The sequence below is a fragment of the Silene latifolia genome, chromosome 9 (assembly GCF_048544455.1).
Source record: "Silene latifolia isolate original U9 population chromosome 9, ASM4854445v1, whole genome shotgun sequence".
NCBI classification, from domain to species: Eukaryota; Viridiplantae; Streptophyta; class Magnoliopsida; order Caryophyllales; family Caryophyllaceae; genus Silene; species Silene latifolia.
The window spans coordinates 105,751,183-105,823,271 of record NC_133534.1 but is presented as its reverse complement, the minus strand read 5'-3'; the positions used below and the strand labels follow the sequence as shown (position 1 = coordinate 105,823,271).

At 40.4% G+C, this 72,089-nt stretch overlaps 1 protein-coding gene across 1 annotated transcript; it reads right to left on the bottom strand.

The window, feature by feature from the left end:
• Nucleotides 1-20,123: 20,123 nt before the first annotated feature.
• On the bottom strand, nucleotides 20,124-57,882 carry LOC141599992 (putative inactive receptor kinase At5g10020). The gene is made up of 4 exons (XM_074420141.1): nucleotides 56,489-57,882; nucleotides 54,158-55,684; nucleotides 51,796-52,499; nucleotides 20,124-20,234 (listed from the first exon to the last, which is right to left on the bottom strand). The coding sequence occupies exons 1-3, from the start codon at nucleotides 57,483-57,485 to the stop codon at nucleotides 51,907-51,909; spliced, it is 3,117 nt and encodes a 1,038-aa protein (XP_074276242.1). The 5' UTR covers nucleotides 57,486-57,882; the 3' UTR covers nucleotides 20,124-20,234; nucleotides 51,796-51,906.
• Between the last annotated feature and the right edge of the window lie 14,207 nt (nucleotides 57,883-72,089).

Genomic DNA, 72,089 nt, shown 5'->3' with positions numbered 1-72,089 from the left:
ATATCAAAACACATTGTAGTCCGATCATCCTCGGGTATTTTTTGGAAGATGCAGATACCGGGTATCTACATAAGAATGAGGAAGGAAGGGATAAAATCTCGTGTTATATAGAATTAGCAGCAGCGGAGCTCGCTCGAGCTCATTTCGGGTCGGACGAGCTGAGTAACAGAATTTTTTCTTCACGGGTGAGCTCGTGCGAGCTCAGGCAGGCTCGCTCGAGCTGAGCTTCTGCTCGCTCAAGCTGGGCAGCAAAGTTAATTCCTATGTTCCTTTTGACTCCAACTCCCACGATTTGAGGCCAACTGGTGGGGACTCTTTACTTAGCTCACCCAAATCTTCATTTTTCGAACATCATATCATGGGATTGCGCTCCATAGGATAGTCTAGGCTAGGCATATGCTTCCCCATACTTGACTCTTGCATTCTACACACTTTAAAAACAATTAGAGACCCTCCCTTACTTGCTGTCATGTCAAAGATATGTTAAAACAAAGCATATAAACGCAATGCAAAAACTTAAATACATGAACTTAAATGAACACAAGTTAAGAGGTTACTATATTTACAATTGGTGGTTTAGGGAGGACTCCACCAAACTCTACTCCATTTTAAGCTTATCAAGGGGGTAAGGCAAGGATGTTGTTGATGTTATTTAACACGCCATGGAAGTAGTCAAAGGCTTCTTGGCATTCATGGTATAAATCTTGAGTAGACTTTGGCACATTGTAGCTCTCATTCATGTAGAATCTCATGTAAAAGTTGTAATGACAAGGAGCTATATAGCCTTGGTTTAGGGTCATCGCATTTCCTACATAAGGATTGATCAATCTCTAGAATTCATCATCCCATAAACCACTAACTTATTTTACCTCTCCTACTTTATTGCAAAGACTATGAATTGGCATAGTCACCTCTTGTTGTTTGTCATATAAAATGAGATATTCAAGCTTTCCTCCTTGGTGTTGTTATAGAAAATTTCAAGCTCCCCAAATAGAGCTATCTCGATGTCATCAACTTCTTTCTTCTAATTTGATAATACTTCTTTGACCTTCCTACTAGGATTTTATTCCTTCGTAGGATCCTTAAATGGGGATTTCGGCTTCTTCTTGTCACATTCCCAACTATAATGGTCAACCATAAAGCATGGTTCATTCAAATGTGTCGCTCTCATTGTCCTGTCAAGGTTGAAGGTTTTCTTCTCATCACCAACTTCAAGGGATAGCATCCCATCCTTGACATCGATCACCGCTACGACGGTGTGTAGAAATGGCCTTCCCAAAATGATTGGTATGTTAGAATCTTCCTCCATATCCACAATTACAAAGTCCACCGGTATGAATAATTTTCCTACTCTTACGGGCACGTCCTCCCATACCCCTAGTGGCTTCTTTGTAGAGCGATCCGCCATTTGCAATGTCATTCTAGTGCACTTCAACTCTCCCATTCCTAGCTTCTCACATACCGAGTATGGCATAACGCTCACGCTAGCACCTAAGTCACATAGCGCCTTGTTGATTGTAGTGTCACCAATGTTACATGGGATGGAAAAGCTTCCCGGATCTTTAAGGTTAGGCAGGGAGTTTTCTTGAAGAATGGCACTACTTGTGCTGGTAAAAGCTATAGTCTCTGACCTTCTAATAGACTTCTTTTTGGTAATAATATCCTTCATGTATTTTTCATAGGCCGTTACATGAGTAGTTAGCTCCGTGAAAGGGATAGAAACCTTCAAGTTTTTCAAAATCTCCATGAATTTTTCAATTTGCTCATCATGCTTAGGCTTGGCTTGGCGGCTTGGAAAGGGTAGTCTAATCACAATAGGTTCTCTTTCAACCTCTTTGTTCTTTTCTTCATTCCTCTTCTTCATCTCAAAGTTTCCGACTCCTTTCTTTCCTCCAACGCTCTAGCTTGCATCACATATTTTGACTTGGCACTTCCCTCAACAACATCCTCTTCAATAGGCTCCATCGGTCCCTCATAGTGTGTCCACTCCTCAATTGAATGGCATTGATGGCGTCATGCTTTGTAGAGGGATTACCTTGGGGAGGTAATTGTCCCTTTTGCCATTAGGAACTCGAAGAGTCCAATTGGGTCATTTGAGTGTCCAGCATCTTGTTATGAGTAAGGATATTATTGATAGTGATGTCCTTAGCTTGACTATCCTTTTTTTGAGCAAAGAATTATTGTTTATTCTTCTGCATTTACAAAACCGCTTTTTGAACATCAAAAGCTTGGTCATTGGATTGATTGTAAGAAGTTTGGCTTTGAAAACCTTGGTTTTGGTTGTACAAAGGTCTTTGAGTAGGATTTCTCATTGGCAGTGGGATGTATAATGGTTGTGTGTTTTGAATGTTTTGACTCTTATATGATAGGTTTGGGTGTAATTTGGTGTTCTCATTGCAAAAGTTGGAGTATGGGTGCCACTCTTGTATGCTTGGAAAGTAGTCACTTATTCGTTTGTGCCCCTACACTCGTGTTGGTCATGTCTCAAAATTCCACAATTCTCACATACTCCAGTTGGAATGGAAGGGGTAATTGCTATTGCATTGACTTGTTGAACCGGTGGTTGCTTGGAAGCTTCATTCATCTTCGACATGGCCTTGTCAAACTTCAAGTTTATCGTATCGATACTAGAGCAAATTGTGCACCCAACTCGGCACTCAATTGTATGACGGAGTCTACTTCATGTCTTCCTCCCCTAGTGGCTTTTCTTGGCCTACTATATTGAGAGTTATGGACCGTCATCTCTTCGATCTTGGCCTAAGTTTGGTTATCATCCACTTCGGTAAACATTCTATTACACCGGATGTTAAGAACATTTATTGAATCTTCATACAACTCGTTCCAAAATTGTTGGACCAAAAACCACTCGGTTAGCCCATGATGAGGGCAAGAGCGACAAGTAGCTTTGAATCATTCCCAAGCCTAATACAGAGACTGTTCATCTCTTTTATTGAACCCGGTGATTTGTGCCCTAAGCATGTTGGTTTTCTCCGGTGGGTAAAACTTCTTGTATAAGGCTAGTGCTAGCTTTTCCATGAATCAATGCCAAGAGTGGCCTTGTCTAGACTCTTTAACCATTGTTTTGTGGCTTCGATCAAGGAAAAAGGAAACAACACCCAATTACCCCCGTTTGAGATATAGCTTTGCAATAGTCACAAAACGTTTCCATGTCAAGATGTGGATCTTAACTATGCATTCCTCCGAATTGACATCTCTCAACAAGTTGTATGAAAGCTAACTTTGTTATAAAGTTACTGGTTAAGTGAGAGGGTGTTGGAGTACCATTAGGTAGGTCCTTCTCTGTTGGTACGGAATGTGATGAGAATTTAGGCATGATTGGTTTATTTTGTGGTTGGTTTGTAATTGGGTTGTCCTCTCCTTGTCTTGAAAAAGGAATGGTAAACTTGACTCTATCTACAACGATAATTCCTACGTCCACAAGCCCTCCAATACTCGAATTAGCGTCCTCCATTGTTGAAGTTGAAGCACCTCCAGAGTTTCTAAAGGCTCTTTTAATACCCCTCAATGTTCTCTCAATCTCGGGATCAATAGGCAAGCAATTGCCTTGTAATCTTCTAAGCATGCAAAATATCAAATACTAGAAAACAATTAGAACCACCTTGAGGAATTGACTTCCCCAAGGTAAAGAAAGACACAACTAAAAAGCAATAAACGATAACAGTTTAATATTACACCGTCTCCGGAAACGGCGCCATTTTGATAGGTTGTATTTGTATCGTTGCCAAAGCCTATCAAACGATATCTATAAACTAAACAAACTACTAGTAAAGGAGTAAGTAGACGTCAGATCCAAAAGGACGGGCTATCAAATACTTATCCAATGCAAGTAGCTATGTCTTTGTGTCACAATTTGTGTTTGAGTTTAAGCTAAACTAAGATAGACAATGAAAATGTAAACAGTTGAAGAGCAAGGCAAGCAAAATGGAAATATAGATGTAAACAAATGATTAAAATACTAGAGTATCATGGGTTCATAAGGGAATCATGGCATAATCACAATAAAGAGTCATATAAACGATTATCGTTGTGTTGGAATCGAGTTGATTTATGTCTTAAAATTTCTAGGGTGACTTAGGTCTCGGACTCGAGTTGATTTATAGCTTACGACACCTACATCGACTTGGGTCTCCCTATTCAACTATATACATGGTCTAACAATCCTTGAGTTGATTTATGTCTTACAAGTCTTGTTGAAAGGACTAGAGAATCAGGCTAGGTTATCAATCAAGCATTTCATCAAGCACGACATGTGCATAAGTTGAAAACACAACATACAATCATTCAAATACACTCATTAAGCATATATCTAACCCATGATTACTCCCCTAATCTCTCATTAACTCTAGCTAGGAGACTACTCACAAGTCATCATTTTTAACATGTCATCAATGGTGTCAAACATCTTAACAAGCATAAACATGATGATTAAGTAAAGTAATTAACAAAAGCTTAAACAAAGGATTAAGTAAAGAGTAAGGGAATTATACCAACTTCAGATGACAAACGAAAATGGAAGAACAATAGATTAAAGTTTTGATTAATGATGAAGAGTTGTCAATTCTCCAATAAAAACCCAAGGATTCTTCAATTACAAGAGTAAATTTAAGATTGTTTGATCAATAACTAAGAAAATATTAAGATATAATTAAAGTAATTAATAGTAGTCTAATTAAGCTAAGCTATATAATGGTCTCCCTCTTATTCTAATTAAAAGTTTTACGAATAACGAAGGGCTTAAAGGAGGACTAGGCCAATTAAGAATTTTTGTTTTCTTGCTATAGCTGGGTCTGGGTCGCACGACCTCCTTCTTTCGAGATCAATCCTGTCAGCGAACTCATGCCACCTAGAATGAGATTGCTCGAGCTCACCCCCTTTTATCCCTTGCTTCATCAGCTTGGCTTCCCCCTTAGGTCGTGGGGGCTTGCCTGGACTCGTAAGGATTCCTCCTCATTGCCCGAAAACTTGCTTTATTGACTAAGGCCTTTAGTCTTTGTCTCCTCTTTGATGCTTAGTCGTTAGATGCAATCAATTTAGATCTGTAATGCTCCAATTAAGCAAGGCTAGTGTTCTTCTCCTGCCATAGGCACCAAACCTCATAGAATTTGCATAATAGGAAGCTAAAGACAATAAACGACCCTAATAATCATATAAAAGCATATGAAACGAGTCTAGTTAGGGGACTATTTGTCATTGTTTATTTTTGCTTAGCTGTGTAAGCTTGCTTTTGGGTGTTATTTGGGGTAGGTATTTTGTGTTTGACTCGGGTTTGATTTTGTGTTGAGTCGGGATTTGAATTTGGAGTCGGTTTTGGGTCCGGTGTTGGTTTTGAATCTAATTAGTGTCATTGTGACCCCATCGTCGTGCATAAAACATTCCAGGTATTTTTAAAATGTTTTAAAGTGTTTTTCATTTTCCAAATCGGTTTTTGAGTTATTCGTGTCATACAAAATGTCGATTAAACGCCACGATTTCTTAAACATGTTTAATGCGGTCATAAAAAGCGCACTTTAACCCCTTATTGAACCCCATTTTGGCATGCTTTTCGTGGATTTTAGGGTAATTTCGGCGTCTTTAGCTTCCTATTTGATTTTCTATAAGAGTTTAGCCCATTTGTAGGAAAGGAAACAAATTTGGCTGAAATCATCACATAATTATGGAGCATTAGGAGTTAAATTAATGATACTAATGACCAAGTATGAAGAGGAGACAGAAACTAGAAGGACGTAGTTCAACATGTAACACCCCCTCATAACAAGGTGCCTTACCAGGACTACCCTACCATGAAAGTGTGTTGCCATCTCGGTTACCCGAGGTTAGTACATATCAAAAGCGTCTGAACTGAGCATATTTATTAAATGCCATAAAAGGTTAAAGTCAACATCAAACCAAAATCCAAAAACTGATTCAACAATACAACTTCAATGTCTGACAACTAATAAAATCAAAACTAAGACTCGGACGGTGATGCTATGACTGGTGATGACAACGCTCCCATGACTGCCCCAAGCTCACCACTAGCAATACCTGTCAAGCCTGCTCACCATCCCCGAATGGATCACCGCAGATTCCACAAACAACAACGGGGTCAGTATTACTCAATCAATATAAGATAAACAAACGAGGCAACCAGCTGATCATCCTCCAACCCCAGTCTCCCGATCTCACGCAGTAACCGACTACACACCAAAGTGTGTAGCCCTGCCAGATTACCCATCGCAACAGGTAATCCTCGCCGCCAGTGGGTGACCGCGGCCGCTCCCACCTAGTCCAGTTCATCAACGAGCGACTAACAAACCCTGTCCCTTAATGTGCACATCCCCTCCCGTGGCGGGTTCCACGGAGGGCGAACTAGGGTGTGAAGCCACTCCCGCAAGTGACTCCACCACAATCACAATCACACAACATCACAGTCGTCACAACATCTCCACACCAACACCGTCACCACAACACCCGTACTCTGATGATCAGCAGATAACAATATTTACCAAAACAAACATGTCTTAACAATGAACAGTAAACTGAGTAGGGAAACCCTACCTTAGCAATCAACAGTAGAACGAAACTCGGACAATCAGAAAGGCTTCTCTACGAAGTCTTCTCCTATACAATGATCACATAACACAATTACACATTGCACAATCCCCCATATTCCCAATTCCATATATGTATACAGTAACCCCCAAAGAATACAAACAACATAGAAATAGAACTTACCAACAGTAGAATGAGGAATTATACACAAGAACCACGAAGATCGCACACACCACGATGCTAGGGAATGATTAGGGAGTGATTAGGGTAATCGTAGAAATGATGAAGTTTGAAATAAGGTTTTAGAAACTGGCGAGGGATATAAAAATAACCCTAAACATTCCCTAATCAAACCGTCAAAATACGCTTCCCCAGACCGGATACTCGGTCGAGTAAAGTGTATACTCGGCCGAGTATCCTCTACTCAGTCGAGTATTCACTATACTCGGCCGAGTATTCCTCGGCAGAACCAAAACATACTGCAACAACAGCACTACTCGGCCGAGTAGGCTCTACTCGGTCGAGTAGTCACCAAAGAAAATCCGTAGTATTACAGTCTTCTCCCCTTAAAAAGAAATTCGTCCCGAAGTTCACACTCCACCCTTAAACAAGACACTACACGACACAAAAGGACAACACTAACAACATCTATCAACGCCAAAGAACCACACAAAACACCACAAAACTCATTAACCCGACTCAAAAAAAAAAAGATAAAACACAACCGCGACCATCTCCTACCCCCCTAAAAAGACAACGGTTACGTCCTCGTAACCAAACATACCTGAACAAAAAGACTAGGAAAACGTTCTCGCATGGCTTCCTCGGGTTCCCATGTGGCCTATTCCACATTATGATTAGACCAAAGGACCTTGAGTAAGACCGTCTCACCACTTCTTGTCTTACGAACCTTGCAATCAAGAATCTCTTTAGGAATCTGGGCGTAGGACAAGGATTCATCAAGCTCGATGTTCTCCATCTCAAGGATATGCGATGGATCACTCACATACTTCCGAAGCTGAGAAACATGGAAAACGTTGTGAACTCTATCCAAAACTGGTGGCAAAGCTAATTTGTAAGCTACCTCGCCTATACGTTCCAAAATCTCATAAGGACCTATAAACTTTTGAATTAGCTTACCCCTCTTCCCAAATCTCATCACACCTCGCATAGGTGACACTTTCAGAAGGACCTTGTCACCTACTGCGAACTCAATGTCCCTGCGGTGTAAATCGGCATAGCTCTTCTGACGATCTTGAGCTGCTCTCATCTTTTGCCGAATTAACTGAACTTGCTCCACCATATCCTGTACCAGTTGTGGCCCTAAAACCACTGTCTCAGAACTATCATCCCAACAAACTGGACTTCGGCACTTCCGGCCATACAAAGCCTCAAAAGGTGCCATTCCGATGCTCGTATGATAACTGTTGTTGTATGAAAACTCGATCAGATCAAGCCTGTCTTCCCAGCTGCCCCCAAACTCCATAACACATGCCCTTAACATGTCCTCTAAGGTCTTGATGGTTTGTTCTGTCTGACCATCGGTTGCCGGATGAAAGGCTGTACTCATCTTCAAGGTTGTACCCATCAACTCCTGCAGTTCTTGCCAAAACTTGGATATGAACCTCGCATCACGATCAGAAACGATATCTTTAGGTATACCATGTAACCGAACCACATACCTCATGTAACCCAGTGCCAGCTGCATCTTAGACCAAGTATCTTTCATAGGAACAAAGTGAGCTGACTTGGTTAACCGATCAACAATCACTCAGATCATGTTGTTACCTTGCTGTGACCTAGGCAACCCCACAATGAAGTCCATAGAGATTGACTCCCACTTCCACTCAGGTACTTCCAAAGATTGTATCTTACCTTATGGTCTCCTTTGTTCACCCTTGACCCTTTGACATGTTAAACATCTGGCCACAAACTCAGCTACATCTTTCTTCATGTTTGGCCACCAGAAAGTCTTCTTAAGATCTTCGTAAAGCTTGTCACCACCCAGGTGAACTGAATAAGGAGTACAATGAGCCTCCGTCAAGATCACTCTCCTCAACTCTGCATCCTCAGGGACACACTATCTCCCATCAAAATGAACACTCCCATCTGCATGGATAGAAAATCTGGCAACCGTCCCACTTTCTACTCTTAACTTCCACTCCTGAATCTTAGGATCAAGCTCCTGCTTACTCTTGATGTTCTCATACAACTCTGGCTCGATCGTCAAATCCCCGATGGTATCTCCCTTCCTTATCGTAAAGATCCCCATCCTAGACATCTCATCCCTCAGCTTTAGCAAGGACATGGTTGTACATAGCGAATGAGTGCTCTTCCTACTCAGAGCATCTGCAACAACATTAGCCTTACCCTCGTCATAGATGATCTCCATGTCATAATCTCCGATAAGCTCCATCCACCGTCTCTGTCGCATGTTAAGCTCCTTCTGAGTGTAGATATATTTTAAGCTCTTATGATCATAAAACACCTTAAAGGCCGCTCCATAAAGGTAGTGCCTCCAAATCTTAAGAGCAAAAACAACTGCACCCAGCTCCAGGTCATGAGTAGGGTAGTTCTCCTCATATGGCTTCAGCTGCCTCGAAGCATAAGCGATGACTTTCCCTGCCTGCATCAAAACACAACCAAGACCATTCTTTGAAGCATTGGTATATACCTCAAAGTTCTCACATCCTTCTGGCAAAGCTAGGATAGGAGCTGTGGTCAAGCGTTCCTTTAAGGTCTGAAACGCCTTCTCACAACTCTCGTCCTAAACAAATCTGGTCTCTTTCCTCATCAAAGATGTCATAGGCCGTGCTATGGTAGAGAAATCTTTCACAAATCTCCTGTAGTAGCCAACAAGGCCTAAGAAACTCCGAATCTCAGCAACATTCTTCAGTGATTCCCACTTGGTTACAGCCTCAATCTTACTAGGATCCACAGATACCCCCTTCTTAGATATCATATGGCCTAGAAAAGCCACCTCCTCCAACCAGAACTCGCACTTAGATAACTTGGCATAAAGTTGATTCTCTCTCAAACTCTGTAAGACTATCCTCAAGTGTTCCTCATGCTCTTCCTTAGTCTTAGAATAGACTAAGATGTCATCGATGAAAACAACGACAAACCTATCCAAGAACGGTGTAAAGATCCGGTTCATCAAATCCATGAAAGCTGATGGTGCATTGGTCAACCCAAAAGGCATCACCACATACTCATAGTGACCATATCGAGATCGAAATGCTGTCTTAGTATCCTCATCTGCTATCCTCAGCTGGTGATAGCCCGGCCTCAGATCAATCTTGGAAAACACACCTGCTCCACTTAGCTGGTCAAACAAGTCATCAATCCTAGGCAAAGGATACTTGTTCTTCACTTTGACATGATTCAGGTCTCGGTAATCAATGCACAGTCTCATACTCCCATCTTTCTTCTTACAAAAAGAACTGGGGCTCCCCACGGTGACACACTAGGCCTGATATAACCCTTGCTTAGCAACTCATGTATCTGCTTTTTCAACTCTGCTAACTCTTTAGGTGCCATACGGTAAGGTGCTTTGGATATCGGACCTGTTCCCAGTTTAAGCTCCACGCTAAAATCAACATCCCTCTTGGGAGGAAAACTCGGTATCTCCTCAGGAAAGACATCTTCGAAATCTCTCACCACAGATATATCAGAAGCTGTCGGCGGCTCTACTCGGTGATCCCTCACATGACAGAGAATCAAGGGGCACTTCTTCCTCAAACATGACTTTAAAGTCATCACGGCTATGAACTTACACTTAGGTTTTACCACAAACCCTCTATAAGACACCCTAACACCCTTAGGACCCTTTAAATACACTCTCTTCTGCCGACAATCTATCCTGGCATCATACTTACCCAGCCAATCCATCCCGACAATCACCTCAAACCCATCCATAGGAAACTCTAACAGATCTATCGGTAAATCTACCCCTCCAACCACCATGGACACACCCTTATACAACTTGAGACACGACACCGACTCCCTCGAAGATATGAACACATCATCTTTTACAACCTCAAACTTACCCAAACCCATAGACATGGCATGACCCTTAGACACAAAAGAGTGTGTAGCCTCTGAATCAAACAGAACAAAGGATGGTACATTATGCACAAGAAAGGTACTGGTAACTACATGAGCATCATCCTGTGATTCCTGTTTGTCCATCATGAAAAGCTTCCCACTGTTTTTCTGTCCTCCAGCCTAAACTGAAGCATTTGAGGTACTTGGCTTGGCTGCTGAATCCTGGGTGGTGTTGTTGTTCTGACGTTGATATGACCCACCACCACTGCGGTTATAACTGCCCTGATAGACATGTCCACTTCTGTTGCCCCATGATCCTCCCGGTCGATTACTAGCAAAGCTCTGAGTTGGCCCTTGAGAGAAATTCCCTTGCCGAGCTCCTGAACCAGTGTCAGGCCTGTAACTTGTGCATTCCCATCTCCTGTTGCCTACACCACAATAGTTTAAGCATGTAAGGTTAGAGTTGTCACTCACACTCCGACCTCCATTCTTCCCCAGCCACGAGATCCTCCCGAGAAACCAACTCCACCAGAAAAAGCCTTTGCATGGTTGAAGTTCCCTTTCTTGTTGGCCGACTGACTGTTGCTTCCACTGTCAGCCTACCTCTTTTCAGCAGCAGTCCTCTCATCAATCTCTCTTGAGAGATCCACCATTCTCTCAGCTTGACCCGCTCTCAGGTACACTTCCTTGAGATCAGTAGCAACCCCATCTGGCATACGACTAACGCTCTTGGCAGATAAACCCCTCTCAAAACGGAGAGCTAAACCCCTCGGTCCTAGCTGCATGTCGTCAACATAACGAGATAGCTCCATAAACTGATGATAGTAGTCAGTGACTGTCATCTCCTCAGTCATGGTGAAGGAATCAAACTCGGATCTCATCTTGTGTCGGATATGCTCCGGCACAAACTGCTCTCTCATAGCGCTCTTCAACCCAGACCAAGGAATAGCTCCCAGACCCTCAGCCTGGTAATAAGCTCTAGCATCCTCCTTGACATTTTGCCACCAAACTGCAGCTTCACCTCTCAGGTAGTATACTACCTGCTCAACGATCATGTCCTCGAGACATTTAACCATTTCCATGAGAGCTTCAATCTCACGGTGCCACTTCTCGAGCAGCTTTGGTTCACCTACCCCTTTATATGTGGGAGGGTTGAAGCGAGCAATGATGATGCTGAGCTGAGTAGCATCCATCGACTTCTCATTCCCCTTTCCCACATTTTTGAGAGCTTCAAGGAGAGCCGCGTGTTGCTCAATCATGCGAGAAACCTCATCAAGAGTCATCTCAGAAGCTAGGATCTGTGCGGAGGTTCTTTTGGGCGGCATTTTGAGCTGATAAAAAACAAGGAAACGTAAGCACAAAAGCCTACGGCTCAAAATGTAACAACCTTCCGCCAAAGGAACACTCGGCCGAGTATACTACAATACTCGGTCGAGTATCCCAGATACTCGGTCGAGTATTCGACTCCACTAGCTAACGTCAAAAACTCAGAAACAACACTCGGTCGAGTAAAAACAATACTCGGCCGAGTAGTCACTACTCGGTCGAGTATACCTACTTACTCGGTTGAGTTAGCACATACTGTGGCCATTGCTACTCACTGCCAAACAACACTCGGTCGAGTGCTTGGTTACTCGGTCGAGTACCTGCCCTGCTCGGCCGAGCCATACTATAGACGGGTTAAAACAGTAAAAGTCCCCCATCATGCTTTCTGTTTCCCCAACAAACATATATCAACAGGAACGGATTGCCACGTTATAAACATATAATCATACAAATCATGCACATGCTAAATCCGATGCACCAAAAGTTCACAAACCCGTCCCCTCCACTATTTCTCAAATCACCAAACTACAAATTCCATATATATGTTTCCAACCATCAATTATCATCTACAGGAACCTTCACAAACATGCACATACAAGACACAACTCTCATCACACTTCCCCATGTGACCGGCTCGAGTTAATGAGGGCCAAATTGCGACTCCGGGACGTCTCCCGAGTCTTTGCGGTAGCTCCAAACAACTCTCCCCGGGTTCATTTTATTTAGACTCCCTAAGTTCATTAGATTCATTTGTTTAGGTGCCGGAATCTCCGGCTCTGATACCACTTTGTAACACCCCATCATACCAAGGTGCCTTACCAGGACTACCCTACCATGAAAGTGTGTTATCATCTCGGTTACCCGAGGTTAGTACATATCAAAAGCGTCTGAACTGAGCACATTTATTAAATGCCATAAAGGGTTAAAGTCTACATCAAACCAAAATCCAAAAACTGATTCAACAATACAACTTCAATGTCTGACAACTAGTAAAATCAAAACTAAGACTCGGACGGTGATGCTATGACTGGTGATGACAACGCTCCCATGACTGCCCCAAGCTCACCACTAGCAATACCTGTCAAGCCTGCTCACCATCCCCGAATGGATCACCGCAGATTCCACAAACAACAACGGGGTCAGTATTACTCAATCAATATAAGACAAACAAACGAGGCAACCAGCTGATCATCCTCCAACCCCAGTCTCCCGATCTCACAAAGTAACCGACTACACACCAAAGTGTGTAGCCCTGCCAGATTACTCATCGCAACAGGTAATCCTCGCCGCCAGTGGGTGACCGCAGCCGCTCCCACCTAGTCCAGCTCATCAACGAGCGACTAACAAGCCCTGTCCCTTAATGTGCACATCCCCTCCCGTGGCGGGTTCCACGGAGGGTGAACTAGGGTGTGAAACCACTCCCGCAAGTGACTCCACCACAATCACAATCACACAACATCACAGCCGTCACAACATCTCCACACCAACACCGTCACCACAACACCCGTACTCTGATGATTAGCAGATAACAATATTTACCAAAACAAACATGTCTTAACAATGAACAGTAAACTGAGTAGGGAAACCCTACCTTAGCAATCAACAGTAGAACGAAACTCGGACAATCAGAAAGGCTCCTCTACGAAGTCTTCTCCTATACAATGATCACATAACACAATTACACATTGCACAATCCCCCATATTCCCAATTCCATATATGTATACAGTAACCCCAAAGAATACAAACAACATAGAAATAGAACTTACCAACAGTAGAATGAGGAATTATACACAAGAACCACGAAGATCGCACATACCACGATGCTATGGAATGATTAGGAAGTGATTAGGGAGTGATTAGGGTAATCGTAGAAATGATGAAGTTTGAAATAAGGTTTTAGAAACTGGCGAGGGATATAAAAATAACCCTAAACATTCCCTAATCAAACCGTCAAAATACGCTTCGCCAGACCGGATACTCGGTCGAGTAAAGTGTGTACTCGGCCGAGTATCCTCTACTCAGTCGAGTATTCACTATACTCGGCCGAGTATTCCTCGGCAGAACCAAAACAGACTACAACAACAGCACTACTCGGCGTAGTCACCAAAGAAAATCCGTAGTATTACACAACAAAGCAGGATTTTAAGGATAATAAAGTCAGCCGCCACGACCTAGGGCCATCCCCACCGATTATGGGGCAATTTTTGAAGAAGGAAGAAAAAAGCAGAAGAACCCGTGAGGGCAAAGCCACAGCCCAGGCGAGTTCATCTCCTTAAAGTTTGGTATAATTTCTTAATCTCTATTTTATTTCTTGTTAATCCTTATTTTATACTTTGTTCATCATGCTTTCTACTGCTTTGATGATTGACACCATTATTTGCATGATCAACATGATAATGTTTAACAACCCGACTCACCATTGTCGTAACACAACCCTAATAAGATGAGATGTGTACCTTTGGGCCATTAATTGTCCTCAGTTAAGCGCAAAAGTACAAGGCCTTGTTACTAACTGGTGGGTAGAATCCTTTATAAACATATCAACTCCTTATTTTCCCGACGTGAGACAAATTTCCTGTCAAATCTCTTGGGGTGTTACATAATGAGTGAGTAGTTTTCTAGCTAGGGTTAATGGGGGATTAGGGGGAATGATTAAAGGGTAGATCCATACTTCATCAGTTAATTTGGTTGATTAAATTGTTGTAAGTTCTAGCTTTAGTGCACATGTTAAGTTTGATGAAATGCATGATTTATAATAACCTTGCATGATTTTCGACCCACTCAACAAAGCCTTGTAAGACATAAACCAACTCAAGGATTTTTAGACCGTGCACTATGCTAGTGGGAAGACCGGGTGTACGCTAAAAGCTAACCCTTCTTGACCTATGAGCCGTAGGACCGAAAGGTCCGGTTCCACTATATAATGACCTTGACCAAACCAAACTCATACTCTTTGGATTTACTATTTGATCGCCCTTATGAACCCATGACACCCTAGTGTCTTTCTCCTATTGATTTCATCCCTATTTACTTTCTGGTTCTTGTTTTCACTTATTTACATTTTATTTCAATTGTTTTAGTTGTAGTTGTTACACTCATCTCATACCAATCAATTTGTGACACTCTTGACACTATTACAAGCACCTAACTAAACATTGTCGGGGACGGTGTTCTGAATTTGATTTGAATTGCTTTTGTTTTATCTTGTGCTTTTAGTAGTTACTTTGTTTGTTTTAACCTTAGGGGACCTTGTTACTTAAAGTAGTGCTAATTGTTTCTCTAGTGTTATCTTATGCATAGAAGATCAAATCGTGGTAACCCATTACAAATTGATCCGGAGATTGAAAGAATGTTGAGAAACATTAGAAGAGGTTTTAGAATTGTTGAAAGAAGATCTACTTCAACCATGAAGGGATCAAGTTCTTTGAGTGATAGAGGCCTAGTTGACATTGGGATTGAATTTGTAAATTCATTTTCAAAGGAACCACAAACCAACTGTAACACCCTCATTTATTAAGGAGCATTTAGCAAGACATTCCCAAGTAAATGGGACTGTTACCATCTCGGTTTCCCGAGGCAGTGAATAACAAAGTTCAACTGTACTTTAAATAAAACTTTAATGATTACAAGTTTGTTATAACTTAACTAACTAAAACTTAATATAAAATAATTACAAGTCGCAGCGGAAATAAATAAAGTGATCTCACAATCTATGTGGTCTAGACTTCTAGGTAGATTGGCCAAGTCCTCGCGCATCCCATAGCTCCCAAGTCAGCTAATCTTTAGTACTTGTCAAATCTGCTCCCCATTATGGTTTACCACATGTGTTCACGAATACACTGTCAACCACGAGGTTGAGTAGGAATAAATGCTAACAACAAGAACATATGATAACAATCCACTTTCCATTCTCATAGCACAACTCCCTGACAACGTGCTCCTTTCCATGACTTAGCACACCTCCCTTAACAACATGATCACATTACTTTGGTACCCCTCCCTTAACAACGTACCGCCAATATGTAATAGTACCCCTCCCTCATAAAGTACATATTACCATCACCCCAGTGTACAAACTCCCTCAACAACGTACAACTGACTGTCGCACAGCTTTTCACGATAGCCACATTCACAATCAACGATACAATTAAGGATTAATTAATGGGAATAATCCATACTATGGGCGCCCTTCCTATAATAATCTAAACTACGCTTTAACTCACTATAATCCTAACTATCCCACTTTCTTCCGACATTACCCCCAAATGACCAGCTACCTGTTATTCAGGCAACGTATGCTTAAATGATCTTATACGCTGATACTTCTCTGTCTTTATTTTCCTATTTTCTCACCTACTAAATCTTAATCACTCCCTTAATCTTTGTCAATCTTCTGCCTACTCTTACCCAATTCTAAACCATATCTCAACTTACCCAAAAACACCAACAAATTACAATTCCTACTCACATGGCCTAACTAATTAAAACTTAAGCTAAAAGCAATTACACCGTCACTAGCAATCCCCACCCAAATGCAAAAATTTCCAAGATTTTTACCCACAAACCATCCTATGCTTCATCAATGGCCATTCCACCATCATATTCATAAGATCATGGCAACTGACAATTTTTACCATCATTTCCAACACCAATAACCATACCTGACATTAACCCACAAACACTAAGCAACCTATCGACAACCAACAGCACGATCGCTCACCAATCGAGGCATCATCGGCTCGACCCACCTGCATCCGAGCATCGCCTGTGGTGCCACCACCACCATTGTTCAAGTCAACCCACTCGATTTGCGTGTTCAGATACCAAATGAAACAAAATAAAGGAGATTGTGAAATAAAATGAAGGAGATTATGAAGCACAAAATAAAACCGTGATTTTTCATAACCTTAGATCCCCATTTTAATTGGGTAGTAAACGTTAATTTGGGATTAGGACGGTTATGGAGTTGTGTTTTTATGGTGGCCGTAGGAGGTCCATGAGTCGTGGTAGCGGTTTTGTGGTGGTGATTGTGGGTGGACAATAACGGTTGTGGAGGTGGTGGTGATATAGTGATGGAGGAGGGTTGAGTGGGAGGGATTGGGATGGCAAACAATTAAGAAGGGGGTGGAGTCAGGTAACTAAAAAAGCACACTAAAATAAAGGAGGTAAGTTAACTTGTTAAACTGAAGATTATATTTAGGAAAGAATGAAAAAAAAAAGGTTCAAGTAAAAAGAAGAAGATAGAGGAAGAGAAAAAAAAGTTGAAGAAGAGGGAGAGAAAGAATGGTGAAGGAGAAGAAGGAACAAAAATAAGGACTGACCGGCTTTCACAGGTAATAAAAATGATCAAGTTCAGTCATGGAAGGGTGTTGGATAGTTAGGATTATTGTGAGTTAAAACGTAGTTTGGATTATTATAGGAAGGGCGTCCATAGTATGGATTATTCCTATTAATTAATCCTACAATTAATTCAACTCATCACAATTATTAATATCAACCAACACAACGTATTATAATTCTCCCTTCCAACAAATATAACAATATCAACCAACACAATACAATACAATTCTCCCTTCCAACAATTACATTGATATCAACCAACACAATTCACATATGATCAATTCACTTTAATATAAGCCATCCAATAAACCAAATATTATCGAATAAGAGTTGAGTAGGATTTATCCCTACCTGGCAAGCGATTCTAATTAAGCAGCTCAAGCGGTCCAAATAATTAATGCAATCAGAACCCGATTATAAATTCTTCGTAAATCGACATATCACAAATATTATACTTTACTTATTAATTATCCAATTACTTATATTAATTTATTCAATTATAATTTAATTATCTTAATTATTTTCCGCTTAAATTATTATTACGTGAAAACCCGACCCAATAATTAAATAAAACCTAACAACTAACCCTTGTAAAACCCACGCACAACATCCCCCTTTAACCCGTGTAAAACCCGTCACAACCACCCACACATAGAACCCGTTTAAAACACCCAAGCCGACACTACCAAGCTCACCACCAGGCCCCACCGAGAGTATCCACTTTCGACAACCCAACCGGCCATGCCCCTAACACCAGCTACAACCGCCTCCAACCGCCACAAACAGACGCCCTAGCAACCACAAGCACAACCTCTTCATTACCGAAAACCCGACAAACACAAACTCCACGTTCAAACCCCTATCTACGACCACCACCACCACCACTATAGGTCACCATCATCCCCCACCGTACCTAGACCACCAGCAACCCTAAACCACCAGCCAAACCACCACCAGCTACCCACAACCCTTCACGCCATAACCATCCCTTCTAAACCCAACACTAATACCCAAACCACCACCCCAACAGCCAGTGGCCACCACCGTGGTCTCCCTTGACCCATGGTGGTCCCACCACTAGCCACGACCTCTCACTACACCCCACGACCACCCAGAAACGACGCACACCCTATATACTACACAAACACCCCAAACAACCACCCACTCGACAGCCACCGCACCAACCACCACGACTCACCACCCCAACACTACCAGTAAGACCTCCTACCGCCGACCTAACCAACCATCCCAACCCCAGGTCACGTCGTCAACTATACTAGCCACAATCTCCGTCTAAAGGTTCACGGTACCACCCCCTTAAGACGCCAAAACCGCCACCTACGGTGGTCAACGATGGTCACAAACAGTCTTAATAGCATCACGGTTGTCAAAGGTAACTACTAAGGTCAATGGCGTGTATCACGGTGGTGTATACGGTGTTTAAAAGTTATTTTAATTGAATACGACGATATAAATATAAATTAAGACGGTCTTATCCTTTTATCGTTTAATTGCCTCTTCCGTCTCCAAAAGCTACTTCTTCTATTTTATGAATTATTTTTCAGAATTATCATGCTATTTATAGTCTAAGATTAGAGAGTATGTGAGGCCAATTAGGAAATTATTACAATTACCTTATTCCAATTATTATAGGAATTTGCCATTATTACTATTACCATTATATTATTATTATTATTATTATTATATAATATATTAGTCTTACCATAAGTAGGATTCCCTCATACTATCTTTACTAATTTTATTATTATTATTACACTATTATTATTAATAGTATTATTGAAATAATTATTGGTATCTTTACTTAATTATTATTTCCTTATGTTTATTATTAAATCCCGATATAAAATCCCGTATCACCTACATATAATTTCGGCCTCCTTACCTTCCCATAAAATTACACGGCCCAATATAGGAATACCAGTCCATTTTCAATTCCCAACTTGCTTACTTGCTTTATTATTTAATTAAACGTCTTACTTGTAATTATTATAAGAAATGCCTTTAATTAATTACTAAATTACATAAATTATTATCATAAGTTATTATCAAAATACGGGGTATTACACCAACCACCCCTCAAATCACCCACAAAATCAACCAACCATACCAAAATTCTCATCACATTTCGTAGCTATCGAAGATAGTCTACCCAATGGCACCCCTACACCCACACACCTAACGAGAAACTTCATAGCAAAATTAGCTTTCATTCAATTTGTTGAAAGAAGCCATTTCGGAGGGATGCCAAGTGAGGATCCACATCTTCACATGGAGACCTTTGTGATTATTGTGAAGCAATCTCTCAAACGGGTGTGACTCAAGGTCAAACACAATGGGTACTCTTTCGATTTTCTTTGATAGGAGCCGCAATGTAATGGCTAAAGAGCGACTAAGTTGTAGTTAATCTAATGCTAATGCTAATCTAATCTAACACTAAATCTAAGATCAAAAGATCGACTAGTTTTTTCTAGAAAAGTGTGGAAAACATGTCGTAGTTGTTGTTTGAGTTGCGTGTCATTTACTTGAAAAAACGCCTCCTTTTTATAGGCCTCTTCACATGGTCCTTGTAACTACTCCTTACTCGGGAGCGGTTGAATAACCGCTTGCGTCATCTAGAATCTGCTCCCATGCGCTTGAAGACTTCCCTTAGTCTGGCGTTCTTTTCTTAGGCTTCTGTTCTTCTCATGGATGGACTACGTCATATAGGCCAAAATACTTATTCTTTAAGTAATTGGTCCAAGCACCCTTAAAATAATAAATTTAGTACCTTAACTAAATTGAGCGCTAATAGCAAAGAACCCAAAAAAACGAAATGGAGGTAAATACACTCTAATTATTTTCTGTGAGAACTGCATATATTTTAAAAAAAATACACCAAACAATTCATCATATCCCTTTGAGAAACTAAGCTTTGAGAATCGCTAAAACATAAATTTTCAGACATGACCTATGATGCAGGAGCATTGATGGAAACTGAAAATGAAGTGCTACTTAGTCGAAATGCAACTCATTTGGTCGAAGGCTTCAAGATTGGGTCAAGTTATTTGACGATGCTCACTTGGGTGGATAAAGGCCCAGAAGACGTTGAGTACACGGTTAATCCAACCGTGTAGATGTGTTAGCTGGTCCGAGTTATTAGTATTATTTAGCTAATTAATCTATTACAAATAAAGTTAGGAAAGTCTATAATTTCCTAATCCTAGCTGAATTCTTAGTTTGCTTATTTCAGTTATTTGTTTCCTAATTAGTTAAGGAAACTAGTTTACTTATTGCCCAAGTATGATTAGGTTTTTAGGATACTATAAATTAAAGCCTTGTAACCTAATTACTTGGAGATTACAGAAATACAATAAAGCTACCTTTGGTGTGCTTCCATCGTTGCTTCTTGCGAGATTCACGAACCAGGCCTTGCGAGGTTACCCTGAGTGCTTCGAGTGATTACCTTGCGAGGTATTGAGCGAGATTCACTTATCTATCTTGTTCCTTTGTTAATTCACACGTTTTACATTCTGTTCGCCTATTTAGTTCGTTGTTTTTACGTCAATTCCACAGTCAGATTATAACAATTCCGCCGCATAATTTCTAGCCTATTGAATTCGTCTAAAACATACTAATTCTATATCAAAGTGGTATCAGAGCTTAGGTTTTCGATTTATTGCTTAATAAATCAGTCTTGGGAGAAGATGGTGAATGGAGAAGGAGATAAACCATGGAAGGAGGATATGGATGCAATTAGGGCAGAGATTGGCCAGATTTCTTACGTAGTAAAGAGCATAGCTACGGATTTAGCCAGAAAAAAGAAAGAAGAATTTGAACGGGTCGAGTCAGACACCCAATCTGAATCTGAAGAGGACGGACAGCCAAAATCAACCAAAAAAACGAATGATGATGATAGAGGCCTGAAACTCGACATTCCCGAGTTTAACGGAGATGGAGATGCTTTGAAAAATTCTTGGATTGGATTCAAATCAGGCAGAGAGGATCTTTGAGTACAAAAATTATGATGAAAACAAGCAATTCAAGGTGGCTACCTTAAAATTGACCAAGTACGCATCTTTGTGGTACGAAAACATGAAGAGGCAGCGTAAGAAGGATAAGAAGCCAAAAATTGAAACATGGGATAAACTCAAGAAGCACCTCACAAAGAGATTCCTTCCTAGAGACTATGAGCAGGACAATTATCTAAAACTAACATCTCTGTCACAAGAGAGTTCGAGTGTCTCTGATTACATAAATGAGTTTGAAAAGATGAGTATCGTATGTGATCTAGAGGAAAAGCAAGAGTTGAGGACTGCACGATTCATTCGTGGTCTTAACACTAATTTGGCGCAAAGGGTGGAAATTCAACATTATGATAACTTTGATGATGCTTGCAGATTGGCTCTTAAATTTGAGAAGCAGGATACGAGCAAGAAGTCCTATACTCGTGACTACGCAAACAATTCGAGCACATACTCGAAATCAGCCGCTACCACATCTAGTAGCAAGGAACCACGACATGAGGATCCTAAAGATAAAGGAAAAGGCACGGTGGTGGAAGCTAAGGAGACACGGTTGAGGCGTTGCTTCAAGTGCCAGGGATATGGGCACATTGCCAATGAGTGTCCGCAAAAGAAAGCTCTGACAATTCAAGAACTGGTTAACTTAATTCCAAATTTCGTTGTCCCAGAATCTGAATCGGAACCTATTGATGTCGAGGATGAGAGTGGTGGGGAATAAGTACATGAGGTGGAGCCTTACAGTGACGAGGAGAAAGGAGTGTTGGTGCTTAGAAGCCTCCACACCGAGGCTGCTCAAATTGAGCACGAGCAAAGGGAGCAATTGTTTCATTCCCGTTGTAAGGTAAACAGTCGGATTTGCACTCTTATTATTGATAGTGGTTCTTGTACCAATGTTATAGCTAAGGATGTCGTTGCTAGACTGAAATTGCCTACTAAGAATCATCCTAAACCATATAAATTACATTGGCTTGATGGGAATAATGGGCTTATGGTAAAGAAACAGGCTTTAATTTCTTTGCAATTGGGACCGTATAAAGATGAGATATTATGTGACGTAATCCCGATGAATGCTTGCCATATTTTGCTGGGTAGACCGTGGCAATATGATAGGAAGGTGGAACATGACGGACGAAGTAATGTTTATGTTGTTTCTAAAGGGAAAGCTAAGTATCATTTGAAACCATTGTCACCAACCAAATATAACAAACCTATTGCAAAAGACAGTTTGTTTTTAGATGCTAATGAGGCCGAGGAGGTTGTAGCTCGATGTAACACCCCCATTTATTTAAGGGCCTGAACTAGGACTCCTCAGATAAATGACGGTGTCACCATCTCGGAAACCCGAGGCAGTAGATAACAAAGGAAAGAAACACAGTACTTTATTAAAATGTTTATAGTGAGATTACAACTGGAATTAAAACAAATCTTCCAAAAATATGACCAAGAGATAAAGTCTGATAAAACTACTAATAAGACTAAGGTGGGCTAGGCACTAAGTCAGTCATCCAAGCTCTCTTCCCGGCCAGCTCCCATAAGTCTCTGAAATACTTGTCAATCTGCTCCCCAATAATTGGATCATCACAGGCGTACACGAATACACAGGGTCAGCCGCGAAGCTGAGTAGGGAAAACAATGAAACAATAAAATATGATATGCATGCTCCTCCGTCACCTCCATCTCCATCTCAACTCAAATCTCATATCTCATACCCCGGACAACCCAGCCATACCGATCCCCGGTAGACTATATATATATCGACCGTAGCTGATCTGCCAGCTCGCAGCTGAGGACACCAGGGCAAGTCTGCAACCCGCCCCTGGCCTTATCACAACTCACATCGTATCTCAACATCGTCACTCCTACACCATCCTCCAACTCCAATGCATATGAGATGCTCAACATAAATTAATGCAACACAATATATATATTAATGAATGAAATCATGCCAGCTACCGAATGTTGTGATATCATACTCAATACGATCAACTCAGTCAATCACCTTCCCATATATGAATCATAACGTAAATCAACAACCACGAATCAAGTCAACACAATTAAACAACAACGATAATAAGTCAAGTGTATTTCCCTACCTCAAAGTGCCAAAGAATTCCAATTAAGTAATTCAAGCAAATTTAAAAATAAAGCAACGAATCTGATTATCGATCCTTCACGAATCCGTCACCTAAAACAATTAAAATATTTATAATTACTAACTACTAAATATAGAAATCTCCCAAAATAGAAGCTTTCCCGAAATACAATCCCGACACCAAACTTATGCCCAACTGATAACTAAAATAACCCGATTAGTATTTGACCCAACTTCCCAAAATAGAAGGTTACTAAAAATAGAATTTCTTAAAATGGAAACTTTCTCGATATAGTAACTTTTCTCTTTTAACAAACCCGACTCAAAACCCGACTTGAATTATTTTAAAAGACTCGGGAATTTAAGTTAAATAACTAATATGATAAATAAAGATTAAACGAATTATACGCTTTAGAAAACCCGAATCAAATATTGAGCAACTCAACGACCCGACTTAAACCCGTCTTTAATTATTTAAATAACTCGGAATTAAATTAAATAAATTATTTAGAAGACTCGGGAACTAAATTAATTAATTAAGAATACGACCCATTACGAATTATAACGATTTAAATTATGAAAACCCGTTTCAAAACTAAAACAATTCGAATAACCCGATTAGACACGACCCACACCTTCACTCTCGCTCACACCCCTCACGCGCCGCCTGAACCACCCCGACAACCACCAGGCCAGCTCCCCACTTTAACCCAGCCACCCACAACCAAGCCCCACCTGGTCGACTGCCGCCGGCGAGTCGAACCAGGGCCGTCAACTGGCCTGGTTCACCACCGTGCCTCACCAACACCCCCTGTTTATCTCTTACCACCACCGCAACCAACAACTACCCCCTGCCCAAACAACCACCATCCTACTCGCCGCCAACCCACGCACACAGACACCATAGCACCACCGTTTCGACCTCCCCCTAGTCCACGGTGGTGCCACCCAAAACTCAACCAATCTAACCCACCTGAAACCCGTTTGTCTACCCCTGTCGACAACACCTCCTGCCGCCATTTCCACCGCCCTAAACCACCATAACCACCACCACAACACTCGTCACTAACCACCCATTTCCCTTACCCCGTCAACAACCACTAGCCTCAGCTCCCTAAGTCACGAAACAACCACCAAAAACCCGACATCAAATGCGAAAAACAGAGGAAGGGTTGAACTCTTACCTTTCCTGCCGCCACCAGGGTTGCCCACGGCCGTCGACAAAAGCCCCTAGATCTTCCCTGCTGTGCCGTCAATCACCCACGGCCACTCTCTCTCTCTCTCTCTATGCGTGAAAGTTGATATTGAAGCTGATGAAGAGAGGGAGGCGGGTTGAGGGAGGCGGGTTGATAGAGATTAGGGTACTATTAGGTTTAGGGGTTAGGGTTAGGGTTAAATGGGCTTTAGGGTTAAATGGGTTGAACCTGATCTTGGGCCAACTCAATTGGGTCAGCTCACACTTCGAATTCCATATAAACCCGTCTCAATTAACTTATATCGATACAACGCGAGTTAAGTAAAATAATTTAACGTAATTATTGACTCAACAATTAACCCGATATAATTAGTAATATAAAATGTGTAACAATTAATATATATAATAATATCCGTTTAATTGATTATATATAAAATACGGGGTATTACAGTCTTCCCCCCTTAAAATGAACTTCGTCCCGAAGTTCGCTCCCGTACTCAAACCTCAGAAGGGGTATTGTATATCGTACATACGGACGTCACGCATTTCTAACACAGTTAACACACACTTTTGACACATCAATAAAACATAACAGACACGAAATGTTACATTCTGCCCTCCTAAAAAATAAACTTCGTCTCGAAGTTTAACTCATCTTCACTTAACCCAACTAACTACAACTAATAACTACCTGAGAACACAAATGTATAACAACTAAATAATCATCTGAGAACACCGTCATCTTCCATCTAAATTCCGATCTCAAACTCAAATAACTCCATAACCATGGTCTCACTGGACCGCAATGTAACTCGGCACAAGGGCCCCACAACTCATAACTCAATACCAGTAGTTTAACTTATACTCTCCTTTTACACCTCAACCAACTAACAAAAGTATGAATAAAACATATAGAACTCATTTGCATAGGTACCCCACAACGAAACATCAACTTGATCAAAACTACAATCTACAAACAAGTGCAATATAAACATTAAGATTTTACAATCCTACCCGACTAGAAACATGGTTACGTCCTCGTAACCTCTTTTCAATTTTCGTATGCCCATGCAACAAAATCATTATCAACCACATGTGACAGGAAGGAACACATGATAAGAGATTGCGCATCAATATTAAGATCGAAACAAGGTTTTATTAAGGAATTAACTGATTGTCAACAAGTAACATTTATTACTAGCTCATGCTTAACTTAAAAACGCTACATCCAACTAAAAGGACAACAAGAAAGGAACCAAGGTTTACACGGATTCACAACTAAACAAATTGGATGATCAATTATAGACTATGAACGAGCGAGAGCAAAATCAACAAAACAATTTAAAAACTTCTCACATTTGTAAACATATCACAGGAAACAGATCTACCACTGCTATCCCTCACAATCACATGATCTTATTGACATGTCCGTACAACCATTTACTCAACTCACTGGTTTAGGTCACGAATTAGGCCGATGACTTTAAGCAATTAACAACATACTCATAATTCATATTTTAAATTATAAAAATTGTTTGCACGATATCAATTCTGAAAACATGTTTCCCAATAAAAGTAACTACATATGATCTATGACAACGACAACATTACTTCCATATCACAACTATGTTTCACATTTTAGCAACCATATCATTCAATTGTGTCCAAAGAACTTAGTATAATTCATTTTCAAAGAAAACAAAAGATATTGTATAAATAGTTTAAACATATACATTTGCCATCATATACTTTGTAGAACACTAGCTATGATAAAAGATTAGCAACTTGAACAACTTCCCTGATTTGCACGATTTGAATATTTAGGCAACTCGTGGCTCAATTAAATGTAACCATAATGACTATCATTTAAACCAATGCATATCATGTGAATCATCAAAAGAGGTATCCCATTATAATTGCCAACATAGTTATCATAAACAATCTTTATTAGAATATAATTGATAGTAACGACTCGAGAATATAGACATGTCAGATGTCGTGTTACGATTGCAAGAATCACTTTAGCATTTTATGACAATATAATAACGAACATATCCAATAAGAAATAACTCACTGTTTATTATCATGTTATAGATTTAGGTTCAACTGAAATAATTTAATGTGATGAAGGTAATAAATATAACTATTGGCACACAACTCATATGAAAGACATTAGAACTTAGATGCATCCTACATGTGTGAACATTTAGACATACTCATTACTACCATCCATGTGTAAACATTTAAACATAATTATTATAATTATTCTTGCGAGTATATTAGAACAATCAAATTATCATTTAATGCCATCAACTTTACCAAGATATGACAATGTAGTTTTATATTTATATATATCCGACCACTATGCAAATATGATGAACACACTAGAAATATTACAACATGCCAAATATATATAACGTATGCAAACAGCTGGACTCGTATAAACATTTCACCCCCGATTAAGAATCAAATTAAGCAATCCAATTTTACTCATGCTATCATGCCAACAATGTTATCAACTAAGTTTTAATATTATCACTTGTTAAGATATATAACTACTGAACATGCATGCTACTATCGCCATATAAAACATTATAAATTCACATTACTAAAGCTCATGAATTAACCAAACAATTGTATGAAAATTCAACATAGAACGCACATTTTAAATGTTTTGATTCACGTTGTAACTTTCAAAGATCACGAATAAATAACCGTCCGATTAAAACTTGATTCATATTATTTTTATAACACACGGAGAGTTAAAAACACAGGGAAAAATAATTAGGTCTAAAGCATAAGAACTCCATTTTTAAAGAATTTTACAACTCAGTTGGTCCAAACAAACATGTGACAGCAATTGGTCCAAAACTTGGGTCAGTTTGCAAAACCTACCGTTTAATATAGAGACATCAAGAATTTTTTTTTTTTTTTTTTTTTTTTTTTGGCTTATCAATTTGAAAACATATGCGAATTTTTTGATCGATGGAGTTGGAATTATGCGAAAATTATTAATACAATTTAAATGAGGATTTTTACAAAATCGTTGGTCAAAACATCACTGCACCGAAACTTCCTAACCACAACTCACTAAAATATTTATTACTCCTATTCCGTATATCATATAAGCATGAAACCAACGCCAAATGAACACTAACTCCCAAGGCTATTTCTCATAAAATTTCCATCCATAGGCAATAAACAGAAAAGAGATGGTAGTAAGGTCAATTAAAGAGTACAATCAAACAAAACGAGTTTCAGCACTAAGTCGTTCATTTTCTATGTTCCAAACTCTTACAACCATACTATCGATACTAACCCATCCTAACTTGAATCTCACACTGTACTTACGTAAACATCTACCCCATAGATTCCCTTCGCATCTCGATCTATTCCTTACATCTAAATCACGATGGTTATGACTATAAACATGTAATTCAATAGTGTTTCTAATTACTATCACAATACTATACTAGCATGGCTTTGGGGTCACATAACCGCATATTACTAGACATAATAGTACTATCAGCACATCATTCAACATCCACCTAGGTAACTATCATCGACTCGCAATTATTTCATACTCACGGCTACCACAACACTTCATTGATTATTAACCTGAACTCGAAGATTTTATTTCTCATTTCCACAACATCATATGCTCACGTCATCATTCATACAAAATACTTACCGTAGCGTTGTCCTGCAGAATGGTTAGAATATATGGGTCTCAAGGTATACATCAACTCGATTATGCAATAATCAATGTATCAATCAGTTAGCACTTAGGCAACGATATAGGAATTTCATGCTCTACCTCATGCAACTTTGCTACCCTTTCTCTCATATACACTCAGGGTTTCCGGGTCAAACTGAGAGGGCCGCTGGTTCGGTGTGAGGGGGCCCCTAACTCATACCTTACCTTAGTGTGCTCCTAACAGTTCTATCCCGGGGTTCATTTTAATTAGACACATCCTATGTTCATTGAGCTCATTGGTTTAGGCCTGAGGATCGTTCTCTCTGATACCACTTTGTAACACCCCCATTTATTTAAGGGCCTGAACTAGGACTCCTCAGATAAATAACGGTGTCACCATCTCGGAAACCCGAGGCAGTAGATAACAAAGGAAAGAAACACAGTACTTTATTAAAATGTTTATAGTGAGATTACAACTGGAATTAAAACAAATATTCCAAAAATATGACCAAGAGATAAAGTCTGATAAAACTACTAATAAGACTAAGGTGGGCTAGGCACTAAGTCAGTCATCCAAGCTCTCTTCCCGGCCAGCTCCCATCAGTCTCTGAAATACCTGTCAATCTGCTCCCCAATAATTGGATCATCACAGGCGTACACGAATACACAGGGTCTGTAACACCCCCTTCATACCAAGGTGCCTTACCAGGACCACCCTACCATGAGAATGCGTTACCATCTCGGTTGCCCGAGGTTAGTACATATCAAAAGCGTCTGAACTGAGCACATTTATTAAAGTAGTGTAATTAACAAAGTTACAACATCCAAAACCAAATACCGTTTAATGAAATACAACTTCAAGGTCTTAATAATAAAAGAAACTCGCTAAGACTCCGACGGTGATGCTATGACTCATGGTGGCAAATCTCCCAAGAAAATCCCCAAGCTCTCACAAGCAAAACCTGTCAAGCCTGCTCACCATCCCCGAATGGATCACCGCAGATTCCACAAACAACGACGGGGTCAGTATTATGCAACAAACAAGACAAACAAAAGTAATACTCGTCTGATCATCATCACTCCCAATCACCCTGTCTCACATAGTATCCGACTACACACTAAAGTGTGTAGCCCTGCCAGATTACCCATCGCAACAGGTAATCCTCGCCGCCAGTGGGTGACCGCAGCCGATCCCACCTAGTCCAGCTCCTCAACGAGCGACAATAATCCCTGTCCCGTAATGTGCACATCCCCTCCCGTGGCGGGTTCCACGGAGGGCGAACTAGGGTGTGAAGCCACTCCCGCAAGTGACTCCACCACAATCACAATCACATGACATTACTGACATCTCAATCCCTTCACACCAACACTGTCACAACAATCTCCATATTACGATGATCAATAGACAACGATAAATACAATAATATGTCATGTAAAGCACAGCAACTGAGTAGGGAAACCCTACCTTAGCAATCACAAAGAAGAAGCAACACGGACAATCAAAAAGGCTCCTCTACGAAGTCTTCTCCTATACAAAGATCATACAACACAATTACACTTTGAACGATTCCCAACATCCCCTTCCATATAAATGTATAGCAACCCGAAACGATGCAATAATTACAAAGATGTACTTACCAACAGTGCAACAAGAACCTTTACGCAAGAATCACCGTAAATTATCGACACGAGGATGCTACGAAATGCTCAAAGGGATGATTAGGGAATGATTTGGGTAGGATTAGGGTACGTAGCAATGTTAACGCTGTGAAAAGTGATATAAGAAACTGACGCGGAATTATAAAATACCCTAATCATTCCTTAATCAAACCGTCGAAATATAACTTCGCCAAACCGGACACTCGGTCGAGTGCAACAACACTCGGCCGAGTGTCCAATACTCGGTCGAGTATTCACTATACTCGGCCGAGTATTCCTCGGCAGAACCGAAATAACACACACTAAGAGCACTACTCGGCCGAGTAGGCTCTACTCGGTCGAGTAGGCTCCAAGGAAGATCCGTAGTGTTACAATCTTTCCCCCTAAAAAGAACTTCGTCCCGAAGTTCACACTCTACTACACACAATCACAACACCACGACACAAGACTCTAACAATCACATGAGACAACTCCAAGGAACTACACAAGCATCACAACAAGTTACCCAAAACGCATCTCCCGACACGAATCAAACAAAGCAAAGAAAACACAAAACACTATCGCGACCATCTTCTACCCCCCTAAAAAGACAACGGTTACGTCCCCGTAACCAAACATACCTGATCAAAAAGGTTAGGAAAGCGGTCTCGCATAGCTTCCTCGGGCTCCCATGTGGCTTCCTCCACATTATGATTAGACCAAAGGACCTTGAGTAAGACCGTCTCACCATTCCGGGTCTTACGAACCTTGCGATCAAGAATCTCCTTAGGAATCTCAGCATAGGACAAGGATTCATCAAGTTCGATGTTCTCCATCTCGAGGATGTGCGACGGGTCACTCACATATTTCCGGAGTTGAGACACATGAAAAACATTGTGAACTCTATCCAAAGCTGGTGGTAAAGCTAACCTGTAGGCTACCTCGCCAACACGGTCCAGAATTTCATAAGGACCTATAAACTTTTGGCTTAGCTTACCCTTTTTCCCAAACCTCATAACACCTCGCATAGGTGACACTTTCAAAAGCACCTTGTCACCTACCGCGAACTCAATGTCCCTGCGGTGTAAGTCGGCGTAGCTCTTTTGACGATCTTGAGCTGCTCTCATCTTTTGGCGAATCAACTGGATCTGCTCAACCATATCCTGAACCAATTGTGGCCCTAAAACCACTGTCTCGGAACTATCATCCCAACAAACTGGACTTCGGCATTTCCGGCCATACAAAGCTTCAAATGGTGCCATCCCAATACTTGTATGATAACTATTATTGTATGAAAACTCGATCAAATCAAGTCTGTCTTCCCAATCGCCTCCAAAGTCCATAACACATGCCCTTAGCATGTCTTCTAAGGTCTTGATGGTCCGCTCTGTCGACCATCGGTTGCGGATGAAAAGTCCGTACTCATCTTCAATGTTGTACCCATCAACTCTTGCAGTTCTTGCCAAAACTTTGATATGAACCTCGCATCACGATCGGAAACAATATCTTTCGGAATGCCATGCAACCGAACCACATGCTTTCAACCCAATGCAAGCCGCATCTTAGACCAAGTATCCTTCATGGGGACGAAATGGGCTGATTTGGTTAGCCGATCCACAATCACCCAAATCATGTTGTTACCTTGCTGTGACCTAGGTAACCCCACAATAAAGTCCATGGAGATCGACTCCCACTTCCACTCAGGCACTGTCAGAGACTGAATCTTACCTTGAGGTCTCCTTTGTTCACCTTTGACCCTTTGACAGGTCAAACATCTAGCCACAAACTCAGCTACGTCTCTCTTCATGTTCGGCCACCAAAAAGTCTTCTTAAGGTCTCTATAAAGCTTATCACCACCCGGGTGAACTGAATAAGGAGTGCAATGAGCCTCGAGACAAGATCATTCTCCTCAACTCGCATCGTCAGAACACACCATCTCCCGTCAAAACGAACACTCCCATCTGGATGTATAGAGAACCGGGAAGCTGCTCCACTCTCTACCTTTGACTTCCACTCCTGGATCTTAGGATCAAGCTCTTGCTTACTTTTGATGTTTTCATACAACTCTGGCTCGATCGTCAAATCCCCGATGGTACCCCCTTCTCGAATCATAAAGATCCCCAATCTAGACATCTCATCTCTCAACTTCAGCAAGGACATAGCTGTACATAGCGAATGAAAGCTCTTCTTACTCAAAGCATCAGCGACAACATTAGCTTTACCCTCATGATAGATGATCTCCATATCATAATCTCCAATCAGCTCCATCCACCGCCTCTGTCGCATGTTAAGCTCCTTCTGAGTGTGGATATACTTTAGACTCTTATGATCAGAGAACACCTTAAAAGTTGCGCCATAAAGGTAGTGCCTCCAAATCTTAAGAGCGAACACGACTGCGCCCAGCTCCAAATCATGAGTAGGGTAGTTCTCCTCATATTGCTTCAACTGCCTCGAAGCATAAGCTATCACTTTCCCTCCCTGCATCAAGACACAACCCAAACCGTTCTTTGAAGCGTCGGTATAGACCTCAAAGTTCTCACAACCCTCTGGCAAGGCTAGGATAGGAGCTGTGGTCAAGCGTTCTTTTAAGGTCTGAAACGCCGTTTCACAACTCTCATCCCAAACAAATCTGACTTCTTTCCTCATCAAGGACGTCATAGGCCGTGCTATGGTAGAAAAATCCTTCACAAATCTCCGGTAGTAGCCGGCAAGGCCTAAGAAACTCCTGATCTCAGCAACATTCTTCGGCGATTCCCACTTGGTAACAGCCTCAATCTTACTAGGATCCACAGATACCCCCTTCTTGGATATGACATGGCCTAGAAAAGCCACTTCCTCTAACCAGAACTCACACTTGGATAACTTGGCATAGAGCTGATTTTCTCTTAAAGTCTGCAAGACTATCCTCAAATGCTCTTCGTGCTCTTCCTTGGTCTTGGAATAAACTAGGATATCGTCAATGAAAACAACCACAAACCTATCCAAAAACGGTGTGAAGATCCGATTCATCAAATCCATAAAAGCTGCTGGCGCATTGGTCAACCCAAAAGGCATCACTACATACTCGTAGTGACCATAACGAGATCGGAACGCTGTTTTAGGAATATCTTCGTCTGCTATCCTCAACTGATGATACCCCGACCTCAGATCAATCTTAGAGAATACACCAGCTCCACTTAGCTGATCGAACAAATCATCAATCCTCGGCAACGGATACTTGTTCTTCACTGTAACCCGATTGAGCTCTCTGTAGTCAATGCACAATCTCATACTCCCATCTTTCTTCTTTACGAAAAGAACTGGAGCTCCCCACGGTGACACGCTCGGCCTGATATAACCCTTGTCTAACAACTCATGTAACTGCTTCTTCAACTCAGCCAACTCTTTAGGTGCCATACGATAAGGTGCTTTAGATATAGGACCCGTTCCCGGCTTAAGCTCCACGCTGAAATCAACATCCCTCTTGGGAGGCAAACCCGGTATTTCCTCAGGAAATACATCTTCAAATTCTTTCACCACGGAAATCTCAGAAGTTGTCGGCGGCTCTACTCGGTGATCTCTCACATGACAAAGGATTAAGGGACACTTCTTCCTTAAACATGACTTTAAAGTCATAACCGCTATAAACCTACACTTAGGCTTTACCACAAACCCCCTATAGGACACCTTAACACCCTTGGGACTCTTTAAAGACACTCTTTTCTGTCTACAATCTATCCTGGCATCATACCTACCTAGCCAATCCATCCCGACAATCACCTCAAACCCATCCTTAGGAAACTCTAACAAAGGGTTTCTTGGTAAATCTACCCCTCCAATCACCATAGATATATCCTTATATAACTTGAGACACGACACGACTCCCCGAAGGTATGAACACATCATCTTTTACAACCTCAAAATTGCCCAAACCCATAGACACAAAGATGACTTTTAGACACAAACGAATGTGTAGCCCCTAATCAAACAAAACAAAAGACGGTACATTATTAACAAGAAAGGTACCGGTAACTACATGAGCATCATCCTGCGCTTCCTGCTTATCCATCATGAAGAGCTTTCCACTATTCTTCTGTCCTCCACCCCGAATCAAGCATTGGAGGTACTAGGCTTAGCTATAGAATCCTGGGTGACACCGTTATTCCGACGCCGATAAGATCCACCACCACCGCGGTTGTAACCGCCCTGGTTACCCCGTCCACCTCTGTTGCCCCATGAACCTCCCGGTCGGCTACTAGCAAAACTCGAGTCGGCCCCCGAGAGAAATTTCCGATCGAGCTCCCGAACCACCGCCGGGCTTGTAGCTCGTGCGGTCTCGCCTTTGTGGCCTACACCACCACAAATAAACACGTAAGGTTGGTGTTGTCACTTACACCCCCGACCCCCATTCTTTCCCCAACCACGAGAACCTCCCGAGAAACCAGCTCCACTAGAGAAAGCTTTAGCATGGTTGAAATTTCCTTTCTTGTTGGTTGACTGATTGTTGTTCCCACTATCAGCCTTCCTCTTTTCTCAGAAATCCTTTCTTCGATCTCCCTCGAGAGATCCACCATTCTCTCGGCTTGACCCGCTCTCGGATACACTTCCTTGAGATCGTAGCAACCCCAAAGGCATACGACTCACGATCTTAGCAGATAAACCCCTCTCAAATCGGAGAGCCAAACCCCTCTGTCCGAGCTGCAAATCTTCCACATAACGAGATAGCTCCATAAACCGATGATAGTAATCCGTGACTGTCATCTCCTCAGACATAGTGAAAGATTCAAAGTCGGATCTCATCTTGTGTCGGATATGCTCCGACAAATCGTTTCTCATAGCACTCTTCAACCCAGACCACGGAATTGCCCCTTCCTCTTGGTAGTAAGCTCTAGCATCGTCCTTGACATTCTGCCACCAAACCGCAGCTTCTCCTCTTAGGTAGTACACTACCTGCTCAACAATCATATCCTCGGGGCACTTAACCATTTCCATGAGAGCTTCAATCTCACGGTGCCACTTCTCGAGCAGCTTTGGTTCACCTACCCCGTCATATGTGGGAGGGTGGAAACGAGCAATGTTGATGCTAAGCTGGGTTGCATCCAACTTCTTCTCGTTTCCTTTTCCCACATTTTTGAGAGCTTCAAGGAGAGCCTCTTGTTGCTCAATCATGCGAGCAACCTCATCAATAGACATCTCCGAAGCTTGGATCTGTGCGGGAGTTCTTTTGGGCGGCATTTTGAGCTGATAAGAATGAAAGAACGTAAACACACGCTCAAAATATAATACTCTTCCGCCATAAGAACACTCGGCCGAGTATACATCATACTCGGTCGAGTATAGAGCACTCGGTCGAGTATCCTCTCAGATACTCGGTCGAGTGTCGACTCCAGAGAAAATCATCAAAACACAAAAAGAAGCACTCGGTCGAGTGTAGCAACACTCGGCCGAGTGGACCATACTCGGTCGAGTATACCCCCATACTCGGTCGAGTTATCATAAACAGTAGCGATGGCTACTTTCTGTCAAACAACACTCGGTCGAGTTCTTGTCTGCTCGGCCGAGTACTCCATACTCGGTCGAGTGCCTACCTGGCTCGGCCGAGTAACACTATAAACAGGTTAGCAGTTTACGATTCCCCTATCATGCTCACTATTCTCATAACAATACGTAAGGAAGCAAAAGCCATGTTATAAACATATCAACATGCAATGCATATATCAAAATTTTAATGCCACATTGTAAACATATCAGCATACTATTCATGCTCATTCGATTCCTATCATAACAATCATTCACAATCCATCTCTTCTATCATTTCTCCCTTCATCACCTTCACAACTTTAACACATATATATATTCAACTATCAACTTTTACTAGCCTTCATCATCACACACACGTACATGCAAAACCTACTCTCACCACTTTTCCCCATGTTACCGGTTTGAGTTAGTGAGGGCCAAGTTGCGACTCCGGGACGTCTCCCGAGTCTTTGCGGTAGCTCCAGACAACTCTCCCCGGGTTCATTTTATTTAGACTCCCTAGGTTCATTAAATTCATTTGTTTAGGTGCCGGAATCTTCGGCTCTGATACCACTTTGTAACACCCCCTCATACCAAGGTGCCTTACCAGGACCACCCTACCATGAGAATGCGTTACCATCTCGGTTGCCCGAGGTTAGTACATATCAAAAGCGTCTGAACTGAGCACATTTATTAAAGTAGTGTAATTAACAAAGTTACAACATCCGAAACCAAATACCGTTTAATGAAATACAACTTCAAGGTCTTAATAATAAAAGAAACTCGCTAAGACTCCGACGGTGATGCTATGACTCATGGTGGCAAATCTCCCAAGAAAATCCCCAAGCTCTTGTGGGTTAATATCCGTATACTACCCTTCGAATTAAGGATTATAACGTAAAATTTCATATGCAATTTATAGTCATAAAACGAAAATAACAAGGAAACGATAAAGATTAGAAATCAACCTCGGGTCCTTTAAATGCGGCGTAAAGAACAGAAATCTAAGCAGATTTCCTCCTAATTGTTGCACCCAAGACTTTGTCCGAGATATGCCCTTGTGCTAGAACAGTGTTCTCCGATTGCCTTGCAATATAGGGAGAACTGATGTGAGTTTGCTTGAGATGTGAGATCTCGGTTTCTCTGAGAAAGAATGCTCTTCGAAACCCTAAATTTTTAGCAAGAATGAATTAGGTTAGACAAGAGGAGAAAGCTCTCCTTTTGTCTTGGTGATTCTCGGCCAAACCGAGTGAGAGGAGCCCGTATGGGCTTTTCATTTTCTCTTCACTTAAACTCGCGGTCCGGTCCATCACTCGCTAAGTGTATATGACGTGGTCTGATTATAAACTGTTATCGGTTATCGGAAATTAAGGCATCAGCTAATAATACGGGTTAGCTGAATTATTAATACGTGTCCGACAAAACAGTATTGTATAATTATTTTAATATACATTTAATTAAATATAAATCACGTATATTTAATTTTACGAATTAATCTTAGTTAATTCGCCTTAGCCCATGATATTTAATCCGTATTAAATATAATATCTCAACATCACATATTTGACTAATTACTTAGTCAAATAACTCGACTAACCGGTTAGTCAATTTTGGCATCTACATGAAAGTATTTTCATACCGTCACATCTCTCGAACGTATCCTATAGGTGTGACTTTTAGGGACCAGTTGATCACCGCCATCCGTATGACAATAACGTCAAACTTATCTAGCAAGCCAACCGTTATTGATAAACGTGGATCAACGGATAATAATACCAAAGTATGCCCTTTGATCCTTTTAGAGGTTTATAAGTCCTTGCACTAATTGTTAAGGACACCAACCCCAACAAGCTCCCACTTGTCCGTACAAGTGCATGTGCAATGACGTTATCCGCACTAACTGGAGGACACAAGCTCCAACAAACTCCCACTTGTCCGTACAAGTGTATGTGCGATAACCGATTCTCATATTCATTTAAAATCTCTCCCACTCAATGTAAAACAATTTGCAGATCTGGATCCACAAAGGTCGTATTTTACAATCGATCTGTATCTAGAGTGGTTTCCCCGACTAGAGAGTAACTTAACCGATAAAACGAATCCGTATCCGAGCATGGCCATGCATTTCGATTCTGACTCCTCGAGTGGCCCTGAGAAATATCGAGTACCCGATAAAGGCTGAATATTTCCTTCAACTCGACTCCTTCCGATCTAAGCACGCATGAAATGACCCGAGAAAAAATCTACTTGGCCCCCTGTTACGGATGACCGTGAGAAAGAAACCAAAGTCACCCAAAATCTGCCGTAGTCTCAAGAGACAATCGATAGTCAAAAGAATCGACTCTTAGGATCACCATGGAAGTCCTATCCACGACCCGGCAACGAATGTTATAAAACATTTAGGACTCCACGTCGATGTCACAATTGTGTCCTACGAAATATCCGTATAAATCGCCTCGTGATTGGTGGTCACCAACCTGTTGACTTATGGCTCGTTGAACCCACCATCAACCAACGTCACGAATAATTGCCGAGTTATCACTCATGTGGGCAATTAAGGACTAACAAGATATGATGTTTGTTCAATTCACTTTGTGGTGTTCAAAATTGTCGTACAATTCCACATGAAAAACAAAATATATATATATATAAAATATCAAAACGATGAGGTCGTATAGAGTACAAAGGAGGATGAATCTGATCCATAAAAGAGTACTACAACTTGGGAACACGTTTGATTCCCATGGAATTAACGTGCCCTTCATGCTTATCTTGTCGTAATGCTTTAGTGAGAGGATCTGCTATGTTATCATCTGTAGCAATCTTTTCTATCACTACTGTCTTTTGCTCCACGTAATCCCGGATTAGATGAGCTTTCCGTTGTACATGTCTAGACTTGTTGCTAGACTTTGGCTCCTTAGCTTGGAAGATGGCACCACTATTGTCGCAATAGATGGTGATCGGGTCATTCGAACTAGGCACTACAGAGAGCCCATGTAAGAATTGACGCATCCATATCGCTTCCTTTGTTGCTTCGTACGCGGCATAGTACTCGGACTCGATCGTAGAATCTGCTTTGTGATTTGTTTCGAACTCTTCCAAATGATCGCAGCGCCATTAAGAGTAAAAACGAATCCAGACTGAGATTTCGAGTCGTCTCGATCCGTTTGGAAGCTAGCATCTGCACAGAATCGGTTGCGCATAGCTTTTGAGAGCCTCCATAAGTCAATGCCCAATCTTTAGTCCTCCTGAGGTACTTAAGAATGTTCTTGACACCCAACCAATGTGGTTCACCCGGTTGCTTTGTTGGAATCGACTTGTCATACTCAATGCATATGCCACGTCTGGATGTGTGCATATCATGGCATACATGATTGATCCTATTGCCGAAGCATAAGGAATCCGTGTCATGCGCTCTTTCTCTTCCGGTGTCTCGGTGCCCGAGACTTGCTCAAGTGCACCCCTGGAGCCATGGGAAGGAACCCCTTCTTGGAGTTAGTCATACTTGAATCTCTCTAGGACTTTGTCTATGTAAGACTCCCGATCGAGAGATAACATCCGTCGTGATCTATCTCGATAGATACGGATGCCTAGAATTCTCTCGTGCCTCTCCCGGATCTTTCATCCGGAAATGGTTTTTCAACCATACTTTCACCGAAGTTAAGAGAGGTATGTCATTCCCAATCGGGAGTATGTCGTCAACATACAATATTAGGAAGACAATCTTGCTCCCACTCGACTTGATATATAAACATGGTTCCTCGACCGATCGAGTAAATCCATTTTCTTTTATCACTTGGTCGAAACGATGATTCCAACTCCTTGATGCTTGCTTAAGTCCATAAATGGAACGCTTAAGCTTGCACACTTTCTTAGGATGTGTTGGATCGATGAAACCTTCGGGTTGTACCATGTACAACTCTTCCTCCAAAAAGCCGTTTAAGAAGGCGGTTTTCACATCCATTTGCCAAATTTCATAGTCATGAAAAGCGGCGATCGCTAAGATAATCCGAATGGAACGAAGCATGACTACGGGTGCAAAAATCTCATCGTAGTGCAAACCTGGCACTTGGGTGAAACCTTTAGCAACTAGTCGTGCTTTGTAGATATCTTGTTGACCTTCCACAGAATGCTTTATCTTGTAAAGCCATTTGCATTGAAGGGGACGAACCTTAGCAGGTAAGTCAACAAGATCCCACACGTTGTTCTCATACATGGAGTCCATCTCGGATTGCATGGCCTCAAGCCATAGCTTTGAGTCAGAACTGGTCATGGCACCTTTATAGGTTGCGGGTTCACTACTCGTTAAGAGTAGAACGTCATCTATGTCATGTTCCTCGACCATACCGATGTATCTGTCCGGAGGAATAGAGACTCTTCCCGACCTCCTAGGTTCCTCAGGAATATTCACCACAGCCGGGATTGAAGGAATAGGTTCCTCCAATGGTTGCTCGGTGTTTGGTTCTGGAATCTCCGACAGGTCGAAGGTTCTATCACTCTTTGCATTCTCGAGAAATTCCTTCTCTAAGAATGTCGCACTAGCCGCAACAAAAACGCGTTGTTCGGTTGGCGAATAGAAGTAATGACCACGTGTTCCTTTAGGATAACCTATAAAGTATGTCTTGACCGATCGCGGGCCGAGCTTATCCTCGTGTCTCCACTTGACATAAGCCTCGCAGCCCCAAACCCGTATAAAGGACAAGTTAGGGACCGTTCCCTTCCATAGTTCATATGGAGTCTTGTCAACAGCTTTAGACGGACTTCGGTTAAGTATTAGAGCGGCTGACATAAGAGCATAACCCCATAATGAATCAGGTAAAACCGTGTGACTCATCATGGATCGAACCATATCAAGTAGTGTTCGATTTCTCCGTTCGGACACACCATTCAACCGAGGTGTTCCAGGTGGAGTTAACTCGTAGGGCAATCCCACGGTCCTTCGGTGTGTTGATCAAACTCGTGAGAAAGATACTCGCCACCACGATCCGAACGCAGTGTTATTATCTTTCTACCCAACAGGTTCTGTACCCTATTTTGGTATTCCTTGAATTTCTCAAAGGATTCACTTTTGTGCTTCATTAAGTAGACATAGCCATATCTACTCAAATCGTCCGTGAAAGTGATAAAATACCTATAGCCTTCTCGTGCGGTGATTGACATAGGACCACATACATCCGTGTGTATGAGCCCTAATAGGTCAGCAGCGCGCATTCCAACACCTTTGAAGGAAATCCGAGTCATCTTACCGATGAGACATGATTCACACGTGCCAAATGATTGAAAATCAAAGGCCGAGATAGCTCCATTCTTGATGAGCTGTTTTACGCGTTTCTCATTAATGTGTCCCATACGGCAGTGCCATAGATACGTTTGATCTTTGTCACCAACCTTTAACTTTTTATTCATTACGTGTAATATTTCCGTGGTCTGATCTAAAACATAAATTCCGTTCATGGAAACTGCCTTGCCGTAAATCATATCGTGTAATGAGAAAATGCAAGCATTGTTTTCTATTACAAATGAAAAACCAAGTTTATCAAGCGCAGAAACTGAAATAATGTTTTTGGAAAGACTAGGTACATAATAGCAGTCATATAATGACAACTCAAATCCGCTTGGAAGCTGGATCACATATGTCCCCTTGGAGATGGCAGCTACTCTTGCTCCATTCCCGACACGCAGTCCACCTCACCCTTTACGAGGGGTTCGATGTTTCGAGCCCCCGCATATGATTACACAGATGAGAACCACAACCAGGATCAAGTACCCAAGTTCCGTAACTTGCGTGGTTAATCTCAATCATATGAATAAAAGTAGAAGAGAGAGAAGACATACCAACAGGTTTAACACGACCCGCCTTTAAGTCCTCATGATAAACAGGACATGTGCGTCTCCAATGCCCAATCTTGTGGCAATGATGGCATTCCATGTTTTCACTCTTGCTCTTTGTCATGCCGATGAGTTACTCGCCTCACCAGACCACTCTTCCCCGAACCCGACTTCTTGAACTTCGCCTTACCTCCTGTTAGGTTTGCCGGAGCTTTGCCCTTACCTTTCCCTTTGTTTGACACAACGAGAACATCCTGTTTCGAGCTCCCACTGCACTTCATGTCCTTCTCGGTCTGTACGAGGAGGGAGTGCAGTTCATGGGGAGTTTTCTTCAAATCATTCATATAGTAATTCGCTCTAAATTGCGAAAAACCATCGTGGAGTGAGTGAAGCATGCGGTCGATAACAATGTTCTCGCCGATGTTACGCTTAAAGGTCTCCACTTCTCGACATTCTCAATCATGCTTTGAGAATGTGTGGGCTAACCGGTTGGCCCTTTCTGAGTCTCGCATCAAAGAAGCGAGTGGTATGCTCATAGGTCACGATTCTCGGTGCTTTCGAGAATTCCTTAGTGAGCGTGGTGAAAATCTTGTTTGCACCATGGGCTATGAAGCGTTTATGCAAATTGGGTTCCATTGCAAAAATAAGTACGTTCTTTACCGCACCCGCTTCTAAAGCGAAATCGTTATACTTGTTGATTTCGTTAATTCCAGGCCGTGGGGCCTGGGTTTAACGGCATGGGCTCAAGCGGATATTTGAGCTTTCCGTCGCCAGCGGCAAGATTCCGTAATGCCGCCTCCCGGTCCCGCGAAGTTGGATCCATCATTCTTGATCCGAGTGGACTGATTCATCTGACTCATGAAGATCCTAAGCCAGGACTCACGGTCCAATGTGGCACTTGGCATTGGGTTATCACTTGAACCACCATTTGTTGTTTAGCGATTTAAAACGTGATCTACACTGAAAAAGAAAGAAAAACAAAACGAAATAAGCAACTCATCGAGGTGATTTAAGTCTATTTTAAAATTTATTTTAAACATGTAGACTCTCGCACTTGCATAATTGATCTCCCTCAAGAAAGATACAAGTGATCCCAAGACTCAATTTCAGTAAATTGATAAGCCAACTGTTTAGCTAATTCTTCCGGAAGAACTCTTGGTCGATAGATTTCCGTAAATCCTATCTATAGTCCACCATAGTCACAGGATCGTACGAGTGACCATAGTGTTGAGATAAAATAGGTCAATCAGTTCCAACTTACCCGACGTAGAAGGGGTCATAGTATGCCTACCGACGAAGAAGGGACTCATTGGAGTTTGACCTATAAAGACCGTTCTCAATTTTGGTTTATACGAGGAAGATCCCATCAACAAAATTATAATTCATTTTAAGTGAACGAATAACTAGCGTCTGTCGTGAATGAATTTATTTGGAAGATGGCTTAGAAACGTGTGACATGAGAATGTCAATGAAAACTAACTCGTGACCTCTATATGTGTCAGTTTTCATGCAATAGTTAGGTGGTTTGGTTTTTAGGCGGAAAATGATGCATTTAATCGTTGCGGAAAAATAAATAAAGGAATGCAATACGTAAATAAAATTTTCCTAGTGTGGCCTATCCTAGTATAAGAACATAATACAACTTTGGAATCCACCGTTGGACCCGAAAAGCTTGTCTTGATGTTCCATCTTGATCCAAGTAGCGGGAGTGAGCATCCGGTCTCCATCTTTGGTCTTCTCAAAAATTACAATTTAAAATTACAAAATATAAACCTATTTACATTCTAATTAAAACTGTAATTACAAGTGAAAAATCCAAAACGGAGATGCAAGATCTCAAAATACAACCAAGACCGTGTTCCATCATTACGGTAACACGTTCTACTAAGGCCACACTAAGTTACAATTGATTGTAAAAATTAAATACGTAATTAAAATGGCATTCACGGCATTCAACAAAACGATAAATAAAATTGCATCAACTAAAAACAAATTCATTCTTGACATAATTCCGTAATTATGTTAAATTTATCCAAACCACCTTTTAATGATTAAAATTCGTGTGATAAAACCGCTTCTATCATTTAATTTTAATCTATTATAATCCGTTACTTTAAATATAATTTAAAATAACTTAATGGTACGTGTGTGAACCGTTTCACAATCATAGCGAGTGTACTATATCCGGATAAAGTACATATTGAAGCCAAAAGAAAATTTAAATCAAAAGAAACAAATTTTCAAAGCTTTTAAAGACGAAATCCCTCGATCCAGGGACATAAGTGCTCGATCGAGGAACTAAAGGGCTCGATCGACTGAACTGCAAGTCGATCGAGGGGTATGCTAATCAGGGAGTACTCGATCGACTAATCTGGAGGTCGATCGAGTACCTTTATCAGCAAATCTGCTCGATCGAGTACGAGGACAACTCGATCGAGCAGTAGGGTTTAGAAAGGGGTCGATCGAGTACAACAGGGACTCGATCGAGCAAAAGGTTTTTGAAACAGGTCGATCGAGTACAACAGGGGACTCGATCGATCAAAAACAAGACAAAACAAAGACTCGATCGAGTAGAAATACGCTCGATCGAATGCAAAAGAGGCTGAAAACTTCAAAACCCTCGTGAAAACAAATATCGAGACAAGATCAATTGTAATTTTGATCAAAAACGCATCAAAACAAATTTAACAATTGACAAAAACTTGACATGTTGCTATAATCTCTGTATAAAATAACAACATGTAAAAACAACATGAAATTTGAAACAAAACAGCCGTGTAAAACATGGCACGGTTTGGTTTTTGAGACAAAACAACAACAAGAGCAACCGTGTAAACAAGACACGGTTCCCAAAGCAACCAAAAAATGCAGCAAATTAAAAAATTTCTGCCGAGTAAAAAAATGGCTGCCGAGACAAAATTTTAACCAAAATTCATCGTTTCAACAATCGTTTGATGAAAAACACATATAAAAATTTACGTGGCCTCGCTCTGATACCACTTGTGGGTTAATATCCGTATACTACCCTTCGAATTAAGGATTATAACGTAAAATTTCATATGCAATTTATAGTCATAAAACGAAAATAACAAGGAAACGATAAAGATTAGAAATCAACCTCGGGTCCTTTAAATGCGGCGTAAAGAAAGAAATCTAAGCGATTTCCTCCTAATTGTTGCACCCAAGACTTTGTCCGAGATATGCCCTTGTGCTAGAACAGTGTTCTCCGATTGCCTTGCAATATAGGGAGAACTGATGTGAGTTTGCTTGAGATGTGAGATCTCGGTTTCTACAGAGAAGAATGCTCTTCGAAACCCTAAATTTTTAGCAAGAATGAATTAGGTTAGACAAGAGGAGAAAGCTCTCCTTTTGTCTTGGTGATTCTCGGCCAAACCGAGTGAGAGGAGCCCGTATGGGCTTTTCATTTTCTCTTCACTTAAACTCGCGGTCCGGTCCATCACTCGCTAAGTGTATATGACGTGGTCTCGATTATAAATCTGTTATCGGTTATCGGAAATTAAGGCATCAGCTAATAATACGGGTTAGTTGAATTATTAATACGTGTCCGACAAAACAGTATTGTATAATTATTTTAATATACATTTAATTAAATATAAATCACGTATATTTAATTTTACGAATTAACTGGTTAATTCGCCTTAGCCCATGATATTTAATCCGTATTAAATATAATATCTCAACATCACATATTTGACTAATTACTTAGTCAAATAACTCGGACTAACTGGTTAGTCAATTTTGGCATCTACATGACAGTATTTTCATACCGTCACATCTCTCGAACGTATCCTATAGGTGTGACTTTTAGGGACCAGTTGATCACCGCCATCTGTATGACAATAACGTCAAACTTATCTAGCAAGCCAACCGTTATTGATAAACGTGGATCAACTGATAATAATACCAAAGTATGCCCTTTGATCCTTTTAGAGGTTTATAAGTCCTTGCACTAACTGTTAAGGACACCAACCCCAACAGCTCTCACTAGCAAAACCTGTCAAGCCTGCTCACCATCCCCGAATGGATCACCGCAGATTCCACAAATAGCAACGGGGTCAGTATTATGCAACAAACAAGACAAACAAAAGTAATACTCGTCTGATCATCATCACTCCCAATCACCCTGTCTCACATAGTATCCGACTACACACTAAAGTGTGTAGCCCTGCCAGATTACCCATCGCAACAGGTAATCCTCGCCGCCAGTGGGTGACCGCAGCCGATCCCACCTAGTCCAGCTCCTCAACGAGCGACAATAATCCCTGTCCCTTAATGTGCACATCCCCTCCCGTGGCGGGTTCCACGGAGGGCGAACTAGGGTGTGAAGCCACTCCCGCAAGTGACTCCACCACAATCACAATCACATGACATTACTGACATCTCAATCCCTTCACACCAACACTGTCACAACAATCTCCATATTACGATGATCAATAGACAACGATAAATACAATAATATGTCATGTAAAGCACAAAGAATCGAGTAGGGAAACCCTACCTTAGCAATCACAAAGAGTAAGCAACACGGACAATCAAAAAGGCTCCTCTACGAAGTCTTCTCCTATACAAAGATCATACAACACAATTACACTTTGAACGATTCCCAACATCCCCTTCCATATAAATGTATAGCAACCCGAAACGATGCAATAATTACAAAGATGTACTTACCAACAGTGCAACAAGAACCTTTACGCAAGAATCACCGCAAATTATCGACACAAGGATGCTACAAAATGCTCAAAGGGATGATTAGGGAATGATTTGGGTAGGATTAGGGTACGTAGCAATGTTAACGCTGTGAAAAGTGATATAAGAAACTGACGCGGAATTATAAAATACCCTAATCATTCCTTAATCAAACCGTCGAAATATAACTTCGCCAAACCGGACACTCGGTCGAGTGCAACAACACTCGGCCGAGTGTCCAATACTCGGTCGAGTATTCACTATACTCGGCCGAGTATTCCTCGGCAGAACCGAAATAACACACACTAAGAGCACTACTCGGCCGAGTAGGCTCTACTCGGTCGAGTAGGCTCCAAGGAAGATCCGTAGTGTTACAGGGTCAGCCGCGAAGCTGAGTAGGGAAAACAATGAAACAATAAAATATGATATGCATGCTCCTCCGTCACCTCCATCTCCATCTCAACTCAAATCTCATATCTCATACCCCGGACAACCCAGCCATACCGATCCCCGGTAGACTATATATATCGACCGTAGCCGATCTGCCAGCTCGCAGCTGAGGACACCAGGGCAAGTCCTGCAGAACCCGCCTGGGCCTTATCACAACTCACATCGTATCTCAACATCGTCACTCCTACACCATCCTCCAACTCCAATGCATATGAGATGCTCAACATAAATTAATGCAACACAATATATATATTAATGAATGAAATCATGCCAGCTACCGAATGTTGTGATATCATACTCAATACGATCAACTCGACCAATCACCTTCCCATATATGAATCATAACGTAAATCAACAACCACGAATCAAGTCAACACAATTAAACAACAACGATAATAAGTCAAGTGTATTTCCCTACCTCAAAGTGCCAAATTCCAATTAAGTAATTCAAGCGATCCAAAAATAAAGCAACGAATCTGATTATCGATCCTTCACGAATCCGTCACCTAAAACAATTATAATATTTATAATTACTAACTACTAAATATAGAAATCTCCCAAAATAGAAGTTTTCCCGAAATACAATCCCGACACCAAACTTATGCCCAACTGATAACTAAAATAACCCGATTAGTATTTGACCCAACTTCCCAAAATAGAAGGTTACTAAAAATCGAATTTCTTAAAATGGAAACTTTCCCGATATAGTAACTTTTCTCTTTTAACAAACCCGACTCAAAACCCGACTTGAATTATATTAAAAGACTCGGGAATTTAAGTTAAATAACTAATATGATAAATAAAGATTAAACGAATTATACGCTTAAGAAAACCCGAATCAAATATTGAGCAACTCAACGACCCGACTTAAACCCGTCTTTAATTATTTAAATAACTCGGAATTAAATTAAATAAATTATTTAGAAGACTCGGGAACTAAATTAATTAATTAAGAATACGACCCATTACGAATTATAACGATTTAAATTATGAAAACCCGTTTCAAAACTAAAACAATTCGAATAACCCGATTAGACACGACCCACACCTTCACTCTCGCTCACACCCCTCACGCGCCGCCTGAACCACCCCGACAACCACCAGGCCAGCTCCCCACTTCAACCCAGCCACCCACAACCAAGCCCCACTGTCGATCGCCGCCGGCGAGTCGAACCAGGGCCGCAATCGCCTGGTTCACCGCCGTGCCTCACCAACACCCCCTGTTTATCTCTTACCACCACCGCAACCAACAACTACCCCCTGCCCAAACAACCACCATCCTACTCGCCGCCAACCCACGCACACAGACACCATAGCACCACCGTTTCGACCTCCCCCTAGTCCACGGTGGTGCCCCCCAAAACTCAACCAATCTAACCCACCTGAAACCCGTATGTGAACCCGTTTGTCTACCCCTGTCGACAACACCTCCTGCCGCCATTTCCACCGCCCAAAACCACCATAACCACCACCACAACACTCGTCACTAACCACCCATTTCCCTTACCCCGTCAACAACCACTAGCCTCGCCTCCCTAAGTCACGAAACAACCACCAAAAACCCGACATCAAATGCGAAAAACAGAGGAAGGGTTGAACTCTTACCTTTCTTGCCGCCACAGCCGCCACCAGGGTTGCCCACGGCCGTCGACAAAAGCCCCTAGATCTTCCCTGCTGTGCCGTCAATCACCCACATCCACTCTCTCTCTCTCTCTCTATGCGTGAAAGTTGATATTGAAGCTGATGAAGAGAGGGAGGCGGGTTGAGGGAGGCGGGTTGATAGAGATTAGGGTACTATTAGGTTTAGGGTTTAGGGTTAGGGTTAAATGGGCTTTAGGGTTAAATGGGCTGAACCTGATCATGGGCCAACTCAATTGGGTCAGCTCACACTTCGAATTCCATATAAACCCGTCTCAATTAACTTATATCGATACAACGTGAGTTAAGTAAAATAATTTAACGTAATTATTGACTCAACAATTAACCCGATATAATTAGTAATATAAAATGTGTAACAATTAATATATATAATAATATCCGTTTAATTGATTATATATAAAATACGGGGTATTACACTCGAGGGGAACCAGCATACTTACTGGTTGTTCGAGAGGTGATAAAAATGGAGAGTAATGATGCGAGAGTTCGGGAGTTGTTGGGTGAGTTCAGTGATGTGTTTCCCGATGAGTTACCTGATGGGTTACCACCAAAGAGGGGGATTGAGCACCAAATTGACTTACTTCCAGGGGCTGCATTACCTAATAAACCAGCCTATCGATGTAATCCCGAAGAGGCTAAGGAATTACAGAGACAAGTGCAAGAATTGATAGATAGAGAATATGTGAAAGAAAGCTTGAGCCCGTGTGTCTTTGTACTCAGCTCTTTTGGTACCGAAAAAGAGGGAACTTGGCGAATGTGTATAGATAGCAGAGCCGTGAATAACATCACTATTAAGTACCGTTTTCCTATGCCAAGACTTGATGATATGCTAGATGAGTTATCCGGTTCATGTGTGTTTTCTAAACTGGATTTGAGGAGTGGCTACCACCAAATGCGGATTCGTGAAGGGGATGAGTGGAAGACCGCTTTCAAAATGAAACAGGGGTTGTATGAGTGGCTTGTCATGCCGTTTGGATTGTGTAATGCACCTAGTTCGTTTATGAGGCTCATGAATGAAGTGTTAAGGCCGTTCCTTAACAAGTTTGTTGTTGTCTATCTTGATGACATTCTCATCTATAGCAAGAGTGAAGAAAAACACAAGCTCCATCTTAGAGCTGTATTTGAAGTCATGGGAACGCAGGTTGTATGGTAAGCTCGAAAAGTGCACTTTTATGGTGTCAAGTGTTGTTTTTCTTGGTTACATTGTAGGAAAGGAAGGAGTAAGCATGGACCCATCCAAGGTCGAAGCTATTCAAGCTTGGCCGGTGCCTAAATCCACGATCAAGTCCGTAGTTTTCATGGTTTGGCGTCGTTTTATAGGCGTTTTATCCAGGGGTTTAGCTCAATTATGGCTCCAATTACCGAGCTAACCAAGAAAGGGGAGTTTGTTTGGACTCCGAGTGCTCAGAAGGCATTTGAAGAAGTGAAGACAAAGTTGTGTTCGGACTGTTTTAGCGCCGCCCAACTTTGAGAAATTATTTGAAGTCGAGTGTGATGCGAGTGGCGTTGGGATTGGTGCCGTGTTGATCCAAGAGAAACGACCCATTGCTTATTTCAAAGGAGAAACTTGGAGGTGCAAGGCTGAACTATTCAACCTATGACAAAGAGTTTTATGCTATTGTACGAGCATTGGAGCATTGGAGTCATTATTTGCGTCCAAAACCATTCGTGCTACATTCGATCACGAAGCTCTTAAACATATTCATGGACAAAGAAAAATTGAACATAAGGCACGCGAAGTGGGTCGAGTTTTTACAATCATTCACGTTTTCATCCAAGTACAAAACAGTAATTCTAATATTGTCGCCGATGCGTTATCCGTAAGACACCGTTTGTTGGTTGAATTAGATGCAAGATTGTTGGGTTTTGAGCATATTAAAGAGTTATACAAGGTGACCGATTTGCTAAAGAGGTGATTGAACCTACTGGACTTTATACAATGCAAGACGGATTTTTGTTTAAGGGAAATCGCCTTTGCATCCCACAAGGGTCAATTCAGGAGTTGATTATTAGAGAAGCTCACGGAGGAGCTTTGGCTGGTCATTTTGGTTCGAATAAGACTTATGACATTGTAAGTGAACATTTCTATTGGCCCAAGATGAGTAAGGATGTCCAAGAAATTGTGGGCAAGTGCGTTGTGTGTCGAAAAGCAAAGAGCTCGTTTGTCAAAGGGTCAGTACACGCCTTTACTCGTGCCAAAACACCTTGGAGCGAAGTGAGCATGGATTTCATACTTGGTTTGCCACGAACACAAAGGGGTAAAGACTCGATCATGGTTGTTGTTGATCGGTTTTCAAAGATGGCTCATTTTATTCCTTGTCACAAGACGGATGATGCTACGAATGTTCTTTGATTTGTACTATAAGGAGGTAGTTCGTTTACACGGTATTCCCCTTACTATTGTCTCGAGGCACGTGATGTGAAGTTCCTTAGTTATTTTTGGAAGACTTTGTGGCGTTTGATGGGTACAAAGTTGATGTTCGATTTCCACCATCCTCAAACAGATGGGCAAACGGAGGTAACTAATCGTACTTTGGGAGCTTATCGCGTGGCCTAGTGAGCAAGACTACAAAGGATTGGGATACTAAACTTGCACATGCTTTGAATTTGCGTATAACCGGACTCCATCGAACTACGGGCGTGCTCCATTCGAAATTGTGTATGGCATTAATCCATTTTTGCCTATTGATCTAGTTCCAATTCCGAAGAAAGACCTTATGAGCTTTGAAGCAAAGGAGAGGCAGGCTACATTTCTAAGGACTTGTGAACAAGTGAGAGCCCAAATTGAGAAATCGAATGCTAAATACAAAGAGAAAGCCAATAAGCATCGAAAACAGCCCGTGTTCAAAGTAGGGGATCTCGTGTGGCTTCATTTAAGGAAGGAGCGTTTTCCAGCCAAGCGAAAGAACAAGTTGATGCCGCGAGCAGATGGCCCATTCAAGGTCATAGATTGCTACGGTTCGAATGCTTACAAGTTGGAATTACCAAGTGAGTACGGTGGTGTGAGTGCAACGTTTAATGTTGGTGACTTGTCCCCATATCTCGACGACGACAATTTGAGGTCAAATTCTCAAAAAGAGGGAGAGAATGATGCAGGAGCATTGATGGAAACTGAAAATGAAGTGCTACTTAGTCGAAATGCAACTCATTTGGTCGAAGGCTTCAAGATTGGGTCAAGTTATTTGACGATGCTCACTTGGGTGGATAAAGGCCCAGAAGACGTTGAGTACACGGTTAATCCAACCGTGTAGATGTGTTAGCTGGTCCGAGTTATTAGTATTATTTAGCTAATTAATCTATTACAAATAAAGTTAGGAAAGTCTATAATTTCCTAATCCTAGCTGAATTCTTAGTTTGCTTATTTCAGTTATTTGTTTCCTAATTAGTTAAGGAAACTAGTTTACTTATTGCCCAAGTATGATTAGGTTTTTAGGATACTATAAATTAAAGCCTTGTAACCTAATTACTTGGAGATTACAGAAATACAATAAAGCTACCTTTGGTGTGCTTCCATCGTTGCTTCTTGCGAGATTCACGAACCAGGCCTTGCGAGGTTACCCTGAGTGCTTCGAGTGATTACCTTGCGAGGTATTGAGCGAGATTCACTTATCTATCTTGTTCCTTTGTTAATTCACACGTTTTACATTCTGTTCGCCTATTTAGTTCAGATTATAACAATTCCGCCGCATAATTTCTAGCCTATAGAATTCGTCTAAAACATACTAATTCTATATCAACCTAATCGCATAATTCCTGTGGCTATCAGTTAGAAAGAAGCAAAAATTTCAACGAATTAAAAGCACGAAATTTGAAAGGTGAGACAAATTGAATGAATCTAGGCTAAACCTTTTAATTTAGTTCTATGGACAAGAGATCGTGAAAAACTGCTCTGATGTCAGGTCTCTCAGGCGCTGGAAGAATGCAACTCAAAGCAACTTGTAATATCCTTTCCAATACTTTCTTCTCATTTTCTGAGTAATGAACACCTAATCCTGCTTTATCGAAACAATCAGTTGCACGGTTTTCAGACACAAGCAATTTCACCCAATCTGTCAAGTCAACTGCACCCTGATTGGCAGAAACAATCTCGGCTGAGCTCCTTCCGGTTATAAGCTCCAACAAGATAACGCCAAAGGCATAGACGTCACTCTTCAAAGATGGGCATGGTGTACTTGAGCTGATGAATTCAGGTGGCAGGTAACCAAGAGCACCTGCACTAAGAACTTGATCAGCCGTGCCAGCAGGTGCCAGGAGCCGGTGGAGACTGTAATCTGTGACCAGTGTATTAGCTTCCGAAGGGTCTATTAATATATTTGTTGATTTGAGGTTGCCATGAGGTATGGCTTTCTCATTGTGTAGATAATCCAAACAATGACTAATATCCCGCGCTACTTTGAGCTGTTTGACTAACGACAAGTACGGAATTTTACTTCGCTCAGACCCTGCAAGAACGACCAGACAACATATTAACTAAACAGGAAGGAATAACATAATTTAAATTTTAAGCATTCATGGGGAAGGATTGTGTCTCAAACTATAGTTCTGCATTGGTATCATGTTACTACTTTCAATGCAAAACACGCCATCATATTGCAGAGTCAAAGAATAGCAAGTCTATCAAAAGCAAAACCAAATACTCAATGAACTCTCCCGAGACAAAAAAAAAAAAGAAAAAAAAAATTGAATCCTAGTCTAACCATCTAAGTTATTACTTTAAGAACCCTTCTGTAACTGTCTGAAAGTACGATTAGTTCCTTAACTTAACTCAGTGGTCAATGGCCATTTCGCAAAAGAAAATTGATAGAACTTTTATCCTATAGTCTTTTGAACTGGCTATAGTAAGTGATACGAGTGCGGAAGCGATTTAAATAAAAGAACAATGATAGTACTGAGGATCGAACTTCTGACTCGTGAGACCGAGGAACAAGTTTGATTTTTGTGGGGATATTTGATTAAAAGACCGCCGAGACTTTGAGTCAATGGGATATTTGCTCGAAATAGACCTATATCTCGAACAATAATCAAAGCCTGATCGAGTTTTTAAACTTTTATTCTCAATAATCTGTCTAATAATGAATACAAAACATCCTATTTATAATAGCTGGTTACGTATCTAATACTAGAAAATCTAATAATTTAACCAGACCCCTAATTCTGCCAATTATTAAACTTCTAATAGCATAACAATTGTCTTATTTTATTATATCTTTTAATAACTGTAGATAACTAATCAAAGAGTCCTAATTGAATTACGTCTTGCACATCCATAATCGTATCCGTAAGATCAGTCTTCATGGCCCAGTTACTGTAAAAGTGGTTTCTGTCTAGTTATAGACCGCTTCCTCCAAAACATTCAATGAGGAGTTTACTAATGGTCAATCTACTACAGCACAATTATGAAACACAAATTCTCATTGAAGACGGGCACTATCTCTCACAAGCTGAAGACGGATAGTGCCCCTCTCACAATATGAAAGTGGCACTATCCATGTGGTGCTCCATTTCTCCCCCACAAGCTTGTGACGGACAAGGCGCTTTGATAATGAAAACATTAAGGCATTTCAATTTTATCTCACCCCATACCCTATAATACTCCCACGCCGAGATTCTGTTTCATCTAAACTTATTTGAGAAAAGTTGTGTAAATTTTGTAATCAAATTTGCTTGCTAAGCAGAAAAGAATAATGAGGTGGCCTCACCAAAGATGCCATATTCACAAATTAGGTAGCTAAAACTTGTCTCGCGAACAGAGTAAGGATTCAGGTATGGGGTAACAAAAAAAATTCTAGTCGAGCAAAACTGTTTCGTTGCATCTATTATTACTTTGTACTAGCCGGCTCCCCCTCTGGTACTTGTGATGTACTAGCTGTTAACAGATTACTCCTATAACATACGGAGTAGAACAAGAAAACCTCAAAAGCTTAAAGAGCTTAACACAGGTGGGGATGACAGCATCTGCTTGAAAAGACGTAACAATTCACAATTTTATAGTTTTCCTGTCACTATTATAGGCTATATTCGGTGAGATAAAAAAGGTATAATCAGCAGTGAGTTGCAAAAACAACAATGAATGTTTCAGTAGTAATAATCAGAAGCTTACCTTGTAAGTAGATTCCTAAGCATGGATAATTAACATAATTTGACATAAGAAGCTTCTCGTGCTCCCTTTGTCCCCAGTAATAGCCTTGCAGAGAAACTAGATTTGGGTGTCGTACATTTCCAAGCTTTCTAACTTCTCTAGCAAATTCTTTTTTTCCTTTTGCTATTCCCTCCTTTAATCTCTTAACTACCAATATTTCACCACTCACTAGTGTAACTCTATATAACATTCCATGACAACTTCTGCCAATGACTTCTGATGGAGAACGTCTGAGTTGATCAGCAGTAAACACAAAGGACCTCTCAAACAAAACCAAGTCACCGCCATTCTCTTGTGGACCAATCTTCATTGTGTCATGATTTGAGAATAAGTTTTGGCCTTTAGAGGCTGGTGGACTTGAAGAAGACAGTTTGGGAAGTGGAAGCGTTATTTCACCTTGATTCTTCGTTGACTCATGAGGAGCAACATCTTCAAAATTTGTCATCCGGGATCTAGAATTTTCAGCTTCAGGTGTGGGTCCCATCTTTGATGAGTTAAAAGCCACATGGCCTGAACTTGGTGTAGCAACAGATGGGCTGACACTTGTATGGGAAGGTGATGTGCTAGGGAGTGAAGAAGATCCACTTTTATAATGCTTGCCTTCTCTTTTAGCCTTTTGAACCATTACACGATTCCCTTTCATGCGAAATCTGTAGTAGATGAGCATGAACAATAGAATGAGGATAATAACACCCGCAACAATACCAGCAAGAATAAAATAAATAACAGTCCGATTCTTGCTTTGATTCTGACCCATTGAACTCCCGGATGAGGTAGATGAAGGAGGTAATATGAGAAGAGAATTCCCAGGATGAAATGCAGCTTCTGGAAACCTCCTTAGGTTTTCAGGAACAATTCCTGAGAGATTGTTGAAAGAAACATTTAGATCAATCAGCTTGTCTGAGATTTTATAGGGGATGCTACCTTGAATGTTGTTACTCGCCAGATCAAGATACAGTAAGTTATGGAAGTTACTTATTTCAGGCGGAAAATCTCCAGTTAGAAAATTATTTGAAAGATCCAACGACAATAGACTCAAATTATCCGAGGATGTTTGGAGAGGTATTGCCCCAGTGAAGTTGTTGTGTGACAAGTTAAGATCGGTCAATTTTGATGAACTGAATAGACTTGGGAGGAGGAATCCACTCAGCTGATTAAAGCTAAGATCAAGCACTTTTAGTTCAGGGTATGAACTAAGAATAGGCGGGAGGATTCCTTGTAGGGAGTTGTTTGATAGCCCAAATGAAGATAGTCTAAGAAAATTGGAAGTCTCATCAGGTAATGTCCCTGACAGAGAGTTTGAGCTCAACTGGATAACTTCTACATAGTTTCCCCAGTATTTGATTCTTGAAAGATTGCCTGAAATCTTGTTATTGCCTAGATCGATTGTGACACATTGCCCAATCTTCATAGGCAAGGTGCCTGACAGCTGATTTGAAGACAAATTCAGGCTCCTTATACTTGTTGATGTGATACTTCCTACTGGCCCTGCAGGAAATGAAATATATAAATAGACGCAGAAGAAAATGTTTCAACACAGATTACATACAACGAATAGAGTTATACAGATTCTCACATGAGACAGTCTTCATCGACGTTGTTTTTTTAATGATATTATTATCATCTGAGACTGATATATAGGAGAACGAAAATGGATGGATAGTTTTCGTACTTGGCAAGTTAATGTGTACAAGGGAGGCGTTTCTAGGTAAGGTTTGCCTGATTATAGTAACATGAGCCTTGTTTCAAAAAAATAGTTGCATGATAACAATCTTTCAACAGTACAGTGTTCTTAGACTTCAATGTCTGATTCCCTGCAAGTTTTTTTATATCCACCTTCCTGTGCACCTTTCGTTCTATGGGAGAGGTGGCTAATGAATATGCAGATCTCAATATCTGTAGATCAGTTAAGTAGCATGCACCAATAGTGCAACGGCCTTCTCAATTTGTATAATATGCATAGTACACTCGGTAGATATGAATGACAAAAAGACTGTACCTAAATCTGAGTCTCAGTCTCGAAAATATTTTACATTAGAAGTCATGCATGAGAACGTCTGAGACCTTGAAACAGTCATAACTACTCCACTGTCTACACGAAACTCGATAAAAATGGTCATCGTCTCCCTTTATAAAAGCTATCGACACTATAAACAGTAAAGATGATGAGTAACAAAACCAATTGTTACTTCAGGTCAATCAATGGTTACAGTTGCCAAGGAGAGTACATTCACCAGAACATAAACAACTGGAACCATCAATTGTCTCGAGTTTCTAACTCTTATCAATTACCTTGAAGCTGGTTAACGCTGAGATCTAGTTCAGCAAGAAGCATTGAATTGTCTTGGAAAAGCGCCTCAGGAAGAGGCCCGGATAAGTTATTGTTGCCTAGTCGAAGAACACGAAGAGAGACGACAAAGTTGAAGGATGGAATAGTGCCATTGAGGTGATTATTGGTTGCATCAAGCACTTGAAGGCTGTCAAAAAAAGGCATTCCATCACGGGCAAAGAGCTCCCCAACTAAAGCATTATTGCTTACATTCAAATACTGAATATTGGACACAAAGCTAGCCCTTCCAAGGCCAATATCCAAGTGTCCAACAAACTGGTTGCAGCTGAGATCAAGTAGAATCACACCTCCTAACTCTGTGACAAGATTCATAAGATTCCCCGTAAATCTGTTGGAATGTAAATCAAGGTAGTTGAGGTTCTTAAGATTACGAAAACCAGAGGGAAGATGGCCGTCAAAGTTGTTTGTTGACAGATTAACAGAGACTAAATTGATCAAGTGTGTGAAAGTAAGTGGCAATGGACCATGAAAGGAATTATCAGAAATGTCGAAATTCTCCAAAGACTCAATTTCAGCAACGTGTAAGATAGTTCCAGTGAATGCATTACCGGAAATAGACAAGTTTCGGAGCAGTTTAAGAGGAGAAAGGATGTTGAAATCAAAGTGGCCGAGAAGGCGAGAGTGATTAAGCATAATGGAGACTACATCCCCATTGGAGCAAGTAATTCCATGCCAGTTAAGGGGACAACCGTTAGACGAGACTGAATTAAGATTCCAAGAGTCAAGTAGGAAGGCATTTGTAAAACCTTTTTTGAGATCCAAAAGAGCATTGAAATCAGAAGTAGCAAACACCAGCTGGAGGCACAAGAGTGTTATCAAACACACTGCTTGCATTCCTTCCTTCCCAAATGACTGAATAACCCAACCTAGATTGGAGTTATTCGTTATTGTATACGGAATCTCCCAGACGTACTCCCTTTGTGTCCTAATTTCGACCATGAACCAACTATCCACAAATATACAATAATCTACTCCGTACTGAATTATTAGTATGTGTTACTCCCTATTAATTAATTAACAATCCACTAAGAATCACTAAACAAGCCAGTTTAATATAATATATATAATATATAATGAGAAAAAACAAGTAAACCTGAAATGAAATGAAATGAAACAAGAGGCCAAGGTGTAATGAAGCATTGTATTAGGGGGGGGGGGGGTGTTGAAATGGGGTTGACGAGGTAAACCAACTGATAAAAGTAGGCTGTTGATTTATAATGAGATAGGGGTGTCAAAACAAAGAGCAGCCAATCAAATCAGACTTGTATTGTATTGTATTGTTGCCTTGCGATTTGAGAGTTATCACTCTTTTATCAGTTTGTTATTTATGGTGGGACTTGGGAGTGAGGGACACCGTGGGATTCCACTTATTAGCTGTCCTCAAACCCTCCCACTCACTATAAAACAAATCTTGCTACCTACTCTACTCTTCGCTACCGATGTCATTGTGTCCGGCCCTACCCACGCTCTTTGGGTTTTATCTTTGGTTCAGCCAATATAGGTATGAGGTATGGGGTTGAAATGAACCAAACCCATACCATATGTTTGTTTGATGAAAATGAAGGTTTCATACTCATTCCTGAAACTCATGAGGTATGGGTTTCTCATACCCTTGGAAAGGGGGTGGGTATGAGATTGATTCTCAGGGTATCAAATTAAAAATAACAAAAAATGATAAAAATAATTATGTCATATTCCCTCTGATCCAGACCAAAGATAACATTGACTTTTTCACACTTATCGAGGCATGTTTTGCAACGTAAATATCTTTAGTTATACATTATTAAAAATTATAAAATTTTGATATTCTTATAGTATTCATGACGATGAATCAAACAAGATCTCACATGCATATATTTTGTCTTATAGATTAAGAATAATATCGAAGATTCCCTACGACCATGAATAGTGCCAAAAAGTCAATATTACCTTTAGTCTGGATCGGAGAGAGTATTGTACAAAAATCTTTTTATATATTTATTTGATTAAATTTTATCTAAATGATTTAATAATATTAAAAATTATTATTAAAAATATTGTATTTTGAAGATTTTTTTGCTTTGATTGATTTCTAACCCCATACCAACCAAATTGAAACAAACATAAGGTATGAGGTATCAAGTTTCAACCCGATACCACCCAGGTATGATTCCCGATTCCAAACCCATACCCGATCGAACCAAACGCGCCCTTAATGGATTGGGTTCTTGGGTATAAGTCTTTTTATTTTGTACCCTTATGGGTATAGATCAGGTTTGGGTTTATATAAAAAAAAATTGGGTACAGGTATGGGTCCTAGAACACCCTTAGATCCTTAACAAAATTTATACACATATATTTAGCTTAATCTTTCAATTAAGAAAGCTAAAATATGGAACATTGCTATTGTGGCAAAGCTGGTTGACTGGATTTATGGCTAAGCAGATAGGCAATGGATAAGGTGGATTAATCAAATCTAGCTTAAGCAGGAAGACTGGCACATCTACTCTTCTTCTGCTGATGCTGCTTGGTCTACGAAGAACATCTGTAAGGTCAAAGAAATAATGAACCATGTCTATCACAAACAACCAATTGACTGCTAACACAAAAGGTTATACCATCAGGGATGGTTATGAATGCCTGAGACCCAAACAACCTCGGCAAGATTGGTTTCAGGTGGCCTGGAGCAAATCAAATTACCCTAAACATGCAATGATTACATGGATTATTTTGAATCATGGTTTGAATATTAAAGACAAACTGTTTCAATTTGGTTGAGGACAACAAATGATGTATCTGTGACAGGGAACCTGAAACTCAGGAGCACATGTTCTTTAAATGCTTGTACAGCAAGCAGGTGATGGCTCTAATGGAATGTTGGTGTAGTTTTAAGGTGGTTGTCAGCACCTTTGTGGATTCTGTTAGTGGTGCAGGTGCTGAACTGAAAAAACTGGTTCATATTCTCATATGGACAGCATGCTACTACAATGTTTGGTGTCAAAGGAACAATGCTAGGATGAATTTTGTCTTAGTAAGACCTACTAAACTGGTTGAATTCATCAAAGAAGAAGTGAAATGAAGGATATGGTTAAAAATTGGAATGAATGTTAATCAAATAAGCATGAATGTTAGTCAAAGTGAGAAGGCTTGGCTCCGGAAATGGGGTATTCCAGGCACTTGATAGCATAGTTTGTCCATGAGCTTGTATTGTTGATGTTTGGAACAGACTTATTCAATGCAAATGAATGACATATGACTCATTTAACAATTAGACAAATTATTGAAATTGAGTAGGATAAACCTACCTTTTAGCAAATCTCCAAAGCTACTCAACACAAGTAAGATCTGTCACAAAAAACCGTCTCACAAAATAGTCTCATAATACTGTCTCCTAAATAAGATAATTAAAATACGATAATCACTAACTAATTATAATTGAATTAAATGCGAAATTAAATAAACAAATCTCGTCTTAAAACTACCCAAAACCCGTCTTAAGACTCATGGTCAACAACCACCCAAAACCACCACCATGCCCCACCACCATGGACGACCACCCAGCCACCAACGGCCGACCAAGGTAGCCGCAACAACCGCCTAACAGCCGCTCTACCTACACCACCACCCGACACAAACACACCCAAACCCAAACCCGACACACACTTCAAACTCCACCAAACCACCACCACCACCATTCGTACCACCGCGGCCACCACCACCACCGTGGCCTTCTCATGTCGACACCATCCACCACGGCAACAACAGTAGCAACCGACAACAATCACACCAACCAACAACGACAACAACCATAAACAACAACACAACACTCTCAACCCGACACCCCTCATTCACCCACGATTTCCGCCAGCTATAGCCACCTAACCCACTACCCAAGACCACCACTATGACCTCCTCACTCCCCTCGACACAACCCACCCAATGTCATACGTATATTATACATGTATCGTATTACGTATTATTATTATTATTATTATTATTATTATTATCATCGTTGCAACCTATTATTATTATTATTATTATTATTATCATCGTTGCAACCTATTATTATTATTATTATTATTATTATTATTATTATTATTATTATTATTATTATTATTATTATTATTATTATTATATAATTCCGTCTCAAAAATAACCCACATAAAATATGACATAATATTATTTATATAATTATAAAATACGGATTATTACAATCTCCCCCCCTTAAAATAAACTTCGTCCCCGAAGTTTCACCTCACTCTTCCCTTTCCGGCTATTCCCTCAAATCTCATGTGCACTCTCTTCCCAAAGTTCGGTGTTCCACTCTCACTACTTCCTCACTTTCCGTACTTCCTTTTTCCTAAACTTCCGAATTGTTACATTCACTCCCCCTAAAAAATAACTTCGTCCCGAAGTTCAATTATCAAACCTCATAGTGTGCTCTCGCAGGATCATTACTAAATTTCAAAAATGACACTGATCCGGGTTTAATTCTTTCTCTCACTCATTGCAATTCCGTAATCAAGCCTCTTGTTGTACTAATTCCGTTGATATAATCCCCATCTACAAGCCTCCCAAAGGTCAAGTGCCAGGTCAAACCCACGGTTCCAATCTATAATCCTACAAACGACTCCCAATTCATATTGGCTATATGTATATGTATCTATCACGGGGTATAACTCGATTATTACTACGTATCTATGTCATGTCAAATCTCATATCTTAACATGTATGCACATCAATCACGAATATGCGGACTCCAGGATATAAAATTCAAGTAATGCAAAATTACTCGTAATGTGACTCAAGCATGATCAATATTCCCACTTCCGGACATCATGCCACGCATATACAGCGTAAAATCCACCACATGATCACACATGTGTATCCATATCCATTCCCATCTATCATCAACACTTCCGCTCCAACGGAAGACCACAATCACAATCATGCAAATGGTCACTATGCAGTACACAACTTGTATTTTCTATCTTACTTTTACGCAACGAAATGAACTCACGTCGATTAACACACGTCAAACAAGGTTATCACATCATTAATGTCGTCAATCCATCCATGTCGAATCAATAATTTCCATTTACTTTGGAAAATACCACGCCATGTAATCAAACGTAAATAATTCACAAATATGACCCATGTAAGGTCAACATGTTCATTCAAGCACAAATCAACTAATGTAAACCGCGAAATAAGGGTACATGCTCAATATTCGGTCAAATATCAACAAAACAAAGGTCAAGGCATGCCACTCGGTCGAATGTAGGACGCCACTCGGTCGAGTGTAGGAGGCCACTCGGTCGAGTGTCACCTGGGGCAGAATGTTTTCATTCTCAACTCATTTCCAAACTTTCCTCTTTCATCACACAAATTCTAATAGACCCGATGGTGATTAATACACCGTCAAACAAACAAGTTAGAACAACTCATGGCCTTATGGCAATTATTACAACCCAACTAAAACAAAACATGATATAACATAATATTTAAAAATCCGTTTCACAAGCATTGCATCCCCTACACTCGGTGACGGTATCACCATACCGTCACCAACAACCACAATAGTCACATCGGTAGCCACACACTTATACTATCTCATGGACACGGCCCTAACCACTCATTACTCTCAAGGAATAAAAGTAACATGACCATCACCCAAATGGACACTACGACAAGATCGTGATGTATACCACGGACGCTTTACTTGACGATTGGGAGGCAACTTTACAACAACATATCTATTACCACTCATAGGGTCGGATTGCCACACAATCACCTTCACACGTATATAAACCTACTCAAATTAAACGGTTACACTCTATAACACGAATGATCAAATACTTCACAATATGATTGAATCTTCAAGCATCAGACTCTTACTCTCATGACTGCGAAAACCAAACTTGGTAATACTAAATCCATCATCATATATCTCATTTATCTATCAACCAAAGTTTCCAAGTCATGTTCAACAACAATACCCCTCAACACGCAACTCAAACCTTGTTCAATATACATAAGTTCAAACATTCAACAAATATTCGACCTAGATTACACATCATTCATTATCCACAATTTACTTCACCCAATCATTTTACTCAATTCAAGAAACCTCGCGCAAGCTAAAGTCGCCTTCTTATACTCTCAATTTCCAACACAAATTATACACAAAGTCACACCCCAACTTTTATTTTCAACCCACTAAACACAGCAGTAACTTTGGATCACCGAACTAATACTTCTTTGATCGTATAATCTCATTCCCTAGGATGAAAGATTCCTTCCTCTAAAGCCGATAACCATATCACGTCCTTATATCTCTAAGTTTTATACTCTATATTATCAACATATACGCGTAAACAACTCATTTTCATTCACTATTCCTTCACTCGCAATACTTACACTACTACTTAAACAAACCCAATTCAATCTCTAACACATCATTCAAGGTTCCAACCAATATCATTCTCATTCATCACGTGACTTACTACTCACGACATCGTATATGTACCTCTCTACTTGACTCAAACTTATCTCAATTAATCAAATTGACCTTCATCCCAATAAAACACGTGTTTCCCATTCATAACTCTCAAGATGCAACACTCACTCATCACACATTATTAGCCCTCTTTATCCTCATAGCTCATCGACTCACGCCCATTTCACATCCTCTCCAACACAACCATATATACCTACGCGTCTTTACTTATTACGGCTACATAACCTACAAGGCAAACTAAGCATTAACACATATATAAGCAAAACAACACATGTCTTCATTAACAAAGATTGCAATACTACGAAACAAGGAAACCATGTTTTAAATACGAAGATTAAAAATTTAGTCATACACACTATGGTATATATATATATATAAAAAAAATTGGCAAAATTTTAAGATAAAATTCTCAAATTAAGGCAATGCATAACATTATTAACAAAATTGAAGTCTTATTACTCAATTAAATTAAGAAAACTTTAAAACGAAATTTTCAAATTTTAAGACCATACCTAACATTGTCAGACAATATTTGAATCAACACAATACTACATCAACAAGTTGATGTAGGAGCAGCAGGCCAGGCCAACCTAATTCAGAAGCCAGACAACTCAGGCACTACCAATGCCCTTAACTCAACTGCTGTCAATCTAATTTCTGAGTCTAGATTCAAGAATGTCATTTCCAACCACCAGCTGCCACCATGGTCAGCTGGCACCTTATCTAAGTAAGCTTAGTTATGTCCTAAGGAGCCAGGAAAAGTCCATAAAGGAAAGCTCTCAAAATCAGACTGAAAAATGCCAATTGCAGAAGAAAATAGGTTTCGATAAAGCATAAAGTTTATTTCCATATTTGGCCAGACAATAGGAAAGTTGTTTGTGTCTTGAGCTCAGCATCATTTCAACCCCATTCTCAGATAACACCTTGAAGATATCAAGGCTTTATTCACATGGTCAGCTCCTCCTCACCTCAAGCCAAAGAAGTCCAATAACCAAAACTGAAACCTGTCACTTTAAGACTGCAATCTTTTGTTTTTCACTTCAGTCTTTTACTTTTACCTTGTGGCAAGTTGTAAAATATTTTCAACTACTCTTGTAATATAGCTAGAAGCAATCCTGGCCCTTAGAAGGGAATCACAGGTCAAGATTTTTAATATGTACCAGAGAATGAGGCCTATTTAAGGACTCTCATCTCCTTTTGCACAACGCAGACTTGATTAAATGAAAACCCTTGAAAATTCTCTCAAATTAAATCTCATAAACTGGTGTATTTCTTAGTTTAGAGTCAGGCTTAGTGACACCTTGTACTTTCTTAGGTGTTGATTGAGTACCTGGTGACAGAAAATCCAACTGAGTCTGTGCTTGCTTGACTCCTTTGGTTTCCTGTTGTTGTCTGAGTAGAATTCAATCTATGCTTGCTTGATTGTTTTTCTTTCTTAGATTTTCCTCAAATTGTTAGACTAATCTCATGTGTTTACTTGGAAATTAATTTGACAATTATATCCCAATTCTTAGTCAGCAGGAATCACACAAAACAGTCACACCAACCTGTTGAGGAACTGTCTAAACTCCATCAGTTTCAATTTGGTTTCGATTTATTTAAAAAATTACTTAGAGTGCTTGGATAATTCTGAAAATTGGCTCAGTGTTAGTTTAATCTTTAAACTAAGTTGTCACAAAATTTCATGAAATTAGAAGAAGTCCTGCTATTTTTATAAAATTTCCCAATTCTGTTGCATTCTCTGAAAGCTTGAAAATTGTTGAATTATAAGTCTAGTGTCAAATCCGACTAGCCCTTGTGGTTTACACATCAAATTGGTATCAGAGCCAGGTTTTAACACAATTCCATCTTGTGGTAGTCTTGGGTTGAGAGTTCATTATCCTAGCTACATTAAAAACACAAAAAATTACCTAAAATGAGTGAAGAGAGGTTGAATGCAATTGAGCAGAGAATGGAGCTTCTGGCTAGTAACATCAACACAGTACTGGAAGCCATCAACACTATCATGTAGAACATCCCAACACCACCACCCAGAGGAAGACCCCAGCAAGGTAGAGGCAGGGGCAGAGGTCGGGGGTTTATGGCTGCAGGGAGAGGGTTTCAGGTGAATGAAGAGGAGTACGACTCAGAATCTGATGCGAGCATCCATGCAGAAATCCCAGAGCACACTGATAAACATTTAAAGGTAGAAATCCCTGAATTCGCTGGTAGTTTAGACCCTAATGACTTGCTAGAGTGGATTAGGGATGTTGAAAACATATTTGAGTATAAGGGTTACAATGATGTTAAGTCCTTTAAAGTGGTTGTCCTTAAGTTGAAAGGGTATGCATCTCTGTGGTATGATAACATGAAACATCAAAGAATTAGAGATGGCAATGAACCACTCAAGTCTTGGACCAAACTTAAGAAAAAAATGATGGATAAGTTTGTGACTAAGGATTATACTCAAGACCTGTTCATAAAAATGTCTAAGTTGAGGTAAGAGTATAGATCTGTGGAAGCATATCTTAGAGAGTTTGAGCAGTTGACTTTACAGTGTGAGTTGAATGAAAAGCCTGAACAGAAAATTGCTATATTTTTAGAGGGTCTCAATGGGAATATTGTTAGCAAGGTGAGGTTACAACCATTCTGGTCATATGATGCTGTGGTGAACCTATCTCTGAGGGTAGAGAAAATGAGAAAGACCAAACCACCAGCACCTAAGGCTGCTACCAGACGTACATTCAGGCCTTACACTAGTGTTAAGCTTGGAGAATCCCCTAAACCAACCACATCAACCACCCTGAATAAAGGCAAGGGATCCCTAAACCCCAAGGTTACCCCACCCTTAACCAGAGACAAAATTAAGTGCTTCCAATGTCAGGGATATGGTCATTTTAAGAAAGACTGTCCCTCCAAGAGAACCGAACAGCCATGGAAGTGGAAGAGTGGGAAAGGGAAGGCTTGGTTGAGTATGAGGAGGATGAGACTTTGGTCCTGGAGGAGGTTGAAGCTGAGGCAAGCCCAGATCAGGTTGTTTCCCACCCTGACACAGGGCACAACTTGGTTCTATGGAGAGTCATGCATTCATAACCAGCTCCATTGGAACCTGATCAGAGGTCTTTGATATTCAGAACCAGATGTACAGTTCAAGGGAGACTATGCAATCTGATCATTGATGGGGGAAGTTGTACCAATGTGGCTTCCATCACTATTGTCAATAAATTGAACCTGGTAACTCAAGAACACCCAAGCCCATATAGACTGAGATGGTTGAACAAAGGTTCATAAGTGAAGGTTGACAAACAATGTCTGGTTCCATTTTCAATTGGGAAAGTCTATCAGGATGAGGTCTTATGTGATGTTGTGCCTATGGATGCCTCCCATCTACTATTGGGGAGGCCATGAGAGTTTGACAGAAACACAAGTCACCTTGGAAAGGAAAACACCTACGCTTTCAGGCAGGGAGGCAAGAAGGTCACCCTGATGAAAGTTCCAAAGACCAATTTATTAGACTCTTCTAATAATGAAACTAATTTACTAGTGGAGGATCTAGTGCATGCATAACAAAATAAAGGGAGATAAAGAAGAAAACATTTCTCCTTACATTGTTGTATGGTTCGAAATAGGGCACCACAAGAGACTCCTTCTCTTGTAATTCTTGAGCTATTAGTAAAATTGATGATCTTCAAAGACCGAGTATTCAAACTCGAATACCTCCTTTAGTGAGCACCCAAGACTAGCACAAAGATTACTACAAATATTAACTAGATAATTATAGTAATATACCCTTAATAATCTTATTAATACTTTAGTAATGATCTTATAATATCATCATATTATTTTGGAGAGATGTAGTTTTGAGAGAAGTAGTGAGAAATTAGGAAGACATGGGAATAAAAAAATGAACCACAAAATGCTCTATTTAGAGCTCCCAAAACCGGCACCCCTAGGTAAGTGGGTGGGTTTTCTTTTTCATTTTTTATTCCATACTTTTTAGGTAGTTTAGACTAGCTAGGGTGTGATTTATAAGGTTAATCATCATTGTGTTTATAGCATCTTCCAAACACAAGAAGACGAAAAACAATGGGCTCCCTATACCCTCTTAAAACAGGTTATGGGGGCTTGTAGGATCCATTTCGGTTTTCGACATTTATCCCGTAAATGCTTATTAACCTCATGTTTAATTATCGCGCATAACTAAATATTTAATTTGTCGTATAACAATTATATGACAAATTAACGGACGATGTATATATGCTTAACTTGTTGAGTATATTTTATCGTCATCACATCAATTAATGGGTACTACGATGCCCATTTTAATTAATTTACAACTTGTTGTAAATTTAATTAACTACCAACTTTTATCTCAAAATATTTATAAATCTCATTTATAATTATGAGTTCTAAGCTCATAACAAATATTTAACTCATATAACTCAATTTGTATAAGGGATTAATTAATTTGTATCAAATACAAATAATTACTTTTCCATTTGTGCGTCATCCTATAGGTGTGACCGAAGGGATCAACTGATAACCACCGTTAAACGATAGTAATATCAAACTCTAGTTAGCCAATCATTACTGATTAATGTTGATCAGTTGAGAATATAATTGAATCATCCCCTCCGTATTCTTATTATGAGATTTAATCATGTGATCGCACTATTGTTGAGGACACTTTCTCCAACAATCTCCCACTTGTCCGAGACAAGTGTGCGTCACCAATTCTCTTGTCCTATTACATCATCTCCCACTCAATGTAAGGTGTCTTGCAGGTCGTACTTGCATTTGATCATATCTTGAGTGGTTTCCTCGATCTGGAGAGTAACTGTCTGACCGGAATTATCTACCGTAGATACCTTCCGAGCGTGGCCACGCATTTTCAGTTCACTAATCCTTGAGTGGCGTTGAGATTTTAAATTAACCCTGGCAATGGGTGGATAATTCCTATCGCACTGTTCCCTTCGAATAGCTACAGCTCATCATGACCCAAAAGATGCCCATTTGACCTCAGTTATGAAAGTCGTAGAGCATAAATCAAAGTCACTTAGAAACTGTGCCACCTTGGGCGAACAATCTTTTGTCTAAGAATTGACTCAAAAGAATACTATAGTAGCTCTCGCCATGACCAGGATATATAATAATTGTCAGAACTCTATAAGCGGTCACTGCCCGACAGAGTGTCTCATACAGTCTGCATATGTGATCGACTAGTCATCCCTTATGACCCTATGGCTTTTGAACTAGCCATCAATCGACTCACACTCCAGTTACTTGGATACGTCACCTCATGTAAGTAACTAGGGGCGAATACTATGTTAATCCAGTTCACTTTAATGGGGTTCAATATTGTCTCAACAACCCATTAGGATATAACAAAGTAATGGATGAGTTTAAAAAAACTCAAACGATAAATGTGATTATCACATATGTAAAATTAATACAATATCAATTACCACATAATCTATAATCCATATTCAATTTTGTATATAATCGTATATTTCAACTCAATTGAAATGGCACGACTTATCATGTTAAGCCTATGAGAAGGCCTTGGTTAACAAGTCTTAGCAACATCTTGCACCTTACTTAACCTCATTATATACTATTTCTCTTTGTTATCTATAATCTTGTACTATAAAACCTTTTGAGCACGTGTCTAGATCCAGTCTAGACATAGGCTATCTTGCCTTAGGATAGCTCCCACTGTCCTCACAGTGTGTGGGATTCATCCCTTTTGCATATCTCACAGTTGCAAGTGTACTCAAGGGATCAACCAATCACCACCGTCAAACGACAATAACGTCAAACTCTAGTGAGCCAATCGTTACTGATAAATGATGATCAGTTGACAATATAACTTCCGTTGTATATTACTCAAATTTACTCCTAAAAAAATATAGCCAAGATGGTTCTCCAACCATCCTTGTGTGTTTAGAATATGGTTTTTGTGTAACTCATTGCACATAAATCCAAAAATTATTTCTAAACACTTACCCTCTCGTATATATCACTTATAGATTCAGATATTAAAGATGGTTTGCATCTCTTCCTAGTCTCCCAATCCCTCCTTCACGGAGGAGAGCATTGGTCCATCATTCTCAATGAATAATATGTTATTTACATATGAGACATAGAAGACATATCATTAGTGCTTCTTGAGTACTAATGGATAGAATATATGGCTATATATTGACTTTCACAAAGATACGATTTTAATTTCTCATCATACTCTAAGTATACGAAGTATAATAATAGAGATACATCTTAGCATAATAAATTAATCCAGCAACGAAAGCAAATGGATTCAATTTCTTCATGTTCAATAATTTTGAACTTGTCAAGATTCTTATTAACATAAAAATATTAACTTTATGCTAATATCCATCGAACTGGATATCTTAGAGATGTATTATTCTTCTCCTAAATCTTTCATCACTCATAGTGATCAATACGTCATTCACATATAAGACTAATGATACGTGCATTTTATATAGTCTTTTTAGCCTATTTTATGCACGTATTTCTGTGTTTTTATCGTAGTTTTATGCTACGAAATGCCCCGAATATGCTACTTTGGTGTATTTTGTCTTAATTGAAGGAATGAACCAGAAAGTAGCGAAATCAAGCCATTTACCGTCCGTTTAGCATGCATTTGGAGGAAGAGATGATTTGGAGCGGGGAATATTGCTGTCTTGGGATGCGTGAAGGTGTTTCGGGCGCTAAAAGGACAAGTCAAAGGCAATTAACGAGAATTATAAGCTGCTGAAGTCAATATCCACTTGATCGAGTACTTTACCACTCGATCGAGTGGGTCTAGGTGCAATAATCAGTCGATCGAGTTGTTTGCTTAGTCGATCGACCTGTTCCTTTATAGCCGTACTCGATCGAGCACTATTCTAGGTCGATCGAGCAGTTTTTGAGTCAAGTTCACTCGATCGAGTGATTTAGTTAGTCGATCGAGTGGCTATGCTGACGGGTTGGGCTTTTAAGCTCTAATTCAGTCATTAGGTTTAGCAATTCCTATTTTCCTATAAATAGGAAGCTTTAGGAGTCATTTAAACTCTCTCTTTTTCTCTACTTTTCATCTGACACACTGTCAGACATCACTTTTGCTCTATTATTGCTACTGTTCCTTTGTTCTCGATTTCCCGACTTAATTCAGTATTAATTCTTTCCCTTTCCTCTCTTCTTTAATTATTGTTTATGCTTATTGTTATTTCCTTATTTCTTGCTTCCCCTTAAATTATGTCTAGCTAATTCCCCGTAGTATGTTAGGATTAGGGAAGCCGTGGTAGCGATGTTTTAACTGACTTGAATAGGTTAGACTTGCGATAGGAATTGTATTAGGCAATTTAATTGTTATCCGGTCGAATGAATGCATGCAGGAGACCATAAATCTAGTTAACCCCAACCTAGATCGAAAGATTGGAAGGGAAGGCTTGCTTAATTACAATAAGGTATTGCAGTGAGGGCGAAAGTTAAGCTGTTTACGCTCTAGGGCAGTTTAAGGACCGAAAGGTGACGACCATAGCTCTTCTTATCAATAGTTTAATCACCTCAGTATTCCCGATAGTATAAGATCTGATAGCTGCCACGGTGGACCGACTCTTAGCATACTACCCTTCTCCTTTTGTTAATTTCTCTTTTTCATTTCCCTCGCTTTAGTCTCTAGTTAGTTAAATCAATTCAAACCCCCAATTGTGACATTTAACAGATAAATAGACAAATAGATAGTACACCGCCTCCCTGTGGAGATCGACCCTACTTACCGACTTCATTAGTAGTACTTAGGTATTTATTTTTGGTACGAAACGACAGTATCAAATTTTGGCGCCGTTGTCGGGGAGGCAATCTATTTATTTATTTGTTAAATTTTATCTTTTTTAGCCTCGGGGATTTTTCCCTTGAGGCCGTTCCGATCTTTTTCCTTTAGTCTTTGTTTTGATAGGCCTTACAGGTACTACCTAGACAGTTCTAGGTGAAAGACCGTCAAAGGGAAGGCTTGAGTACCTTTGACCCGTCACCGATGTCCCATTATATGGAACAGCCGGTGATCTCACTGCGGAGATGTGGTCTGCTGAGCACAATGCAGTTGTAGTTGTGCCGCCACATCCATCCTATCAATGGCCACCGCAACAAGATCCTCCCGAGATACAAGAAGAAGAGATCGCGAGTGAAATCCTTGATGGAGACACTTGCATTCCAAGCGCAAGAATACTTCTCGCGAATTGATAAGCTCGAGTCTGCAGCTTGCTCGGTTAGCAAATGAGATGGAGATAGAAGAGATCGCGGAGTGGACATATTCAATGGCGACGCTTGTATCACAAATGCAAGAGTGCAACAAAAATATGGACGCTCGATTCCATGAGCTCGAGGTCTGTAGTTGCTCGGTTAGCAGGTGAGATGCAAGAATAAGAGGTATACCTTCTTTGAGAGCGGTTTCTCCCCGAGAAAACCGTGTTGCCCAATGCTTGAGGATGACCTCTATGACTCGGATGACGAGTTTCTATCATATTTCACCGCCTCATGCGAAGATTTCAAATACAGAGTACATGAGGAATCACTCGATCGAGTGACTTATATTAGTCGATCGAGTGATTTTCCAGAGAGACCGCTCGATCGAGTGAAATTGCTGCTCGATCGAGTGGAAATCAGTGGAAACCGCTCGATCGAATGAAGATTCTACTCGATCGAGTAGTTTGGCCATTGGGAGCTTTGGTTCGTCATTTGGGCTTGATTTTGATGACGATTTTGACGATTACAACGGTTATGGTGAGTCTCCCTTATTCAAAGCCGAGTTAGATGCGCTTAAGGCCGAGATTTACTGGGACGGACTCCACTAAGGACGACAAAAGGACATATGAGTCGGTAATTACTCCTAGCACGGAAGAGGTAATGAATTCTTTTATCTATGATTCCGTCATTAAGAGTGATCAACCCGAGGTAGTAAACGGTAATTTCATTATTATTTGTAAATTGCCTCGTCTTATTCATGCTTCCTTTTTCAAAGCTATACCCCCTCATATGTGGACGCATAAATTAGCAATTTCTCA

Coding starts and splice junctions, on each gene's coding strand:
- LOC141599992 (XM_074420141.1), bottom strand. CDS start 57,485: ATGGTCGAAATTAGGACACAAAGGGAGTACGTCTGGGAGATTCCGTAT. Junction 55,685..56,488: donor CAGCGTTAACCAGCTTCAAG/GTAATTGATAAG, acceptor CATTTCCTGCAG/GGCCAGTAGGAAGTATCACA. Junction 52,500..54,157: donor CTTAGGAATCTACTTACAAG/GTAAGCTTCTGA, acceptor TCGTTCTTGCAG/GGTCTGAGCGAAGTAAAATT.